This window comes from Miscanthus floridulus, chromosome 1 (assembly GCF_019320115.1).
Source record: "Miscanthus floridulus cultivar M001 chromosome 1, ASM1932011v1, whole genome shotgun sequence".
NCBI classification, from domain to species: Eukaryota; Viridiplantae; Streptophyta; class Magnoliopsida; order Poales; family Poaceae; genus Miscanthus; species Miscanthus floridulus.
The window spans coordinates 55,276,709-55,348,797 of NC_089580.1; the positions used below are offsets into that span (position 1 = coordinate 55,276,709).

A 72,089-nucleotide genomic window follows, 5' to 3' on the forward strand; every position below is an offset into this window, starting at 1 on the left:
GACCACAGCAGTAAAATTGGAGGTACTCCATGAGCTAGCTCACGGGGGTAATTAACTGGGAGCCTTTTGAGGCCCCAGGAACCATGAAGACCATGATCGCCCATGTTAGATTGCCGCTAGCAGGCCATGTAGCGCGCGCATCATTAGGAACTTGTATTTGTTAACTCGTGATGATTAATAAAATACATGTTCCTGTCTTTTTTATTGTGTACCTTAGTACATTGGCACACCCGCACTTTTCCCCACACGAGAAGCCGCTTGAGGCGGGTTTTTTGGTGTCCAAACACCTTCGAGGTGGTCGGGTTCCACGGGACCTACCACGCCATCCTAGGACATCCATGCTACGTGAAGTTCATGGCCGTTCCAACTACATCTATCTGAAGTTGAAGATGTCGGGTCCGCGCGGGGTCATCACCATCGGCACCTCGTTCTAGCACGCCTTCGAGTGCGAGGTTGAGTGTTGCGAACACGTCACGGCGATTGTCACCTCTAGAGAGCTCACGGCCATCCAGGAGGAGATCGTTGAAGAAGCTCCTGACCCCAAGCGGTCGGCCGGGTCTTTCGAGCCCGTGGAGGACGCCAAGGAGGTCCTCATAGATCCAACTGCCCCAAGGGCAAAGTGGTGTGCATCGGCACCACACTTTCCTCCAAATAGGAAAGCACGCTCATCGACTTCCTCCGCGCCAACAGAGACATCTTTACGTGGAGACCCTTAGACATGCTAGGCATTTCGAGGAAAGTCACTGAGCACGCCTTGAAGATCAGGCTAGGCTCCAAGCCAATGAAGCAGCGCCTACGTCGCTTCGACGAGGAGAAGTGTAGGGCCATCAATGAGGAGATTGTGAAGCTTTTGGTGGCTAGATTTATCAAGGAAGTGTACCACCCCGAGTGGTTAGCCAACCCTGTTCTTGTAAGAAAAAGAGTGAAAATAGAGAATGTGTGTTGATTACATGGGTCTCAACAATACATGTCCAAATGATCCATTTACTTTGACGCACATAGACCAAGTAGTCGACTCGACCTCAAGGTGTGAAACCCTTTGCTTCCTTGATGAGTACTCCGAGTACCATCAAATCATGATGAAAGAGTCCGACCAGCTTGCGATGTCTTTCATCACCATGTTCGGATCGTTCTGCTACGTCACAATGCCATTTGGTCTAAAAAATGCAGGGGCTACATATTAGTGTTCTATGCTCAAGTGTTTCGGAGACCTCATCGGACAAACCATTGAGTCCTACGTGGATGACATCATGGTCAAGTCTAAATAGGTTGACCAGCTCATAGCCGACCTAGAGCAGACCTTCGTGCAAACGGCATCAAACTCAACCCCGAGAAATGCGTTTTCGGGGTCTCGAGGGGCATGCTGCTGGGTTTTATCGTCTCCAAGTGCGGCAATGAAGCCAACCCGGAGAAGATCTTGGCCATCACAAGGATGGGCCTAGTCCAGAACATAAAGGGGGTAAGCGACTTACTGGGTGCCTCGCCGCGCTCAGTCGCTTTATCTCGCGCCTCGGCGAACAAGGTCTCCCCCTCTATCGGCTTCTAAAGAAAATTGACCATTTCGAGTGGACGCTCGAGGCCTAGGAGGCACTTGACAAGGTTAAGAAGCTCCTAACGAAGGCCCTGATCTTGGTCCCTCCGACCAACAGGGAACCACTTCTGCTCTACATCGCGGACACCATGCAAGTGGTTAACGCCGCCCTGGTGGTAGAACGGGAAGAAGAGGGACACGCCCTCAAGGTGCAGTGTCCCATATACTTCATTAGCGAAGTCTTGTCTGATTTCAAGACTCGCTACCCCAAATCCAAAAGCTTCTATACGCCATCCTAATCACCAAGAGGAAGTTGCGTCACTACTTCGAGTCACACCCAGTGATGGTCGTAACGTCCTTCCCTCTCGGTGAGGTCGTCCAAAACTAGGATGACATAGGAAGAATCGTGAAGTGGGCACTTGAGCTGATGGGTCAGGGCATTTCGTATGCCCCTCGAGCGACCATCAAGTCCCAAGTGCTAGCCAATTTCGTTGCAGAATTGATCGAGATCCAAATGCCACCAGCAACCGTTGATCAAGAGTACTAGACGATGTACTTCGATGGATCACTGATGAAGAAAGCCATTGGAGTGGAGCTAGTCTTTGTTTCACCCCTTGGGGTACACATGAGGTATATGGTTCGCATCCATTTTCCCTACCTCCAACAATGTGGACGAGTATGAGGCACTCATCAACGTCCAATGTATCGCCGACGAGTTGGGCATCCGATGGCTTAACGTCTGGGGTGACTCCCAGCTGGTCATCGACCAAGTCATGAAGAAGTCAAGCTACCGCTGCACCAAGATGGTTGCATATTGCCAAGAAGTCCACCAGCTAGAGGACAACTTCGATGGCCTTGAACTCAACCACATCCTAAGACATCTCAATGAGGCGACCAACATGCTAGCGAAAATTGCATCCGGTCGAGAGCCGGTGCCAACAGGCATCTTCGCCAGTGATCAGTACAAGCCCTTAGTCCACTATGAGGAGCTAGAATAGACCAGTGATGGGCCGCCTGCCCTGGGCTCAGGGGCTATCCAACCATCGGCTCCTTTCGACCCTGAAGTCATGGAGCTTGACGAAGATCCAGTGGCAGAGCCCGACCCTCTAGCTGACTAGAGGACGCCTTACCTCGACTACCTCCTCCGTGAGGTGCTACCGACGGACAAAACAGAGGCTCGGTGGCTTGCGCGTTGTGCCAAGTCCTTCGTCGTTATTGAGAGGGAGCACTACAAGCGAAGCCACACTAGGATCCTACAGCGCTGCATCCCCATCGAACAAGGGAAGCAGTTGCTAAAAGATATCCACAGTGGGTCCGTGGGCACCATGCCGCACCTAGGACCCTGGTCAGAAATGTGTTCCGACAGGGCTTCTACTAGCCGACCATAGTAGCCGACGCTAAACAGATTGTGCGCGCCTACAAAGGGTGTCAATACTACGCTCGGCAGACCCACCTGTCGGCCTAAGCACTCTAAACGATCCCCATCACATGGTCATTCGTGGTCTCGGGGCTCAATATGGCCGGATCTCTTAAGAGAGCGCTTGAGGGCTATACATACTTTCTTGTCGTCGTAGACAAGTTTACAAAGTGGATAGAGGCTTGGCCGATCTCTGTGATCAAGTTCGACCAAGCCGTGTTGTTCTTCCTTGACATCATCCACCGCTTTGGAGTCCTAAACTCCATCATCATGGACAACAGCACACAGTTCACTAGGAAAAAGTTTCTTCGATTTTGCGATGAATACCACGTCTACATTGATTGGGCTGCCATGGTGCACCCCTGCATGAACGGCATGGTCCAACAAGGCCTCAAGCCTAGGATCTTCAACCGGTTGAACAAGTTTGGGGGACGATGGGTTGCGGAGCTTCCCACGATGCTCTAGAGCCTAAGGACGACCCCTAGCCAGGCCACCAGCTACACACCATTCTTCATAGACTATGGTTCTGAGGTTGTCCTCCTGATCGACCTCGACAATGGAGTGCCAAGGGTCAGGGCATACAAAGAGAAGGGAGTCGAGGCATCCCTCAAGGATGCCATGGATCAGCTCGTTGAAGCGCGTGACATTGCCCTCCTCTGCTCGGCCAAGTACCAGCAACCATTGCATCGGCACCATAGCCGTTGGGTGTGGGGTCGGGCCTTCAACGTCGGGGACCTGGTGCTCTGCCTCGTCTAGAGCAACAAGAACCACCACAAGCTCTCTCTACCGTGGGAGGGACCGTACGTCGTCGCGGAGGTGCTTTGGCCCAACACCTACAAGCTCAAGACCATCGATGGCAAAGTCATCATCAATGCCTAGAACATCAAGCAGCTATGTCGCTTTTACCCCTAATCTATGCGTGTACTTATGAAAATTAAGAATGACATTTTTGAAATGAAAAACACTTTCTCTTATCGATTTTGCTATCGTCTCCTCGATCTTTAGTGACACCCGACCCCAGCGACGGCAAGGGGTCGAGCCTCACTTGGGGGCTAATAAGAGTATGTATACCTAAAAACATTCTCTGCACCCAACCCTCTCTTATGTTAAGATCTAGAAGCAAGGGTTGTGGAAACAAACGCCGAGTAAAACTGGTCGGACTGCAAGAAACCTACGCCCCAGCGGCTACGGCGTTTTTGCTCATCAGCGTGATCAGAGTTTTTCACCCACACCTCAAGCTTTACAGCCTTAACAACAGAAAGGATCTGAACGCATGAACCTTTTTTCCATAAAAAGGGAGAAGAACCAAAAGTCTATTCGACCATAATAAAAGTTAAGAACTTGTCCACTTATTACAAGTTCGCCACCTGGCCTATCTAACTAACTAATTCATGGGGATGATCTCATCCTCTATTTTGGTAGATAAGTCTTGTGCCAGAGGGGCCACCTCCTTCTCGATATCCTCTAGCTTGGCCTCGGAGTAACCGGGCACAAAGCCCTGGCTCATCATCACCAGATCGATGTTATCGTAATGAGAATGGGCGATCGCAAATGATCAGTGAACGCCGAAGTGAAGCACGTCCCATGCGATTTCACATGCTCAATTCATAATCCAGATGGCGTGAACCATGAACGAGCTCATCTCCTGCTCCAGGGCCAGTTCGAGGTTGTCAAAGATCAGCTGGACGGTGACACATAGGGTATCATGCTCGTCACTCTACTATAGGAGGGAGGCCTTCACCTCGTCAAGCTCCTTCTCTAGGCCGTGGCTCTTCATCACCTCCACCCTAAGCTTATCATCGAGACCTGTCCAAGTCACATACTGACCGTGTCAAAAGGCCTACCATGGATTCTAGGGAGAAAGACAACAAGAGAAACCAAAGGCTTATCATCCATGTCTGCCCAAAGCCTACGCACCTCATCGCGCTGTTGGGTCACCTCCGTGGCGCTGATCGGCCTCTGTGGCGAGCCTAGTGGACACACCCTCGGCCGCACCCCTCAGGTCCCTCTCCCCCTCAAGCTCACCCTCGAGGAGGTTGATCCACTGCTGGGCGTTGGCGCGCTCCTGGTGAAGGGTCGAGATGGCGGACTAGAGAGGGGTGAATAGTCTTTTCTAAAATTAATCGCGTCGGCTAACTGAAACAAGTGCGGAATTATAACTATCGGTCTAGCCAAGACTATACCCCTCTATCTATGTTCTCTAGCACCTTTCAAAGATACTAATCAAGCAATAAAGGTGCCGGGCTAGCTAGAGCTCTCCTAACCAATTCTAGAAGCAAGGTCACACAAACCTATGCCACTAGTACTTTAAGCAACAAGGGAGCTCCTACACATGCTAGTAAGCAAAAGCACAAAGCCAACTAAGCTCACTAGCAATGCTCAATAACAAGGCAACCAATGCCAAATTAGAGAGCGTAATTACTTAGCTACACAAACTAAGTAATGTGACTAACAAGGTTACACAAACCAAATTAGCCACGCAAGGGAGCTACTTCTATGCTACACAAGCATGAAGGTAACTAGCAAGCTACACAAGCTAACTAATTACAAAAGCAACAACACAAGCTTAATGTATATGAAAGTAAATGCAAGCTTGTGTAATGGGGATGCAAACCAACGAGAAGAACAAAGGTTGACACGATGATTTTTCTCCCGAGGTTCACGTGTTTGCCAACATGCTAGTCCCCATTGTGTCGACCGCTCACTTGGTGGTTCAGCGGCTAATTGGCATCACTCGCCAAGCCCGCACGTCGGGCGCCGCAAGAACCTACCCCGAAAGTGAGGGTAGCTCAACGACACGCTTTACTAAAGTTGCTCTTCGCGGCTCCCGCGGGGCGAGCACAAGTGCCCCTTAAGCACTTCTCTAGAGCGCCGCACAAGCTTCTTGCGGGCTTCGACGGAGACCACCACCAAGCCATCTAGGAGGTGGCAACCTCCAAGAGTAACAAGCACCACTGGCTTGCAACTCGATCACCTAGTGCCACTTGACGCAACCCCACGATGCAATCGCACTAGAAACGCTCACTCACACAATCAAATTATCACTATCAAGTATGTGTGAGATGGAGGGCTCCTAAGCACTCTCAAGCATGGACACAAAGTCCCTCAAGGTGCTCAGCACTAGCCATGGCCGAAGGCCACTTCTATTTATAGCCCCAAGGGCTAAACTAGCCGTTACCCCTTTTACTAGGCAACTGTCGGGTCAACCGGATGCTCCGGTCGAGTTGACCGGACGCTGGACCTCAGCGTCCGGTCGCCCGCAGACGTCCACATGTCCCGATTCCAACGGTCACTTGACCTGATCGGACGCAGCAGCTTCAACTGACCGGACGCTGGACCCTCAGCGTCCGGTCGTTTACAGTAAGGTACCGACCTTGATCGGACGCGTCTGGTTGCACGTGATCGGACATAGCCCAGTGTCCGGTCATACTCCAGCTCCTGCGTCACCATACGTCACCTTGACCGAACGCACACAGCCAGCGTCCGGTCACTTCCAGCGCCAGCATCCGGTCGATGATCGACGCCTGCACGCTGTCTGCCACCACTGACCGGATGCAGGACCCCAGCGTCCGGTCACCACGTGACCAGCATCCGATGCACTCTGTGAGACCCTGTCTTTTCTGTGTAGGGCGCCGGTGGCATCGTCGGACTGTCCACACTCTACGGGCAGACACTCCACCGGTGGAGTTTCTTCACCAAGTTGATCCACATCAACTCCAACTCCATCTCCTTTGTAAATGTGCCAACACCACCATGTGTATGTGTGTTAGCTTTTCACAGTCATTTCCCAAAGGATGTTAGTCAATCAACTTGCCACACCACCCTATCCTAGCAACGATGCAAAGTTAGATCACTCGAGTGGCACTAGATGACCGATATGCAAACAAGTTTGCTCCTCTTGATAGTACGGCCATCTATCCTAAACCCGGTCATATACTTCTCTACACACCTATGACTGGTGAAATGAAATGCCCTAGGTTATACCTTTGCCTTGCGCATTCCATTCCATCTCCTCCAATGTCGATGCAACACATGCACCAACATGATCAACAATGATATGATCCACTTCATATCATCATGTGATCATATTGGTTCATTGATCTTGACTTTACTTGCTCTTCACCGTTGCCATCGTCCATCGGCGTCAAGTCTTGCTCAAGCTTCACCGCCACGCGGTCCATCACTCCAAAGCCTTCGACTTGCCCTTCACGCTTGCAACCGGTCCATCAAGCCAAGTCTTGTCTTGATCTTCTCCACCTTGATCACATGACTCAATGTCATGTCTCATGTACAATAAGCTCCTTCATCATCACATGTCCGAGCTTTGCAACATCTTCAAGCCATCTTCACCTTCATGGCATATGTTGCTCACACACATGTACCTGTGGACTAATCACCTGTGTATCTCACATAAACACCATTAGTCCACCTAGGTTGTCACTCAATTACCAAAATCACACAAGGACCTTTCAATCTCCCCCTTTTTGGTAATTGATGACAACTCTACAAAGATATGGAAATTAAACTCTTTTGGATTCATGTTGCTTGCCCAAGCAATTTTACCATGTGAAAATGATTTTGGACAAGTACCACAAACCCAAAATGGTAGTATTAGCTCCCCCTACATATGTGCTAGAGTGTTTGACTTTAAGTTTGCACATATGCATAGATTTAGATTGTAGGAGAGTAATTACTACCGAATGATGCTAAGGTGTATAGAATAAACCTTTGAAGCGTGTATCAATCAGAGTTGCACCTTGAAGTTCATCCTTTGCACCATGGTTAGCTAGATATCACTTGGCAATAAAAACACTAGATACCTTGTGAGATCAACATTAAAAGCAAGGTACTAGCATTACTTGAAAAGCATACCAAGTGTCTAGCTATCATCCTATGCATGCTAGTTATCAAATCATCATTCAAGTTCTACAACTAGCATACACCACACAAGCATGCATATTGAATTTGAAAACTTATGCAACGCAAGCAAGCACATGAATATGCACATATCAAATGTAATCAATTAAAGTTCATGAGCTTGCTCCCCCTACTTGTGTGCTTCTCTTGTCCAAGAATTTTGATCCATCTCTTTTCTCCAATGTTGCTCCCTCTTTGTCCATGTTCATGTCCAACCTATATTTCTTATATCTCATCTCTCCCATTGTACAATCTCTCCCCCATTCAATCAAGCTTTCATATCTTTGTACAATCTCTCCCCCTTTGGCATCAATTTCCATAAAAGGTGTGCTTCTCATTGATGCAAAGGTATGCATTTTGGGGTAGATGGTTGAGGCATGAATCTTGCATTTTTATGGACATCTCTTGTTTGTTGGAATGACACCACTTGTATATACCACTTGTAACTTGTACCACTTGTATCTTGTGTAGGGCTTCTTGAGATACCACACATAAGATTTTTGATCTTATGATCAATTTGTGGGACACCTCCCCCTATGTGATAGCATGGGTCATCCATTTGATACACTTGAGCTCTTGTAGGTGAGGGATGCATTCTTCATTTGATGATCACTTAAAGTTGAGGATCACTTGTGGAACCATCGTCTTTCATGGTTGATACTATGTATAGATACCACTTGTAGGAAGTGAATACTATTTGAAAGAATCTTCTAGTATGGAACCACTTGTTTGATTTATCAATAAAGACCATTTCTTGAACATTTGCTATCTTCATGAGTACCACTTATAGGATATCACTTGTGAGTTGATCTAGACATCACTTATGAAGTCTTGATGAAATACTTGAGTATAGATACCATTTGAAACAAACAAACTAGATATCCATTTGCATTGTTGTCTTGTGCTTGTACTCTTATCACTATCATGAGCTTCTATGATTGACTTGAACTAACATGATTTGCCTAAGCTTCCAAGTTCGGTTTGAACCAATGACAAGCTTCTTCACACCTCTTGCAAGGGTTATCTTGCCAATGTTGTACTTGTCACTTGTTAGCAATCCAAATTAAGTCAAGTACTTGGGTTCACTAGCTCATGAACAAATTCATGTACTAACCACTAGATCAAGTAATCATTCAAACAATAGTGGTAGGCTATGAATTTAAACATTTCATTTGTTATGCATGATCCTATGAAGCATGTACTATATGCACTAACCGCATACTAGTAAGGGATGAAATGATCATGCACATTACAATGATACCTTTGCTATGTTGGAGTAGAGGATAGTCACATAGATTTCAAGTCATTACTCCAATTTGCAATGTGAAGTCCAATTATAAACTTGGTGAAGACCAATAGATACCAATTTGAATTCCCTTCTTCACCCATATGAAATGAATACCACTAATGATCAAATACACTTTCTTGTTGTGGTTGACTTGCTTTATCTTTTGATCTTTGCTTGCATGAGAGTATCGATTTTGAGAATACTACTTGAAATATCATGATTAGCTCTCTTTTGGGTGTTGCTTACTTTTCTTGATCAACCCTTTTGATTGCTTCAACTAAGCATCTCAAATGTTCCTCGGATCACCACTTTCATGTTAGCCTTCCAAGTACCACACTTGGTTTACCTATACATAGGTGGTAAGCCCCTACACTAGGGAGAAGTGACCTTTCTCCAAGAACCATTCTTGACACTCACTTGAGATAACTTGATTGATTAATCCAAGTGATGGACTTAACTTGATGAGTAACCTTGATTCCTTCTTTAAGTCCTTTTCTTTCTTCCAAATGATTTCCAATAGTCACTTGATCTTAAACTTAAACTTCATCATGAGTTTGATCTTGATCTTCCAATTTGAGTACCGAATGTGTGCCAAGTACACTCCTCAATCAAATGACCTTGTACTCTTTTCTTGTCATGCTTCTAGATCATCTCAAAACCAAACTTAGGTACCTCAACCACTTGTAAACAAGTTTCCAACTTGAGGACCTTTCAATCAAAGTGACTCTTGATTAATCCAACATTTGTCACTTTTCTATCAGATTTTGTACCCTTCAAAGAAATAAGCATATATCCCAAGGTACAAATCCAAATATCACCAAATTTGGTGGAGATGTTCTTTACTAAGTTATCTAGCAGCTGTAAAAATTTGAGCTTCATTTGACTTCTAGATTGCTGCTATATTTTAATTCTTCCACTACTGCTACATGCTGAAAACTGCTGCACTATAGATGACAAGATCCACTCCAAAACCGAAGCATTTCTTATCCAATTTCCATGAAATTTCTACAGTATCTCATACCATAAGTCTAGAGCATGTACACAAATTTTGATGCCAATCCAATGGGTTTTGATCACTCAAACATGTCTAAGATCATAGCTAGCTCAGATTTTGCAATATAGAACAGATTTCAACAATTGAGCTATACTTCATCAAATATGAATCAAACTTGAAACTAACTTGTTAGAATACTTCCATAAGACATATATCCATTCAAACATCTTACTAAATGTCATCTTATGAACTTATCCAACACAAATCAATCCAAACTTGACTACTAATCAACTTATCTATTCAAACATCTCATAGCAAGCAACATTGCATATTTATCCAATTCAATCAACTCATATGCACCCAAATGAAATAATCAACAAGAGATATACCTTGGTTAGCTCATGATCATCCAACTAGCAAGCTTCAACTCAATTATTTGCAAGTCATCAAATATTCCAATAAATCACCACAACTTGAATATGACACTTGTATGTTGTAGCACTTGGACTTCATTCAATTTTCATTTAGCATTGGGTTAGATATGCACTAAGCTTCAATGCTTGATTCAACATATGATGATTAATATGAATACAATTGAATCAAGTCTCCAATGCCGATGGTACCTACAATCAATCATCCACTTTTTTATGGTACCCAAACAAGTTTGGGTCCTCTCAAGTTAGGAGCAACGTACTTAGGCATAGCCTTAGTATGAATAGCGGTATGTTTTGCAATTATAACCAATGAGGTACCATTGTCATCCTTTCTAAGCATATTATTATCAACAATTGAAGTAGGCTTAGAAATATCACCTAGGGGACATGAATGTGCCATGTGTCCCCTTTCCCGGCATGAGTAGCACTTTCTCTTTGCTTGAGCCTTCTCTTCTTTGCTCATGTGGTGTTTCTCATTGCCTTGCCTCTCATGGATTTCTTGAGCCTTCTTCTCAAGCTTGGTAGGACACTTAGAGGCAAAGTGTCCCGTACTTCCACACTTAAAGCACTTAATGTGAGCATAATCTTTCTTCTCATCTTCATTCTTACTCATCATCTTGGCATCTTGAGTTTGCATTGGATGCCTTGCCTTTCCACCCCTTCTTGTTTTCTTCTTCTTTATCATCAAATCACCATCTTCATGATTGATCTTGATTTGCTCTTGGGGTGTCTTCTCTCGCTCAACTTGTGGCTTTGGTTGAGGCTTCACTTGTTGCTTCACCAATTGCTTGGTTGGGCACATTGAGGTAAGATGACCCCAAGTGCGGCACTTGAAGCACTTGACATGCTTTAGCCTCTCTTTTTCTTTTATATTCTTGAGCTTCTCAATGTTAGGGCAACCATTTGCAAGGTGTCCCACTTCATGACACCGGTAGCACATGATATGAGAGAGCTTTCTTTGTTGTAGCTTCTTCATCTTTCTCTCTCTCTTTCTTTCACCCTTTGTCATCTTCTTCTTGAAGCCAAGGCCACACTTGTCACCATAGTTTCTTTGAGTCTTCAACATATGCTCAAAGGTGACTTTTGAGTTGTAGCACCTCTCTAACTTGTTGCTCAATTTCTTCACTTCACTTTTGAGCTCAATGTTCTCCTTCAAAATGTTAGTCTCACAAGACATAGAAGTAGAACAAGCATCTATATGTGAAGAGCATGGCGTTTCTAATAACTCATCACAAGAGGTGGATACATGCTTCTTGCCTACATCACAAGGATTAGCAACAATTTGTGATTTATCATTTGATCCATGTGATGAGCTCTCATTATTTTTAAGTTTCTTTGTAAACACTTTAATGAGAGAAGCATGTTGTTCTAATAATTCATCATGAAATGCAAGTAGTGTCTCATGATTCAATTTAAGCTCATCAAGTGAAGATTTATAAGCATCAAGTAATTTCTTATGTTCTTCACAAGAGTTCTTTAGAAATGAGTTTTCATTTTCTAATTTCAATGTTTTAGCTTTCTCATTTTCTAAAGACATGGTCATGCTAGCAAGTCTACTAACAAGCTCATCATATGAATCAACATGATCAACCACATTATCATTTGATACCTTGGTGTCACCTTGTGACATGAGACAATGTGGTGTAGTGGATGGGCTTGTAGTAGCATCATCATGGCTTGAGCATGAACCATCATCACCATCAAGTGTGCATGGGATAGCATCATCACTTGCAACACTTGTGGCACCATCATCAACCTTGTCAAGTGAACTTGTAGTGGATCGATCATCATCATCATCACTTCACCATGAGGTGGAGCAATCTTCCACAATCACCAAATTGTGGTTATGCTCAACACACTCATGTGCCTCTATCTTGGACTCATCACCATCAATGGAGACCGTCCCATATTTCTCATTGAGATAACTCCAAATCTCATGGGCGGTCTTCATGTCAATGATCTCTCCAAATATACAATCATGCAAAGATCTATACATGATGTTAGTAGCTTGGATGTCGAGATCTAGGCATTTCTCTTATGCTTGAGTTAGATTATCTTCATCCAACACATGAGAAAAGCCTACATCCACCATCCACCACATTTGAGGGCAAATAAACTTAAAATTGCATATTATCCAATTTTTCCATCATGTAAAGTGTGTGCCATAAAAAATGTGTGGACAATCAATATCTAGCCCATAAGCCACCATCCTCTCGGGTCGGTGAAGACCACAAATGAGAGACCGGACTCTGATACCACTTGAAGGGTCGAGATGGCGGACTAGAGGGGGGGTGAATAGTCTTTTCTGAAATTAATCGTGTCGGCTAACCGAAACAAGTGCGGAATTATAACTATCGGTCTAGCCAAGACTATACCCCTCTATCTATGTTCTCTAGCACCTTTCAAAGATACTAATCAAGCAATAAAGGTGCCGGGCTAGCTAGAGCTCTCCTAACCAATTCTAGAAGCAAGGTCACACAAACCTATGCCACTAGTACTTTAAGCAACAAGGGAGCTCCTACACATGCTAGTAAGCAAAAGCACAAAGCCAACTTTCACTAGCAATGCTCAATAACAAGGCAACCAATGCCAAATTAGAGAGCGCAATTACTTAGCTACACAAACTAAGTAATGTGACTAACAAGGTTACACAAACCAAATTAGCCACGCAAGGGAGCTACTTCTATGCTACACAAGCATGAAGGTAACTAGCAAGCTACACAAGCTAACTAATTACAAAAGCAACAACACAAGCTTAATGTATATGAAAGTAAACACAAGCTTGTGTAACGGGGATGCAAACCAACGGGAAGAACAAAGGTTGACACGATGATTTTTCTCACGAGGTTCACGTGTTTGCCAACACGCTAGTCCCCGTTGTGTCGATCGCTCACTTGGTGGTTCGGCGGCTAATTGGCATCACCTGCCAAGCCCGCACGTCGGGCACCGCAAGAACCTACCCTAGAAGTGAGGGTAGCTCAATGACACGCTTTACTAAAGTTGCTCTTCGTGGCTCCCGCGGGGCGAGCACAAGTGCCCCTCACAAGCACTTCTCCGGAGCGCCGCACAAGCTTCTTGCGGGCTTTGACGAGACCACCACCAAGCCGTCTAGGAGGTGGCAACCTCCAAGAGTAACAAGCACCATCGGCTTGCAACTCGATCACCTAGTGCCACTTGATGCAACCTCACGATGCAATCGCACTAGAAACGCTCACTCACACAATCGAATGATCACTATCAAGTATGTGTGAGATGGAGGGCTCCTAAGCACTCTCAAGCATGGACACAAAGTCCCCCAAGGTGCTCAGCACCAGCCATGGCCGAAGGCCACTTCTATTTATAGCCCTAAGGGCTAAACTAGCCGTTACCCCTTTTACTGGGCAACTGTCGGGTCAACCGGATGCTCCGGTCGAGTTGACCGGACGCTGGACCTCAGCGTCTGGTCGCCCACAGATGTCCACGTGTCCCGATTCCAACGGTCACTTGACCTGACTAGACGCAGCAGCTTCAACTAATCGGACACTGGACCCTCAGCGTCCGGTCGTTTACAGTAAGGTACCGACCTTGACCGGACGTGTCCGGTTGCACGTGATCGGACGCAGCCCAGCGTCCGGTCATACTCCAGCTCCTGCGTCACCATACGTCACCTTGACCGGACATACACAGCGAGCGTCCGGTCACTTCCAGCGCTAGCGTCCGGTCGATGACCGACGCCTACACGCTGTCTGCCACCACTGACCGGACGCAGGCCCCCAGCGTCCGGTCACCACATGACCTACGTCCGATGCACTCTATGAGACCCTATCTTTTCTATGTAGGGCACCGATGGCACCGTTGGACTGTCCGCACTCTACGGGCGGACACTCCGCCGGTGGAGTTTCTTCACCAAGTTGATCCACATCAACTCCAACTCCATCTCCTTTGTAAATGTGCCAACACCACCATGTGTATGTGTGTTAGCTTTTCACAATCATTTCCCAAAGGATGTTAGTCACTCAACTTGCCATGCCACTCGATCCTAGCAATGATGCAAAGTTAGATCACTTGAGTGGCACTAGATGACCGATATGCAAACAAGTTTGCTCCTCTTGATAGTAGGCCATCTATCCTAAACCCGGTCATATACTTCTCTACACACCTATGACCGGTAAAATGAAATGCCCTAGGTTATACCTTTGCCTTGCGCATTCCATTCCATCTCCTCCAATGTCGATGCAACATATGCACCAACACGATCAACAATGATATGGTCCACTTCATATCATCACATGATCATATTGGTTCATCGATCTTGACTTTACTTGCTCTTCACCGTTGCCATCATCCATCGGCGCCAAGTCTTACTCAAGCCTCACCGCCACGCAGTCCATCACTCCAAAGCCTTCGACTTGCCCTTCACGCTTGCAACCAGTCCATCAAGCCAAGTCCTGTCTTGATCTTCACCTTGATCACATGACTCAATGTCATGTCTCATGTACAATAAGCTCCTTCATCATCACATGTGCGAGCTTTGCAACATCTTCAAGCCATCTTCACCTTCATGGCATATGTTGCTCACACACATGTACCTGTGGACTAATCACCTATGTATCTCACATAAACACCATTAGTCCACCTAGGCTGTCACTCAATTACCAAAATAACACAAGGACCTTTCACCTAGCGAGCCAAATCACACTCCGTGCGGATCCCCTCTATGGCCCAGAGCAAATCATCCCGCTCCTTCCATAGCCACTCGGCCTCCACGGCGTCCGTGCGTGCCCTCTCGATCAGGTCCATGAGCTTCTCCCTGGCCTCATGGCATCATCGTGAGCCTCCTTCTCCTAGACTCAGAGGTTGGCTAGCTCCTGGTAGTGGTGGCAAACTCAGCCACCTCCTAACGAGTGGTAGTGAGTTGTGTGGTTAGCCCCTAACTTCGCCACATCTCTTCGGCGAGGCGGTCCCAAACGTCCTTCTTGCGATGAAGGAATTGGGACTTCTCTCGGCTGTGGACCATAAGGGACTGCAGAGAGGATAGGACTTAGAGGCGCGGAATGGGAAAATGAGGGTCAAAAACACGGTCATATCATACCTGGCCAACCAGGGCGATGATGTTGCGCAACGAGCAAACCGTGGTCCCAACCTCTGTGTGGATGCTCCCTAATTCCCTCTCCTCCATGGCGCCATCGAGGGCAAAAAATGTTGCCCCTGGGTCCCATCATTCTACCCACCAGATTCGGGATCCTCCCCACGCGTGCGGGTCGCCGCCCACCCAGACCGAAGATAGGGATGGATCCGCGCCGATCCCAAGCGACGCTGACCCCTCTTGTGGCAGCAACTCCTCTGGAGCGGACCCTCCAGCGGTAGAGGGGGCAGGTGACATGGATGTGAAAGCCTTCCCCATTGCCACATCCGCTAAGGATGCCTCGAGTGCACCCTCTTCCGTCTGCCCCGCCGGGGAGGCGGCCACCCGCACGGATGATGACTCCGGCTATGTCGGTTCTACTTGCGACGTCGTGGCCACACTCGGCTACGCCACGCCTGCCACGAGTGCCCTGGATGCGCCCTCCTCCATCTGCTCTCCTGTGGATGCCCCAGCGCCACTCTCGCTCACCTCTGAAGAGGCGCTAGTCGGCTCCTAGCGTGTCTGCCAGAGGGCGAGGCTCTTCTTCGGTGTAAGCCTCAGGAGAGTCCCACATCCTCTGACGCTACAAAGGACATGATGGTTAGTTTACGACAAAAATTCATTAGAACAAAAGGACAAAAAAACTATTGACCCACCTTGACGCCATCGGATGATGATGCTTTGGGGCCAGCCTGCCCGACCCCGGCTGCTCCTCATTGGCACATTGCCGCTTTGAGCCCTCCCTCTGCTCGGAGGGTCCGGATGGAGCGGAGTGGTCGGTTCCCGCCGACTCTAGGGGCGCCGCGGGAGGCCTGAATGAAGCAGGGCGGCTTGATTCCGCCAGCTCTAGGGGTGCATCCTTCCCCTCCTGCCTCGGGGCATGCCACGAGAAAGGCCCCGCCTATGGCAGAGATGGATCCTCATCCCTGCCACCTAGCTCATTCCATTGGACGGACGACCCGAAACTGTCCCCGCTGCCTAGCTCATCCCATTGGATGGGCAACCCAAAATTGTTGCCTTCTTCTTCTTCTTCTTCTTCTTCTTCTTCTTCTTCTTCTTCATCTTCTTCTTCCCCTTCCTCCTCCGAACCCTACCGCCACTTTCCTCAGTTTAGCCTCGCCCGCTACTTCGCCCACCGTCTTGCCTTCTTGCTGTCCTTCTCCTTCTTCCTCTTTTCGTCTGCGGCGCGGTTCATCGCCCTCATAGTCGCATGCTCTGGCAACAGCGCGGTGGACCTGAAAGCCCAACCCCGCTGGTAGCTCGACAAAGCTTGTGCCCATTCATGTCGCGGGATGTCCTAGGGTCAGGAACACGGCATTGGACTCCTCCATCGCCTCCCTGATGCGCTGCGTGACCTCACTCTCATGGAGTGGCCCCTGGGCGAGTGCCGTCCCATCGAGCTACGCGTCGGGCATCATCCCATACAGCGGGAGGGCGCACGCCATCAGCGGCGCCACCCTCACGTGATATGCCCCGATGACACTGGCCCCACAGAGGCCATGGTTCTTCAGGAACACGATGGCATCAAGGATATCGCGCATCCTCTTCTTTTCCTTCTCAGGAGGTCCCCACAACCACACCAGCGGCACCTCTTTGATGAGGCATCTAGTGAAGTCCGGCAAGGGGGCGGCGATGGTATTCTGCATGTAGAACCACTATGTATGCCACACCTTGTTGGACCTTGATAGCTGATAGGGCATATACGCGGCGGACTGCTGCCCCTGGAGGTGGATGCCCACGCAACCCATCGGCACTGGCAGGTCCCTAGCTCTATCCCTCTTCTTAAGCAGGGAGACAGAGAAGAAGTACCTCCACAGTTTGAAGTGGGGTTTGATCCCTAGGTATCCCTCACATAGCGCGATGAAGGCCATGATGTGCTAGATCTCGTTGGGGTTCAAATGTTGCAGCTCAATCTAGTAGTGGTGCAGCAGTCCCTAGAAGAACGGATGGGGAGGAATCATGAGTCCATGCTCATGGAAGGGCGTGAAGGACACGACGTAACCATCAGGCGGTCCCAGTGCATCCTCATGACCGATCACGAGCTACTACGCCGCATCGGTCCTCCCATAGAGAAGATCATGCTTAACGAGGCCCTCCATGCACGCGTGGGTGACATCAGAGCGTTACCACATCTCCATGGCAGGCAAGGGCGGAAGAATGAGAGCTACACTGGTGGAGGAAGAGAGAAGGCAATAGATCCGAACGCCGGTGGTGGAGAAGCGGAGAAGGCGAGGCTGCGGTTAGGTGTGTCAAAAGGTGAAGGAAAAGGCTGCTATTTATAAGGGAAGGTGGAGTGAGAGGTGAACTGTCCGCCTAGATCTACGCGCTTAGTGCGTCGCGTCACATCGCCTCTCTGAGAAACATGTGCACGCCACCTCTGGCCGCTACCTCGAACGCGCCACCGCGCCTCGTCACATCGCCTCTCCAAGCAATGTGCACAAGCCACCTCTGGCCACTCCCTCGAAGGACACGCCGGATGATGGTTCGCGCCATTCGATGGGCCAAGAACCGCCACAGGTAAGGAGAGATATAGAGCTAAAAACGCTCATAGGGCCCATTCAGGCCTAGGAGTTCGAAGGTTGGCCCACCGATGGGTTCACAACCGCTCCGGGACACCTTTAGAGTGAGTGGTGGAAAGGGATGGGCCCGCTAGCGGCTAGTACCTAGGCGCATGAGGGTCGTAGGCATCCCGGCCCACCTTCGAGTCTTGGTCGATTCCTCGAAGAAAGGCAGCGAGCTCTTGGGACCGGTCGAACGGACCCAAGAACTATATGGATTGGCCGTTAAGAATCTGGAGTCGGTCACTAGCTGACACATGCTAGACCCCCGTGAATGGGAAGCCGGGGCCCCACTCGGACTAGCTCGTTAACATCTCACCGAGCATCATGATTCATCCATCGACGAAAACATCGTACGGCTCAGCCCCTCTGTTTTTATCAAAAAATGCTTGAGGGAGGACGATCAAAAAATGACCGGACCCCTGCTACACGCGGGGCCTCGAGGGAAGTTGGACTCGTAAGGAGACTGAATACGCGGTCACATGACGATGGCGGATCGATCGGATCCTAGGGAGGGATCGGAATCAAGAGAAATCTTTTTTGGCCCCTCGAATTCTGTAGCTACATGTTCCCAAGGAGTCCGATCGCGATAGAAGGAAATCGCAACCCACCATGGCGTCCCACGGGCAGCAGAAGATCGAAGCCCTCAAAGTCCCTCCATCTGAAAAAGCCTATGAAGGAGTTTCCTACTACTCCGTAGGCTCGGGGGTTACTGTCGGGTATCAGTATTAGGGAAACCCGACGAAGGGATCTGAGGATCACGAACGACAAACTCACCTAGATAATCGAGGACGTAGTTTAGTCTCAACTGACCCCGAAGGGATGGTTTCGGCCTCGCCAGAGCCCTCGAGCACGGGCCCCGTGTCGCTCGACCCCGAGGGTACTGGAGCCATCTCGCCCGACCCTGAAGGCACGGGCTCCGTCTCGCCCGACCCCTCGGGCACGGGCCCCTTGTCGCCCGACCCTGAGGGCACAGGCTCCGTCTCGCCCGACCCCTCAGGCACAGGCCCCGTGTCGCCCGACCCTAAGGGTACGGGAACCGTCTCGCTCGACCCTGAGGGCACGAGCGTCCCGCCCGACCCCAAGGGCGCGGGCTCTATCTCGCCCGACGGGGACCCATACCGCTTCCAACCACTACGGGTCTAAGGGTACGACCCCGGGGTCAAACTTCTGATACCGGGAGGGAAGCGGGCACGTCTCGAAGTGACTCGTGGCCACGTCAGTCCACCCTCGGGGGTTCGCATCGCCAATAGTGACGGGTGCATGGTCGCTGTGCTGCCTAATCCCCATACGGCCGCTGACATGTACGTCGGTTCACCACGCCGTCCGCTGGGACGGGATGGGACGCCATGACCGGCTGATGACGTCGGGGCATGGCATCAGTGGTGAACAGGAGCCCGACGTGGAGCCATCCCCATCACCATCTACAGCGTCGATAGGACCCGCATGAAGAAAAAGAAGGACGCGACGGCCCTAGAGGCCTTCTTCTCCTCGCTTTTCCCCTTTCCTCTCTTTCTCTTTCTCTTTCTCAGTAACATGCGTCTTCCCCTTCACCTATACAAGGGAAAGTAGGACGCCCCATGAGAGGAGGAGCACACGGCTGAACGAGCTCAACAAGACTCAACTCCGTTCGATCCTTTAACCAGAGACTTGAGACCTTCTTCCTCTCTCACTCGTTTGTAACCTCTACTACAAACTAGTGCCGGTAACACGAGCAGCAGCAGACTGGACGTAGAGTCATTCCGTCCGAACCAGTATAAATCCTTGTGTCCTCCGAGCACACCATCTAGGCTAGACGCGCAGATACAAATTTACTGGCCGGTGATCTGAAACACCGACGAGATGGCATCTGGTTTTCTGTTGTGACTTGTTCGAATTGAGGCTGGTTGAACGTATGCACCATTATCCTCATTTCATACCATGGTGAAATTAAAAAATTCCCAACCAAGCCTTCATAATTCATAGAAATTACAGATTGGAAATGTTTAAGTTCGCAATGAAGCGTTTATAGAAATTACAGATTGTAAAGGCAAAAAAAATTTCGCAACGACAGAGAAACTACAGATTGGGCAGTAGGACCAGCAATTTTTTATCGCAGCAAAGCCCTTCATAATAATTACAGATTGGGGGCCTAATGACAGCAGCTTCAAATATTTCTCTAAATGCAAAATACCGTTATCAACCGACACCTCCATTCCATTGTGAGGTGTACCGTTATCAACCGACACCTCCATTCCATTGTGAGGTGTCACTACATAATAGAAGCATAAAACAGCACAAGAGCACTAGAACAAAACCACAGAGGGAAGACGTTTAACTTCTAGATTGTTGATGAGATGATCAGTTAGAAAAGATTGAGATGATCCGTTAGACAACAGGAGTCAGTCGCCAATCAGTCTTTTTTTTCACTTTACTCAGCGTTTGCATCCAAAATGGACGATGCAGGCTTCCATATGATACTTCTGGCATTTGAATACAAATATCAATCCTATCAGAAAACACGAGAAGAAAAGATGGGGAAAACGTGGGGAGGCTATGCCGGGCTCTACTCTGCCCTGTGTGGCACAACAGTCAGGACTTGCTACATCATGTTCTCTATATCATGACAAAACTGGAAACTGCACTAGCACCAATCCTATGACACACTAAACTGCATTCAGTTGCAGCTGTTACAGCCTTTGGATATCGATATTATTCAGCAACCCCATGGGAATAAATCAAAGATTGGGGCCATTTTGACTTCCTATTGACTTCTATGGTCCAGGTGTTTTCTAAGGGTTCAGAGGCTCATCTTCTGCAGCCATCTCCACTGCTTCTGCAGGAAAATTGTCATAGTTAGAAACCAAGATCTAGATCTGATTCGAAGGTGGAAAATATGGGCTTTACGATATTAGCATAGAGCAATGTGAACATACTTGTCGATCTGTGAAGATCAGAGACAACCATTAAGCGCCTCTGCAAGATTGCTGCCATGAAAAGGAAAATGGAGCACATGCCAAACATGACAGTTATTGGGAATGCATTCACCTGCACGACAACATTTGTAAGAAAATAATAATAACAATTGAGACAAGACGTCCTAATATATAGACTAAATTTTAGAGGAACTTCTATTTATCCACATGTTTCAGCTGAACAGGTTTATGGATTCCTTGAGTTCCTTCATTGTTAGTAATTTTTTATTAAAAAAACATGAATCTGGAAATAGGAGTTTCTCTCAAGTTTTTTTTTTTTGTTGCTTACATTGTATAATACCACGCAAACAAACAGGTTGAGTGGTATACGGAAGAAATTCATGATTGTGCTTCTCGCTTCCTCGGGAATATATTGAGATCTCATCTTCATGATTGATGGCCAAAATATACCAACACATGACTCAAAGGTACAGAAACCAAGAAGCTGTAAGCAACCTCCTAATGAAATGCTACCGCCTTTCTCCCCAGAGGGAGGTACTAGGAACTGTAAAACATAAACAGGCAATGTTAGCGTCAGAGAGGGAGAGGGGGGGGGGGGGGGGGGAGAGAGAGACTGCAAGATGTGATCAACAGACTTACATTAGTGACAACGGGGAGGAAAAGAGTAAAGGCTGATACTGAAAACACGATTTGCATATAACCTTCAACCTTCAGCTTCCGAGCTAACAAACGAGAAGCAATTGAGCTACCCAGCATCGAGGAAAGCATGAAAGTAGCAAATATGAAGCCGTGAGGAATTTCCTCATCCTTTGGGCTCAGAGCAGGAGTCCACAGGAAAACGAAAGTATACATTGATCCCTCAAACAATGACTGTATGGCTCCAAGCAATGCAATCTTTTCGTCTGAAATTTCAAGAGAGTTCCTTTCCATATCAATTTTAAAACTCACTAAATTTATCAAGCCATTTCCTAAGCTAAGACAGGTAAAATCTACCTGAAGCAATGGCTTTAGCTGCACCCTTGAACTGGGTTATCAAGTCCTTGCTGTCAGATGAATCTCCGTAGTTCTCACCCCATGATGATAAGATAATTGCCATTCCTATTGCTAGGAAGCAAGCGGCGGCATCAAATGGAGCCACAGGACCAAAACCCATGTTATCAGCAAGAAAATTTGCAAATAGCCCAGCAACAATGGCCACTAGACCATTGCCAAGAAATATAGCCTTGGAGAATGTTATCGACAACCATTGTGGGTCAAATCCTTTCTGTACAATAACAGTGCAAATTTGCCCATTGTCAGCAAGAACAAAAGGGAATGCACTGTAAAAATTGAGAAAACAATGCCATCAATGACTTATCATTAGAAAAATAAAAAGAGCAACATTGATATAGACAAAAAGAACAGTGCATCGCATTGATATGCAGGCAATGGACTTCTCATGATACAGAAAGGTATTAATTATCAGCAGGGGCGTCTATCATCCTGAAAAATCTAATTGGACTGGGCCATAGTTTTAATTGCTGGCTTGTTCTGGTCAAGCATGGGAACACCAGATAGTCCAGATCTGCTGACAAGGGCTTCAAATCAAACAAAAGAGAAAATAAATGGACTGCTGGCAAGTGACAAGAAGACTGCAACTTAGTGATCCTGATGCACTGTGTTCTGCAATGCAACCATCCTCCAAAAAAATTATTACCATAATTGTACTTTAATTCAGGTAAGTTCAATTTTCTATACCTGAAAAGTCATTTTATACATAGCGTACTGACACTCAAGAAGTCAAACCTCCCAAGTATTTTATCTTTTGTTATCTTCAGTCAACCTATATACCGACTACTGGCAACAAATGTAGACAAAACAAAAAGCAAAACAAGTCCAAAATGTAATTAATAGTAGCTGTTTAGAAGAGCTGATTAGGATTAGAGTTAAAGCATGTCATCTCCGAGGTATCAGCATCACTGTGGAGAGAGGGATCTGGGCAGCTACCTTGTTGTGCTCTGCGACGAGCCACGACTCAAACGCTGAGAAGAGCAGCGAAGTGGCAATGCCTCCAAGGACGCGGCCAATCATAAGAATTTTGTACTGGGGGGAGTGCTTGGTGAAGCAGCTGAGGATGTAGGTGATGCAGTAGGTGACGCACGCCCTCTTCCGCCCCCTGACCACCCAAAATCCATCAGCCTCGTCGCCATACCCACCAAAACAGAACGAAATCGACTGGATTCAGCCAAGGCGGAGGGGGGCGCGCACGCACTGCTTATCCGCGAGGGATCCGACGATGGTGCCGAAGAGCATGGAGGAACCGAAGCCGGCGATGAAGAGGCGGCCGATGTCGCCCTTGTCGAAGCCGTACTGGCTGTAGAGGTAGTACACGTAGGGCCCCTGCAGCCAGTCCCCAGCTGCACCATCCATCCGCCGGAGCGCAAGAACGTCAGAGAGACCACCAAGCACCACCGGCATTGCGCCCCCCAGTCCAGATCTGGAGGACGCAGTGCCGCGACGCGACGGGGATTCGAGGGAGGAACAAGGAGTCAGGAGGGAGGCGTACACATCATGAGGGAGTAGACGAGGATGTAGTTGTTCTTGAAGGAGTTGAAGGCAGGGGAGGTGGCGACTCGGTCCTTGCCGGACTTGCCGAGCTCCAGCGCCGCCACGATGGCGGCGAGCGCGCCGAACACGAGGTAGTAGAACATCTCCATGGCGATGGCGGGCCGGAGAGATCGCGATGAGGGGTGGAAGGGGGAAAGGGTGGTGGGATTTGCGTTGGGGGTGGCGTTTGGTTAGGATTTTATACGGCGCACCGGCTTAAGGCGCGTTTGGTTTCACTTCGTGGGTAGCCTGGCTCGCATCTAGTATCCAGGCTGGGCTGGGACAGATCTAATACGTGCAGATGGTTATTCAGCGTGTCGTAAATTTCCAGTCGTGACAGTATTTTTCTCTCATACTCAACCAATCAGCAATAATAATCTACGATCGTATATGATCGTTTTAGCCCCAACCGAACAGGCTGATTGTTTGGTTAATCGGATAAATACAGACAGGACGAGCAGAGCACATGTTTAGTTATATGTACGAGCTAGGAACTGACAAGCAGAGATGAACGTGTAGTTGTTTGGTTGGCTGTATCTACTAGAATTTGAATACCTCAAGATTGAATTCGATGAGGTTACCACAGCCACAGTCCAACCCAGCCATTCATACCATATCTCCTCATACAACAGCTTTACGGGCTCAATATTACAACTAATAATTAGATTAACTTGTACAATAAAACTAAGATAATAATAAACTGAACCATGATAATGATATCCTTGGCCGAGAAGATTGTTTTGTCCAATTTTTTGATGTCCTTGCAGTTAACAGGGACTTGATCAATAGGGCCTTGAGCACCCTTTTGATTGTGATAGGCAGCCAAAGCTTCTTCTTCAGTCTTGTATCCTTTGTAACAGGCTCTCTTGAAGCCATTGACACTTGCATGGCAATCTCTCTAGGAGGAGAACACTCTAGTTTGGTGTCCACGGTACACAACATACCAAGTCATAATGTCAATCCTAGGTGATGTAAAATTCAGCAATACAGTGTGAGTATATTGAAATAGAAACAATTAGCAAGGAAAGAAGAAATAAATGGAGTTGTGCTCAAATCATGCAAGAATCAAAGAGGACCTCATAATAGACAATGAAGTAGTGCTCGGATCATGCACAAATGAATCATGTCATCATAAAGGCAATAGAGTTGTGCTCAGATCATGTATGAATGCAAAAGAATTTCATAATAGGCAAAAGAGTTGTGCTCAGATATAGCAAGTATGAATAACAGGATATCACAGCAAAGTGAAGATAGAAATCAACAGAAAGCAATGGATGAATTCTCATGAAATAAATCCATGGCCATAACTGCAACCATGATCAAGTGTCCATGACATCATAGGCAATGTAACTGACTGATCAAATACATCATCACAGAGCTAATGCATGTGCTACTAACACCTAACCCACAACCACGGTACTTGTCACTCTCAGACCTATAACCTAAACATACCACCCAACCATGAGGTAACTAGCTAAAGAGACCAGCATGCTGTCTCAAACCAAAAGAAATGGAGCATAGTGTTGCAAGCTCCAGTCAGCTCTGTCCTGCACAAAAGAGATCACTGCACAAAAGGAGGAGGAAGCAGCAGGTTGGTAGCTTCACTCCACAAAAGACAGATCAGCCAGCAAGCATGTAGATACATCTACATGTAGTAATGCTTGGCAAGCCATGTCCTGAGCCAAAGGACACGGTAAGAGTCAGTCATGTTGACAAAAGCATCACCCTTAGCCTTGTTGTCAACTAGATGGGAGAAAGCACATATCAGAGCCTCCTCAGTGAACCCCGGCATGTACATCAGTGCACCATACAGATCAGGGTTCAGCACCTCAACATTAGTCTCACGGATAGCAGAAGCAACATCCCTCACTGCCTCAGTCATGCCGGCCATAACCATATAGTCCTCCTCAGTGAGGACAGGCCTTTTCCTCTTGTTGGAAGGACCAAAACCACTACTGACATCCTTTGCATCCTTGCATGCTTCACCAAAGACCTTGGCAGCAGCATCCATGGACTTGGTTGCCTTCTCATCATCATGTGGTTAAGTCTTCACTGAGCTATCTGCAAAGTCTGATGGGCTACCTAGAGCCTCATTGGAACCCATAGCATACTTGCCGGTGGCCAAACCATTTCCAAAAATGGTCATCATTTCCTTGTAGTTCTCTATGTGCTTGTTAAAAAACTCAGCATCCTTAGGGTGTGCCTATTTTTAATGTGTATGATCAGGTAGCAATATAACTAAAGGATAAGAAGAAAGAAAGAGCTATTTAACATAATAAGAAGGTAAGAAAGATCGAGGCATCCCGCACACCTTGATGTGTCCCTTATAATGCTCCGCATCAAGGCTGATCATGCACATCTCCTCAACCCAAAGGGCACCACTGAGTTCCCTCAACTTAGACACCCTCTTCTATCTCTGCCTTTACTTTCTCAGGTGGTTATACACTTGAGTATCAGTCACCTCATTGCCAGTAAACTCCTGCAAATACTTGGCAACTTGGTTCAGGTGCACCTCCTTTAAGCCCTTATCTGTTCTAACACCACTTTCAATCAGCTGGCACATATGACGCAAGACAAAGAAAGACATTGCACTAGTCCAGCGCATAGCACCCCTAGGGCGCTGCTCAGCACCAGCCTGCACCTGCTGACCATCTCCACCGACCTGAACAACCTGATCACCCTCCAGATCAATCCTAGCAACCTTCTCAGCTATCCCCTAATTACGTCAGTCATACATTGCCTCAGTGTATGATCAAGTTAGGTTACAGAATGCAATGCATGCATGGTTATCACAGCACATACCCAATGCCATATGATCAGAAAAATAGAATTTAATTCATGCATGTTTGTCATCATTGCACTAACAAAAAACCTGAACCAAAATCAACAACAAGAACATAGAGGAATAAAGGATTGAATCATCATTGCACATGCCATAGCCTTAGTTAGGTTAAACATATTAGAGTATTAAATTATCATTGCAAATGTACTTAGCCTCAGTGAAGTTATAACGAATACAAACAAAAATCATCATTGCACATGTCCATAGCCTCAGTCAAGTTGTTCATACAACAAATTATTACATCATCATTGCACAAGTGCATAGGCTCAGCTAACAAAACAATAATCCATCATTGCACACAAAAAATAGCAAGCTCTAAACATGAGAGGTGCCCCTATTGTTCCACATTTGATTTGCAATTTCATCCCTCCTATTAACCCAAGCTACATTATTAGTCCCATTACCATGACCAGGTCCAGTACTACTAGAATTAGGTTCCCATATTGCTTCATCAGAAAAAAAAACCTCATCTTGACCATGGCCAATTATCCAATTATGAAGAATGCAACATGCAAGAACTAATTGGACTTGTGTCTTGAATGGGTGGTAGGGCTTGTTGTCTAGAATACGAAATCGATTCTTCAAAGCCCCAAATGCCATCTCAACTATGACCCTTAGGCTTGAATGCCTCAAGTTGAACAACTCTTTCTTATTGGTAGGATAATTTTGTCCACCATATTCTTTCAAGTGGTATCTAGTGGCTCGGTAAGGGGGCAGAAATCCAGGGTGACATGCATAGCCAGCGTCCAATAGGTAGAATTTACCTAAACAATTAATTAGATAGCCAAGAATCAGTTATAGTGTTTATTTGAAATCCCATTTGTTGTTTGCCTAAAAATTTGTGTTACAAGTACCTGGTGGAACCCTTAACCCATCATCCCTCTCTAGAGCATCGGCTAAAATGAGGGCATCATATGCAGATCCCTCCCATCCAGCTAGCACATAGGTGAACCTCAGATCAAAGTCCACTGCAGCAAGCACATTTTGAGTAGGATAGTGCTTTCTACCCCTGAATGCTGCAGATATCTTTGCTAGTACTCTAGCATGAACATGAGTACCATCTATTGCACCAATACAGTCCTACATTATAGCAAGACTGGTGATTAAAGTTTGGTCAGGACTGCGGTTAGGTAGAGTTAAACCTTAGATTCATTTAATTACCTTAAAATAAGGATACCACCTTGGACTTGTTCTGATTTTAAGTGTTGTCTTAGTTGATGGTGGCCTTATCATCTCTCCCCTAAGCTCACCAATAGCATTCAAGACCTCCCTAAAATACCTACTAATTGTTTCCACGGACCTCCTAAATGTTTGGTGAATAACTCTAAATCTCTAGTTGTGTCCCACAACATGGAGAAACATTGCTACTTGTTCCTCCATAGTACTATTTATGGTGTCTCTTAGCAAGTTTTTGTCCCTAAGTAGGTTACATAGGTTAAAAAATGGATTTCTATGCATACGCAGCATGTTAACACATTCTATGTCATTACAATTAAATTTTTTTGTTCAGATTGGCTTGGCGTTCGTCATCCATGGCACTCATTGGGGCATATGTGATCCGAGGCTGTGAATTACGTGCCACTCGCAGCCTACTCATGAAGTAGGCATAAATGATAGACACAAAAGCAGCAACTTTTATCACAAGCATGCGTCTCTGCTCGGTAGGGTATATCTATTGTAGTTAAAAAAATGCAAAGCATGTCTCAGTAAAAGAAAAGATCATTTTCAGCATTCAACAAGTCAGTCAGCAAAAAATAATATCATCATCGCCTAATGCACAAGTGCTCACATATTGCTAGTTCAACGTTACAAGCATGCATCATTGGCTAAGGACATGTGCTCAGTTTTCGTATTTATAAAGTAATATCATCGGCCAAGAACATGTGCTCACTTTTCAAAATAAATAAGCATTCATCATCGGCTAAGAACATGTGCTTAGTTTTCATAGTAAGTAAGCAATCATCATCGGCTAGTGACATGGGCTCAATGGAAAAATCGTTACCGCTGGCTCCTTGCAAAAAAGTCGCAAGGCTTTCAGAAGTTCAACGGGCAAGGAAAGGTAAAGGTAGATCTGCACATGAGGAAAAGAAATTAGTATGACAAGTAGGCAGATCTAATCTAGGAAAACAAGAATAGATCGAAACCTTAGGGGCGAAACTTGCCTTTTTACCTCCAACGAAGTCACCAGCACAAATCAAACCCTACAAATGCTCAAATACATTAGGAACCCAACAAAACCGATGGGGAAAGGGAGCAACACCAGATCTGCGAGGGATTACAGGTTGAAAGGATCAAGATGCCCAAGAGGGGGGGTGAATTGGGCTAATTCTAAATTTTCTTGCAATAATCAAATCCTACGGATAGCCCAATTAACCCCTTGTGCCTAGAAAAGTGTTTCTATTAAACTAACGCACAACGGACTTGCAACCTATGTTCCAAACTTACTCTAGCATGGCAATTCTATGAATGTAAAGACAAGTATTGAATTGCTCAAAGTAAATACTTAAAGTAAATGCTCAAAGTAAATGGAGAGAGAGGAATGCGGTGATGTTTTGCCGAGGTATCGGAGAGTCACCACTCCCCACTAGTCCTCGTTGGAGCACCCGCGCAAGGGTGTAGCTCCCCCTTGATCCGCGCAAGGATCAAGTGCTCTCTACGGGTTGATTCTTCGACACTCCGTCGCGGCGAATCACCCAAAGCCGCTCACAACTTGAGTTGGATCACCCACAAGCTCCGCTAGGTGATCACCAAGCTCCCAATCACCACCAAGCCGTCTAGGTGATGGCGATCACCAAGAGTAACAAGCACAAAATCTCACTTGACCACGCGAAGCCTAATGAGAAGATGGATGCACACTTGGCTACTCTTGATTCACTAATGAGGCTACTCTCTTGGATTCTCAAATCTCAATCACCTCACTAGGACCTTGCTCTTCTTGGCACTCACAAACGTGTTTCTTAGCTGTTGGAATGAGCAAAAGTGACTCCACACACGAGTGGAGCTTCTATTTATAAGGTAGCCTGAAAAACGAACCGTTATGAGCTTCTGCGGGGTGACCGGACGCTCCGGTCAGGTTGACTAGACGCTCCGGTCAGTTCAACCCGCGAACCAATGAAAATGTGTTGACCGGACGCTGGCAGGGTCTGGTCACCACTGACCGGACGCGTCCGGTCGCATTAAACCCTTACTGGAACCTTACTGTACTCGACCAGACGCTGAACCCCCAGGGTCCGGTCAGTACTAACCGGACGTGTCCGGTCACAGATTCCCTTCTCTGGAACCTTACTAAAGTCGACCGGACGCTGGACTTCAGCGTCCGGTCGCACTGAACACAGTCCCTTGATCAAATGAACTGATCGGACCCTGCGGCCAGCGTTCGATCACACCGGAGCCAGCGTCCGGTCAGCATTTGACCCTCCATTCACTTCCAACTCTCGAACATATGTGAATGAAGTTTGCTCCAATGGATCTTAGACATTCGTAGGAGCTACCTAGAGCTAGTTTAGACAAGTGTGCACCACACCTAACTCACTAGACTCAACTAGGTCAAGCTCCCCGTCTATACCCCCCTTAATAGTATGACCAAAGGAAAAACAAAGTCCTAAACTACTCTAAGTGTCACTCCAACTCCAATCGACACTTAGAACTAGTCATCCTTAACCTTGTTGTCCATCCTTTGAAAACCGAAACGATTTCCATCGTAGGGGCATGACAACCTTGATTGCCCAATTGATCTCCATTACCATGACCTAACTTAATTGCCTCTACAAAACACACGTTAGTCATAGTAATCTTGTATTGTCATTAATCACCGAAACCCAACTAGGGGCCTAGATGCTTTCAATCTCCCCCTTTTTGGTGATTGATGACAATACCACCTCGAGTATGTATAGGAGTGAGGTTTTTGACGGGCTTGGTTCACATAAGCTTTTGTCGATAAGAACAAAAAAAATTAGTCAAGCTTATATGACCCAAGCCAACACAATATACTCAAAGGATATGAATTAAGCATGAGTACAAGTAACAAAGCTCATTTGCTTCGAAGTATAAACGCGGAAGCAAGGGCAAATGAGCATAAACCAAGTGATATGACATAAATAATGCAAAGTAGAGAGCACACATGTCATATATCACAATCACATAGATAGCACTATCACATAGATATAATCGTATATATGAAAGTAACACACGAATGCATAATAGTAATAGTGTATCACACAATAGAACTCCAAATGTATATAATAAGCTACTACTAGATAACTAGCTCCCCCTAAATTTCGCTCCCCCTGAGTCTACATACTCGAACCCTCTCCCCCTTTGGCGTCAAACACCAAAACCTAAGGGTCGGTCGGCGGGGCTGCAGCGGATGAGCCGGGCGCTGAAGTACATGGAGCAAGATGAAACTGAGTGCCATCATCATCTAACCCTGAGCTCTGTACTGACTGACCCTCTGTAGCAGGAAGTGTCGCTGAAGCGGTCTAGGTCTGAGCTAGGGCAGGTGCTGCCTGTGAAGCTGCTAGAACGTCTATCGTAGGATCTGACGAGGCGACATACGAGGGGAGCCCCTGAGTAGTCATGACAGCTAGAGCTGCTGTAGAAGGACCGGCAGCATGCATATGTGGAGGTGTAGGCATGCCGGTCAACTCGCTGAAGGATGCTCCAAGACTCCTGGAGACTGACGTGTCAGGCACAAAAAGCGAGGGTGACTGCTCCGGTGAGAAGCCCATGTGATATGGAGTGAACTACGGGGCAACCACTAGTGAGGACAACCACTAGGACACCTGAACTGTGGGTGAAGCAAATGGAGCTAGAGGTTGTCCCTAACTCTGAAGTCCACTGGGTTGTACTGCTGGAGTCGTCAAAGTGGTGGTAGGCTAAGCAAGCTGGGGCGAAAGCTGTGGCTATGGGGCCCCAAGTGCTGTAACTACATGCTGCATAAATCCTATGAGCTGCTGCTACATAAGTAACTGCTGGTGCTGAAGGAGCTACTGCTGCCTCTGGAACTTGTCCTGACGAGCCTAAAACTGTGCAAAGTTGGCAGCTATCTCCTGAGCCTGTCGTGCCTGCTCCTACTGCATCCGCTCAAGAATGACAATCAATGCGGGGTCCATCTGTGGTGTAGGTGGAGCTGAGCTAGAGCTGCCAGCCTCTGCATCATGTCTGCGTGGAGGCATCTAAGGAATCGGCTGATAGTCATCATCTAAACTATCACTAGACTCGGTCATCCCCTGCTATGCCTCAAGCTCCTCCTCCTCTGTAGCGGCTATGCCTCTAATGATCTCGTCCTGCTGAGCTACTGACTCTGAAATATCTAGATGATGACTAGGCTGAGCGGGTGCCTGTGGAGTGCTGTGCCTGATCCTCTGTGCCATGTTATATGCTGGAAACTCTATGGTGGCACCCTTGTACTCTGCAACCATCTCAGGGGTCCGAACCTGCACAGACTAGAGCATCAGGAATGTAATCCAATGTGCATATGGAAGCTATCTGCAACCCTTGAAGCCCTTAGCTATAGTATCCTCCATCTCTGATAGAAGGAGGTCCCAAATATCGAACACAGTCTGCTGCATCAGGGCATTAAGGAGCCAGAGCTGTAAACAAGTCAGACCCTCCCTGTATCCCAACCTGGGAAGTAGTGTCCTCCTGATAATGGCCTCTAGCACTCGCGCTGTAGGAGTCAGGTCATTGGGGTTCCTCCTTGATCCCTCACCAAAGGGCTCCTTGAAGCAATGGCGCACAAGATCAGTAGGGGGCATCAACCCTCCATGAGGACGCCTAGGAGGCTCCTACTGTCCATAACATACCTCATGCAATCTGACAGGCTGATCCTATAGCCTCAGTATCTCCCGGGCCCTAAAACTCATCACCCTGTAATCTCTGCCGTTGAATGCAAAGTGTATGAAGTTGTGATGCGGATCAACGTAGAGCGAAGCATAAAACTGTCGGACCCAAGATGGTACATATACTCCTATCCAGCCAATCAGGTCTATGAGCCCCGGCAAATATGACAAGTAGGGGTGGATGTGCTCTCCGGTTGCTGCCACAATAGACTCTATACTGCAGACTCTCTGAGATCTAAACACTGCCTCACTGTTGAGATAAGCATTATAGAAATCCTCCTGGAGCGGCGTGTAGAACCCCTCTACTGCTCTCTCATCCCTCCTCGGAGGGAACCACACATCGAACTCAACAAACCTTAGCTGCCAAACTTGTCTGGCTGTGGCGGCCCTCAAGTCAAGATGTACTACTGGAGGCGGACCCTATGGTCTGGGCGGTGGGCGTGAACCCCTACGTTGTGTAGCTGGCCTCGCTGGAATTGTAGCACTAGTACGACCAGAGTGGCGTAGCTGGGGTGCCTGCTCGGTCTCCTCGGCCTACTGGCCCTCCTAAGTCTCCTAAGCTGGCTGAGGCTCTGCTGGTGGGGGCTGCTACTGTGGCTCCTGCTGAGACTCCCCCTAACGCTAAGGCTCCTCAATAGCCAGACGACATCCTACCATCATGACAGTCCCAGGTGGACTACCATGAAGTCGCTCAATCTCCCTCAGTCTGCCCTGCGCATCTGGTGCCAGATGATCTGCTATGACAACTCCACTGCGGGCACCGCCTCTCTTGGCACGCTCTACGGCCTCAGTGACTGCTGCTGCTCTCGCTGTCTCTACGTCGAGGTACTTGCGCTTCTTGGATGTTACTTGCTTCGTTGCCTTGCCTTTTGGTCTTGCAGGCTGGCAAGGCGGGGGCCTCCGATCGTCATCACCCGGACCACCACCAACGTTCTTCGTGCGAGCCATCTGATCTGACAAGAGGATGAACTGCCGCTGATGAAGATCAACTATCAAACTGACACTCCCGAGGCTTGGCCTCGATCCTTACTCGCGAGCTTGGCTCCGAGTTGACTGCCAACTGCCACAAGAACCTCAACGGCACTGACTCGCTGCACGATAGAATAGATGGATATATGAATAAATACAATATATCTAATAGATGCGAAAGACCTAGGAAGCAAGCAATGTAGGTGCGAAATTGAGACGACAGGCATGCTACCTGACGATCAGCGATCCGGGAAAAGAAAAGACATTGCGCGGGGAACCTCGGAACCGACTAGGGTTAGGGTAGATCGAAAGCCCTGAATGTGATTTGAAATCAGTGCATTGCAATGGATCTAGGTCACAAGCAAGGAAAATTGAAAATAGGAATTGGCCTTACCAACGAGGAGGCAAGGGCTAGGGCACAGGAACAATGGGCTTGAATGGCGCTCGGTGCCTATGAAGCCGACGGAGGAGCGCACGGCGTGGCAAGGTGCTTGGAGCGGGCTCGCTGGCTGACGGAGCCGGGCGCACGGTCGCGGGAGGCGGGAGGAGCGCGGCTGTGGTTGACTAGCGGCGCATGGAGCAGGACGGCGGTGTTGGCACGGGAGAGCTGCGGCGGCGACGATGGCTCGAGCAGAGGCTAGGTCACGGTGGAATAGGTTAGCAGGTACGGCCGATTGGATTAAATAGGTCCCCCAACGCGACAAGAAAGGAAACGGAAAAGAGTCCTGAAGCTGCGTGAGATCCACTGACCGGATGCTCTGGTGGTAGCGACCGAACGCTACCACCCAGCATTCGGTCGATTCTAGAGAGGTCCAATTCCTATGGAATCGTGATCGGACGCGTCCGGTGGTCCATGACCGGACACAGGCAGGGTCCGGTCAGTACAGCCTATTTTTCCTTCAAACGACCGGACGCTGGATCCCTTCCTGACCGGATGCACAAACGCAGCGTCTGGTCACTCCTTCAGCAACAGTTCACCTCCTGTGAACTGACCGAACGCTGGACAGCAGCGTCCGGTGCAGCGTCCGGTGGTCCTTTTCCAGCAAATCTTCAACGTTCCTTCGCGCTACCTGTTCCTAATCAAGTCCCAACTTGAATAAGATCCAAATAAACACCAATTAGGACTGATGTGAGTGACCTCTCTCAAACCCTCATATTTTTCAAAATATTTTGCCTTAGGCTATAATTCTTTTTAAGAAAATAGGCAATAAGAGGGCAAATGGAACAAAAACGACAAAACAACATCCATGCATATGCAATACTTTGTAAGTAAATCTAGTTGCTTGTCAAGTTTGATCCAAGGTTAAGCTTCTTCACATGGTTTTCGGCGGTTATCTTAACCATGTTAGACAAGCCCTATATGCATTGCCAAAAATTAAACATGTTGTATATTACAATGAATGCAAGGGACAACACAAGCTCAATTTTTAGTGAAGTTGCTAAAGTCAAGTACATTGAGCTCATTCCGCAATCTACAAAATGTAGCCTCATCTAGTGGTTTAGTGAAGATATCCGCTAATTGATCTTCGGTTCTTACACCTTCTAGTGATATATCATTTTTAGCAACATGATCTCTTAGAAAGTGATGGCGGATATCTATGTGCTTGGTGCGAGAGTGTTGAACCGGATTATTTGCAAGTTTTACCGCACTTTCATTGTCGCACAAAAGAGGTACCTTTTCTAGAACTACACCATAGTCTAGCAAAGTTTGTTTCATGTATAAAATTTGTGCACAACAAGCACCCGCGGCAATGTATTCCGCTTCGGCGGTGGACAAAGCCATACTATTTTGTTTTTTGGAGGACCAAGACACAAGTGATCTACCAAGCAAATGGCACCCTCCGAATGTGCTCTTTCTATCAACTTTGCATCCGGCGTAATCCGAATCAGAATAGCCAATTAATTCAAATATAGCTCCTTTGGGATACCAAATGCCAATGCTTGGTGTGTGCTTAAGATACCTAAGGATTCTTTTTACGGCAATTAAATGTGTTTCCTTAGGGTTAGCTTGAAATCTTGCACACATATACACACTAAACATGATGTCGGGCCTAGATGCGGTTAAATATAACAAGCTACCAATCATAGAACGGTAGAGAGTTTGATCAACCGGGTTACCTCCCTCATCTAGGTCGAGATGTCCATTGGTAGGCATTGGTGTCTTGATTGGCTTACATTCATCCATCTTGAATCTCTTGAGAAGATCTTTTGTGTATTTCTCTTGAGAGATGAAGATGCCTTCTTTCATTTGCTTGACTTGAAAACCAAGAAAGAATGTAAGCTCACCAATCATTGACATCTCGAACTCCTTCAACATCAATTCACCAAATTCTTTGCATGAGTCTTCATTTGATGATCCAAAGATGATATCATCAACATATACTTGACAAATGAAGATATGCCCATCAAGCTTCTTGGTGAATAGTATGGTGTCGACCTTCCCAATGGTGAAGCCCTTCTCAATGAGGAAGTCCCGAAGGCGCTCATACCAAGCTCTTGGGGCTTGCTTAAGCCCATATAGTGCCTTGGACAACCTATAAACATGATTAGGATATCTAGGGTCTTCAAACCCGGGAGGTTGATCAACATAGACTAGTTCATTAATAAAGCCATTTAAAAATGCACTTTTCACATCCATTTGATATAGTTTCATTTCATGATGTGATGCATATGCAAGAAGGATACGGATGGCTTCTAATCTTGCAACCGGTGCAAAGGTCTCTCCAAAATCCAAGCCTTCAACTTGAGAGAACCCCTTTGCAACTAGTCTTGCCTTGTTCCTCACAACAACACTTTGATCATCTTGCTTGTTGTGGAACACCCACTTTGTTCCAATGACTCTTGCACCTTTTGGTCGCTCTTCAAGAGTCCAAACTTCATTGCGAGTGAAGTTATTCAACTCTTCATGCATGGCATTGATCCAATCCGGATCTTTAAGAGCTTCTTCTACCTTGGTAGGCTCATAGCAAGAGACAAAAGAGTGATGAGCAATAAATGAAGTAAGTTTTTGAGATCGAGTCATTACACCCTTTGATGGACTCCCTATGATAAGATCTTGTGGATGATCTTATAGGAGAGGTGTATTTCTTCTATTGACCACTTGGGGAGGAGGTTGTGGAGCATCAACATCTTGTGCTTGAACCACCATTTGCTCATGGGAGATATGAGTATCTTCATTTTCTACTCTCCCATCTTTTTCACCATCTTGTGGTACACTTGATGAAGAAGGTTGATCAATGATTTGTACATCATCTTCATCATCTTTTTGCTTGATGTCTCCCACCGGAATATTCTTCATAACCTCCCTCAATGGTTCATCACCTACATCATCAAGATTCTCATGTGCTCCTTGGGAGCCGTTAGATTCATCAAATTCCACATCATATGTTTCTTCAACCAAGCTGGTGGCATGATTAAATACTCTATATGCTTTGGACTTCGATGAGTAACCAATAAGAAAACCAATATCACAACGTCTTTGGAACTTCCCTAGGTGTTGCCGCTTCTTGTAGATGTAGCATTTGCAACCAAACACCCTAAAGAAGGAGACGTCTAGCTTCTTCCCATTGAGCAACTCATAAGGTGTCTTGCCAAGGAACTTTTGAAGGAATAGGCGGTTTGATGCATAGCATGCGGTGTTGATTGCTTTCACCCATAGAGCTTCGGGGGTGTTGTACTCACCTAGCATTGTCCTTGCAAGAGTGATCAAAGTCCGGTTCTTCCTCTCAACTACACCATTTTGTTGAGGAGTATAAGTTGCGGAGACTTCATGCTTGATCCCAACTTCATCACAATAGGCTTCAATGTTTGTGTTGTCAAATTCTTTCCCATTGTCACTTCTAATCTTTTTGAGCTTCACTTCAAATTCATTTTGAGCTGTCTTGGTAAACTTCTTGAAGCAAGATGCAACTTCAGATTTGTCATGAAGGAAGAATACCCATGTATACCTTGAATAGTCATCCACAATCATAAGACAATAGAGATTCCCTCCCAAACTCTTGTATGTTGTTGGTCCAAATAAATCCATGTGTAGGAGTTCTAGCACTCTTATGGTTGACATGAAAGCTTTGGTTGGATGAGTATTTGCAACTTGCTTGCTGGCTTGACATGCACTACAAAGCTTGTCCTTCTCAAACTTCACATCCTTTAACCCTCTCACCAAATCATTCTTCATAAGCTTCTTGAGTGAGCTCATCCCAACATGAGCAAGTCTTCTATGCCATAGCCACCCAAGGTTGTTTTGGTGAATAGGCAAGTCTTCAAATTTGCATCTTTGGAGGTGAAGTCCACTAGATATAAGTTGTTGTATCTAAATCCATTGAATATCACTTGATTGTCATCTACCTTGGATACAACAACCTCCTTCTCAGTGAACAAGCATTGGAAGCCAAGATCATACAATTGCCCAACGGATAGCAAGTTGAAGCTCAATGAAGCAACATAGAGCACATTGGAGATGGAATGATCATTTGATATTGCCACTTTGCCCAATCATTTAACCTTACCCTTTGAATTATCTCCAAATGTTATTTTCTCTTGTCCATCTACCTCTTCATCTAGTGAGGTGAACATATGAGGATCACCGGTCATATGTTGAGTGCAACCACTATCAATAACCTAATGACTTCCACCGGTCTTGTAGTTCACCTACACACAAGAGATTCAAGCTTTAGGAATCCAAACTTGTTGAGGGCCCTTCACCTTCTCAACAAGTGACTTAGCCACCCAAATCTTCTTAGGCCTACTCTTGTTAGGGGGTCCTAAGAACATGACTTTCATCTTTCCACTAGAATCTTTTCTAACCATGTAGTGAGCATTGAAAGCAAAGGGTCTAGCATGCTTGGGCAAGGGTTGTGGCGGTGGAGTTTGACACTCATGAGCAAAGTGGCCTTCTTGTCCACACTCAAAACATCTCTTTGGCTTTGGCTTTGGCTTTGATTGTTGTTGTTGAGCTTGAGCCTTCTTCTTCTCTACACTTGCCACATATCCAATGCCACTTCTATCCATCTTCATGACGGTGTTCATAAGTAGCTCACTTTGGAGGTGCTTGCCTCTAGCAAACTTGCTCAACCCAATCTTGAGATGCTCTTTCTCCAACTTAAGCTTCTTATTTTCTTCCTTTAGAGCATCATCTTTCTTCTCTTCCTTGAGCTTCTTGTTTTCTTCTTTGAGCTTCTCATTCTCAAGAACCAACTCTTTGTCATGATCAAGAGTTTCTAGCACAATGGTGTTGTGGCTCTTCATTTCTTCAAGATCTTTCATAAGCTTTTCATTTGTGTTCTTGAGCTTGACATATTCATCATAGTCATTGCACTCAACCACTTGCTTGCCTTTACCACTAGATCCTTGCTCAATGCTCTCATCAATCAAAACATCACATGATGTAGCTATATCAATCTTAACAATAGGTTAGTAGCATCATGTGGCTCATTTGGTAAGAATTCTTGAGCAATAACAAGAGTATCATGATTGATCTTAAGAGTTGTATACTCATCTTTTAGCTTGTTGTGACTAGTGATGAGCTCATTGTGCACCCACTCAAGTTTATCATGTTTATCCTTAAGCTCTTTCTTAGAAGATTTGAGCTCCTTGAGTTTGGATGATATAGCATCATTAGTTTCTCTAAGCTCATCATTAGCCTTTTCCAAAGTATCACACTTAGCTAAGAGTGAATCATTTTTAGCATCAAGCTTTTCATTTGTAGCTCTACTCTTTCTAATGATCTTAGTGTATTTTCTTAGTATTTTGACAAGATCATCATATGTAGGTGAATCATCATCATCGCTATCGCTATCATCATCACTAGCTTGCTCATCATCACTACTATCATCACTCTTAGTTACCTTGCGTTCACCCTTGGCCATAAGGCATAGGTGTGTAGAGGATGATGGCGATGGTGGCGGTGAAGATGCAAGATCAATAGCAATGGCGGCCACCTTCTCATTGTCACTATCATCATCGGATGATCCACTTGATGAATCAATGTCCATGAGCCAATCACCGACGATGTAGGCCTTTCCACTCTTCTTCTTCTTGTAGAAGTCCCTCTTTTTGCCATCTCTCTTCTTGTATGGCTTGTTCTTTTTCTTCTCATCTTCATCTTCATTGCTTGAGTCATCTTTCTTGCCCTTATTCTTGTTCTTGAACTTGTCTTTCTTGGGCTTTGTGCATTGATGAGCTAGATGGCCAAGTTTGCCACAATTGTAGCAATCCATCTCGGAGATTGGCTTTCTTCTTGAGCTAGTGAAGAACTTCTTCTTCTTGCCGTCAAACTTGATGCCACTCTTGTTTAGCTTCTTTAGCATCTTGGCGTTCTTCTTCACCATGAGAGCAAGACTTTCTTCATCATCTTCTTCATCACTTGAGCTCTCATACTCAAGTCTTGCTTTGCCCTTATCTTGGCTAGCTTTGAATGCTAAGTCCTTCTCTTTCTTCTTTGTAGAGGATGAGCCATCTTGTGGCGTGATGTGCATGTACATCTCATGAGTATTGATCTTTCCCAAGATTTGTGTTGGTGTAGCGGTGGAAAGATCACCTTGATGTAGCATGGTCACAATGTGCCCATATTTGTCAATGGGGAGGACACTCAAGATCTTTCTCACAACGTCGGATGGTGACATTTGAGTAAGTCCAAGCCCATTGACTTCCTCTACAAGAACATTTAAACGAGAATACATCTCATTAGCACTTTCTTTGGAAAGCATCTCAAAAGAATTTAGCTTTTTAATCACAAGATGATAGCGTTCCTCATGCTCACTCTTGGTTCCCTCATGGAGCACACAAACGTCCGACCATAGTGCATGGGCGTCTTTGTGGTTCCTTACACGGTTAAACACATCTTTGCAAAGGCCTCTAAAGATGGTGTTTCGAGCATTTGCATTCCATTTTTCATAGTTAACCTCATCGCCTTGTAGGTTAGTAGCATCCCGAGGTTTTGGGAAGCCTTGAGAGGTGGCTCTAAGAATACCAACGTCTAGAGCTTCTAAGTACGCCTCCATGCAGATTTTCCAATATGGAAAGTCATCTCCCTCAAAGATAGGAGGAGGTCCATCCCCGTGAGACATCTTGCTCAAAGCGATTAAGCTTAAAACGTGAGCACGAGGCTTTGATACCAATTGAAAGAATCAAGATGCCCAAGAGGGGGGGTGAATTGGGCTAATTCTAAATTTTCTTGCAATAATCAAATCCTACGGATAGCCCAATTAACCCCTTGTGCCTAGAAAAGTGTTTCTATCAAACTAACGCACAACGGACTTGCAACCTATGTTCCAAACTTACTCTAGCATGGCAATTCTATGAATATAAAGACAAGTATTGAATTGCTCAAAGTAAATACTTAAAGTAAATGCTCAAAGTAAATGGAGAGAGGAACGCGGCGATGTTTTGCCGAGGTATCGGAGAGTCGCCACTCCCCACTAGTCTGTGCAAGGGTGTAGCTCCCCCTTGATTCGTGCAAGGATCAAGTGCTCTCTACGGGTTGATTCTTCGACACTCCATCACGGCGAATCACCCAAAGCCGCTCACAACTTGAGTTGGGTCACCCACAAGCTCTGCCAGGTGATCACCAAGCTCCCAATCACCACCAAGCCATCTAGGTGATGGCGATCACCAAGAGTAACAAGCATGAACTCTCACTTGACCACGCGAAGCCTAATGAGAAGATGGATGCACACTTGGCTACTCTTGATTCACTAATGAGGCTACTCTCTTGGATTCTCAAATCTCAATCACCTCACTAGGACCTTGCTCTTCTTGGCACTCACAAATGTGTTTCTCAGCTGTTGGAATGAGCAAAAGTGACTCCACACACGAGTGGAGCTTCTATTTATAAGGCAGCCTAAAAAATGAACTGTTATGAGCTTCTGCGGGGTGATCGGACGCTCCGGTCAGGTTGACCGGATGCTCCAGTCAGTTCAACCCGTGAACCAGTGAAAATGTGTTGACCGGACGCTGGCAGGGTCCGGTCACCACTGACCGGATGTGTCCGGTCGCATTAAACCCTTACTGTAACCTTACTGTACTCGACCGGACGCTGAACCCACAGGGTCCGGTCAGTACTGACCGAACACGTCTGGTCATAGATTCCCTTCTCTGGAACCTTACTGGAGTCGACCGGACGCTAGACTTCAGCGTCCGGTTAGTTGACCTCTCCAGTGTCCGGTCGCACCGAACACAGTCCCTTGATCAAATGAACTGACCGGACCCTATGGCCAGCGTCCGGTTAGCATTTGACCCTCTATTCACTTTCAACTCTCGAACATATGTGAATGAAGTTTGCTCCAATGGATCTTAGGCATTCGTAGGAGCTACCTAGAGCTAGTTTAGACAAGTGTGCACCACACCTAACTCACTAGACTCAACTAGGTCAAGCTACCCGTCCATACCCCCCTTAATAGTACGGCCAAAGGAAAAACAAAGTCCTAAACTACTCTAAGTGTCACTCCAACTCCAATCGACACTTAGAACTAGTCATCCTTAACCTTGTCGTCCATCCTTTGAAAACCGAAATGATTTCCATCGTAGGGGCATGACAACCTTGATTGCCCAATTGATCTCCATTACCATGACCTAACTTAATTGCCTCTGCAAAACACACGTTGGTCATAGTAATCTTGTATTGTCATTAATCACCGAAACCCAACTAGGGGCCTAGATGCTTTCACAGGTTACCTGCTCTCTTTGCCACGAAACCCCGACGAATCGAACCTCAAACCTACGAAAATGAAGAGAGGGAGAAGAGAAAGGCCAGCATAGATTGAATTGAGCCTCAAACACCATGGATCTAGAGCAAGAGGAAGTGAGGATGCATCACCTGCTAGCACCAGTAGGATCTAGACAAGCAGGAAGAGGAAGACGAGGAAGCGAGAGAGCTTAGAGCGGAGAGGCAGAGGGCGAGTGCGAGGGAGAGAATGGGGAGAGGGGAGGCGGCGGTAAGGATTATAACATGGAAGGATGGCGCGAAAGGGGCGGCGGTAACCCTAGCTTCCCCACGCGCGCCCCCCATCTTCCGCCTACATCCGGAGAGCCAACTCTCGTCCCGTGAGAGCCAGGCCACCAACCATTTCCCGGCATCCAGGCTCAGGGGAGCGTGTTGCACGCCCAGGGCTAGGCCCAGAACCCCATACAGACATCCAAATGATGAAAAACTACATCTCGGATGCCGGACCGGGATAGATACAAGGAACCAAACGCACCCCAGGCTTCTTCGTCGTCCCGACTCAAGATGGGATTTTGGTGGCGAGGCAGCAGTGGGCACTGGAGGCACTTTGGTGGTCTGGCCGTGGTGTGCCCGTGTGCGCGTGTGGTGTGTCGAACGGTTGGCTGGGCCACACTAGACCAGGTGGCTCGTGCCTGCGTGTCGGTGCTGGCTAAATTTCAAAATGTTCAATTGGTGTTTGCCTCTTCCAGTTCCACTTGTATTTTTATTCTGTCTACCGGTGCGGTGTAGCGTGACTGAGATGAATTAAAAGAACAGTTCGATTACCAAAAGAAAATGTTAACCTTATCTATTTTTATTTACTGTTTCTTGCTCTCTCTCTCTCTCTCATATCTCAACCCCACCCTTTTAACTAAAACTAGGTAGCGTGCCCGTGCGTTGCTACGGGATAACTAACAATTTATACTAAAAACACACGGATCGCACGATAAGATAACAATACTGTAAAAATTAAATACCAACATTAAAGTGACATTTAATCCAAAAGGCAAAGTTTATGAATTTAACACAGTCACGGAGTGCGCGGCGTTGCAGGCTCACAAACTCTACTTTATGGACCTTTTCGTGATGCGGCTAAGATAATGTTTTATATTGGCAGGAAGAAATCTCCAATATCTATTTCTTTCATTGTAATCCATTTATCTGGACAATGTTTGAGGTGAGGGCACGGTTACAGTTTTTAGTAGCTTTGCGATATTGTCCAAATGTATGAGATGATTGATGTCTTGCAATGATCCTTTCATTAATTTAGTTTTCTATCTATGTTTAATTGTTTATTCAGTCTATTTTATAGGCACGCCGGTAGATAATGGATGACAAAATTCAAGAATCCATAATTTATCTCTTTGACTTTGAGCATGAGTTTTGTTTTTATTTTTTAATTGATATATTGTCATTTTGTTTTTACCGTAGAGTTAGCACGGGCATGCATGAAAAACGAAGATGTCTTTACACTACAGAAATCTTTCAAGAAGATCATGCATAGATTATTTTGTATTGAATATTATATATATACAATGATAGAAATAGATATCGGAGATTTCTTCCTGCCAATATAAAACATTATCTTAGCCGCATCACGGAAAGGTCTATAAAGTAAAGTTTGTGAGCCTGCGACGCCGCGCACTCCGTGACTGTGTTAAATTCATAAATTTTGCTTTTTGGATTAAATGATACTTTAACGTTGGTATTTAGTTTTTACAGTATTATTATCTTATCATGCGATCCGTGTGTTTTTAGTATAAATTGTTAGTTATCTCGTAGCAACGCACGGGCATGCTACCTAGTATAAATATAAAGAATGAAAAAGATGATAAGAAAGATTGGCATTAGGCCAACTCCTTTTAATTGTTTACAAACACATCTGAAAGTTAACATGTGGGCTGTGGGCTGTGGGCATCGAATCAAAAGAACAAAAAGAACATGGATTCGACCATAAGTAGCATTTGCCCTCCTTTTTTGAAAAAAAAAGAAATGTATTGCAGAGTTACAGGATTGTCAATCTTATCAACACCATCAATTTTTTGCAATTGTAGAACTCAACCAAGACACCCATTGAAGTGCTACATCCCTAGCTCGCAACCCAATTAAGAGTAAGTTCTCGCAAGCCTAACTCCTCAGCCATTATTAAACTGCATGAAGGGCTCCGAAATGAAGACCACTATTTGAAAAAAGAGTAAATGATTATTGTTTCCTTCCATGCATGATTATTTCCTTCCATGCATGATTATTGTTTTCTTCCATGCATAATTATTGTTTCCTTCCATGCATGATTGTTTCCTTCCATGCATGATTATTATTTCCTTCCATGCATGTGGCATCAGGTGATCGATTTATTTCCTTCAAAGCAGGCGGGGATCGCGAGGATGGCAGTTTCTTTTTCTATCGCGCGGGGTATCGCACGGCCAGAAGGGAGGAGCGACCCCAAAAAAAATCGCACCAAAAATTTGTCTTACTTTTGTTCTTTTTAGTTGTAGGAGATATGTATTGGCGTCGCACCATGCAGCTCTTGGCTTGAGTAATTCGCCTGAACCTGATCGCGTCACGATTGTGCCATATTTTATCTTTCGTGATTTCACAATATGGGCACATAATGTTCATCTATTTAAATTTGAGTTAATCTCGTATTAACTTCTCATAACTAAATTAATCTTTTATTGCACTAACATTTATTATAGACCTTGAAATTTATTGATTTCATAAGATTGGGCTAAGCCCAATTAAATTAAAGTTAACAAAAATAGTGGCGTAGCTCATTAGGCCACTCCCAACGCAGAAACCATCATAGTTTCTATGGACATTAATTGTACTGTCAGCTAAGCATTTTGCTGATGTGGCAAGGTAGTTATTGAAGAGAGAGAGCAAAAAACATAGAAATCGGGTCTAAGTTAGAAACTATGTCTACACGAGAATTAAGACATGAAAGGATGTGATTGGTAGAGAATAGAGAGAAAATGTATGTGATTGGATAAAAAATTGTTATGTAGAAACTATCTATCGGAACCATAGTTTCTATATGTAGTGTCTATAGAAATTAATATGTAGCATTGGGACTGCCCTTAGTATTGGCACAAGTACCATAAATCAGATTATACATCCTGTTACAAACACACATGTTTGCTAGTCCTATAAAAACATGATTGCTCAAAGCCATTCCCCTTTTTTAGGTTGGTGCATGAAGATTTGGATCTTTCTTCTATTTTCTTATTAGTATCGGAAGAGAAGAACAAAGATGAGAGAAGTCCGGGGAGAGAGAAAAGGGAGGACGAGACAGCAAGGTCTACAAAGATGACATTTCAAACCTCTATTAGCTACTGACGAGAGTCGCGTAGAGGGAGAAAAAATTGAAACGGTGGCATAAAGGTCACAATAACTTTTTTGATCATCCATATGGATTTTGGATCTTTTATAGTGGCTTGTAAGTAATTGACTCTAGTAAGTCTAACTGCTTCAATTACTAGATCCGCGAACCATCTTTGATTTCATCTAGTGTGGAGCAGAGGCAATAGGCCAAAGTTAGGGAGACAATTAGACAATGCCTTTGAGCCAGCCATAAGAGCATCTCCAAGAGGCTTTGTAAAACAAAACTCCAAAATAAATGGTTTTGAAGGTCTCCAAAATAGAAAACACATATATGTTCAACTGGATTGTAGCGGAGCTTAACTATCCACTCAAATCCATTTCAACACATGTGGATTGATGTGAATACATGTACATTAAACAAGGACTAATTTCGATAGCAAGCGTTGCCCGAGTAGAAAACATGGAATGGCGGACTTCAAATAAAAAATTCTAGAACACGACTTCACGTGTATTTCATTAAGAAGAAGGTAGCACAAAACAAACAACAACCATCAGTGGTGAGATGCCAGTATGAAAAGGTCAGAGACACCAGCGAACTTAACGTAAAACGCTACATTTTGAACAAATGCACGGCTAGCAGCAGACGCTCCGTGCTAAGGCCCCATGGCCACCACTAGGAACTGAGAAATCATCGTGAACCCCACGACAACCCACTCATCCCCTTCTTCCAGCACCACCCGTGCCGCCTGGCTTGCCGTGGTCACAACGTTGTCGAAGACGCGGGAGTTGCGCTCCTTCCACAAACGCCAAGACACAAGCAGTACCACGGAGTCGAACCCCCTCCGCAATTGAGTAGGTACTAGCCGGTAGGCATCCATCCACCACGACGAAAGCACAGACCCTGGCTGAGGCATGAGCTGATCCCAGCCGCTGGGACACAGCAGGCGGAACCACAGTTCCCATGCGTAGACACAAGAGTGATAGGATCTTAGGAACAACGGGGAGTAGATCTTGTGGGTTGATTCATTTATATTTAGCTTAGAACTACCAACAACATGAACTGGAGAGAGAGGGAGAGAGAGAGTAGAGTGCCATACCTTCAGGCTTGGCAAAGGAGGAAGAAATTGCCATGGCAGTGGCAATGCAGTTAGGGGCGACGGTGGCGCGGCGTCGTAGTCGAACGCCATGTAGAGGAGGCATGGTCTAGTGGCGTTACAGAGGCGATGGTGAAGTCGGTGGTGGCTTCCCGTCGCTGACAGCACTATCTCTTGATCGGTTAGCGTTAGGGTTTCTTATCAGAGGGTTGCGGCGGCTCAGGTCAACCTCATGGTTAGAGCCATTGCCCCCACCTCCCTTTTATGGTGCTGTGCGACGGGAGCCCACCAACCATGGAGCGGTTGGGCGCCCCCAATCAGGGCGCTGATCCAAGGGCCCAATTGGTCGTTGGGCCAATTGGTGGAGATTAAACTAATATTCTCTCCCTTGATCTCACCTTATTCCTTAAACTTAACTTACTTTATCTTGTTCCCATTCTATCATAGATTAGTGCATAGAGCGTGCCTCATTGTCACGGTCTGTTGCCATTAGATTAAACAGGTACAACGCACCTCTCTGTTTTGAAACAGATACTCAACTAGGCCCTTAGTATCTAGAAATCATAGGCTTTCCCATAAACCCACGTCGACTGTGTATTTTCCGAATGCACTGGGTGGTTAGCTTTTGGTAAGCGGATCTGTAAGTACTTACTCGATACTTATGTGCTCAATGCTTTCAAAATGATTCTGGATTTTCTCCTTTACAACATATAACTTAGTGTCAATGTGTTTGGCAGCACACTTGACCTATTGTCTTAGGAGTTAACTTACTTTAAACGGTTATTGTTATTGTCCACCATTGTTAAATCTAGATACTAATTCCCTTAACCTCTTTTGCCTGTTCCTTAAGCCTCATGTCAAGCTATACTATGGTATGCATCACTGATGACACCATAACTGTTTCTTTGGAGCTTTTCCACAATAATATCCAACTGCGAGTGTTAGCAACTGCTATGGATTTCACTATATATCTCGCCAAGACTTAACTTTTGTACCCTCAACTATTTGAGAGTTCTTATTCTTTCTTACTCAACATGAAGCCTATAATACTTTGCAAAATTGCAAGACATTCTTAACTCAATTCCAATGATCTATATCTAAACTGGACTTCTGCCAAAATATCCTGGATACATAAACTACGTCAGGGTAAGTTCTTACTTATACTTGTACACACATCAAGCTTCCAACAGTTGAAGCATATGGAACCATATTCTTTTGATCGATCTCATATCGGTTCCTAGAACACTTAAAGTTCCCAAAACTATTACCCTTGACTATAGGAGCAGGCGTAGGTTTACTCGCATGCATACTTTACTTCTTTAGAATCTTTTCTAAGTATACATTTGCGATAGTCCTAATACCCCTATTTTCTTCTATCTCGGTGAAATTTTGATTCCTAGAACCAATGACACTTCATCAAGATCATTCACATTGAAACTTGAGGACAAAACTTCTTCTTCTCCAATGATAGATTAACATCACTACTAAGGAGTAGAATGTCATCTATTCACAGGATGTGGAAAATGAATTTTCCATTCTTGATCCTCGCATAAACGCTATCGTCCTTCTCATTTTCTTTAAAACACAAACTTTCTTATTGTTTTCATCAACTTCAATACTAATGTCTAGAGACATACATTTAACCCATCAATGGATTTCTACAGGTGGCATCCCTTATATTCTTTTCTTCCATGATTAAAACCTTTTGGGTTATGCCATGTAAACGTTTTCATATAAATCCCCGTTGAGGAAAGCCATCTTTACACCCATCTGATGTATTTCTAAATCATAATGTGCCATGAACCCCATTATGATTCTAAAGGAATACTTACATAAGACTGGAGAGAAAACTCTCATTATAATATATTCATTCTCTTTGCATAAAGCATATTGCCACAAGTTAGGGCTTTATATCTTTCTACATTCCCTTTAGAGTCATATTTTGTCTTGTAGACCCATTAACAGCCTATTGTTTTGGTTCTATTAGGAATTACTTCTAAGTCCCAAACATCGTTGGTATTCATCGAATTCATTTCAACTTCATATCTTCTTGCCATTTAAACGAGTAAACGCTTCTCATGGCTTCTTCAAATGAGGTGGGATCACCCTTCATTTGAATTTCTTTACTAACATAGACTTCATAGTCATTAGAAAATTAATTTACTAATTCTTTGAAACCTTCTGTGGCCTCAGCTACTGGCACTTTCATATGGGATGTTGTTGCCCTTCATTGCCAAGAGGCAATTGGTTCTACAGACTCCTGTATCACAAGATCCTTGTCTACATTATTCATTTTCTTCGAAGAGCCAACAACATGTGTTGTATAAGTCATACAACAGCAACAAGTATTAAGAAATTCGTTGTTTTGAATCACTAAAGTTGGCACGTAGTCCCGCTTCTCTTCAAGTTTTAGGTCTCTATATACCTCTACATACCATGCTCCCCCAGATCTTCCCATCTTTTCTAAAGATAGTATATCTTCAAATTTCTTATTTTGGATTTAATCTGTTAAAACCTCATATGGCGCTTTAAGCACCACCTTAACATGTTGGAGGCTGACTACGCTATCTTCCTGTCAGAACTTTTGCTTAGGGGTATCAACGTGGTGACAGTTGTACTCCTCCAACGGTCGTATTCATCTTAATTAATCTTTATCTCACTCTTAATGAAGAGTATTTTTCTTAATTGATCTTTATATTCTCCCCCTCGAAATATGGCATGAACTTCACTGCCATAATTTCGATAACTATTCAGAAAGTCTGTAAACTAGGAGACACTTTTAACTTACTTCATTCACATGATTATGTCATGTAAACAAAGTTATTTCTTTATCCATTTAGGAGTACACTTTCCTTAATTCACTTTAAGAACTCAACAAGGTCTTTCATTAGCAGTGCTTTTGCAAGTCACACTTGCATCTTTTCTTATCATTTGGTTAGTATTGACCATGACGATGCATTTCTATTGTGCCAAGGTCAATACTAGGACAACATAAAAGCTACATAAACTTCCCTCGCTATGCGGGATACAAAAACATGTGAATCATCAGAAAACTTCTCCTGCCATGCAGGATTGACTAGTATAAGTACTATGCCAAAACTTCTCCTCATGCGGGATACTTCAATACAAAAACTTAGTCATGACGACTAAAACTTCACTTATACTTCATTTTCCAATTAAATCTTCTCATTGGTTCCAATTTAATCAAAAAATTAGTAAACTAACAAAAAAATTGTTCTGAACTGGCTTGACTCAAGCGTTTCCATTCACATACCCCAACATTGTAGCCCGTTGGCATACAGCCGAGTGATCTCGTCGATTAATATAAAATATACAATATGCTTCTGCATCAATTCTACATCACCGTTGGGCAGAAAATAGAATTAATGCATGAAACTCAGAAATTAACTTAAAATCCATATATCTACTATTCAAAATTAAATTCTCCCATTGGTTCGAATTTAATTAGAAGATAATCAACTTCATTGCAGTGGAAACATGTTAATAAAATACATTCTATTAGTTCAAGAGCGTTTTTTAGTCTTTATCTACTCTCTGAAAAATTGACCACGTTGGTGTGAAATTTATCAGAGATTTAAACCTCAAACTTAAACTCATTATAATATTGTTATCATCAATGTTGGTCAGAAAATAACAATACCATAATTTAACATAAACAAAATCAGACTACTTCTCTAATTAAATTTTCCCATTAGTTCCAATTTAATTAGAGGATTAACATGATCATAATTTACTAAATATAACTACTCTTCAAATTAAATTCTCCTTGGTTCGAATTTAATTAGAAGATAATAGACTTTAAACTTTGCAGCAGAAATTTGAAAAAATTCTTTATCTACTTTTCAGAACCATTTCACTTTACTCATCTACTCTCTGAAAAATTATCCCGTTGGTTCAAATTTTGATAGAGATTTAACATCAAAACTTGATTAAAATTCTTCAAAAATTTGCTTCTAAAAATAATAAAACAAAATGAAGAAACGTCACTGTGCCTTTTGGGCCAAAAAAGCATTCGTGCTCTGCTTGCCGTCACGGCCCAACGCGAAACCTCGGCCCAGCAGGCACGCGCGCCGCGTGGTCCCCGCGCCCAGTCCGCAACCTGGGCCTAGGCCAGGAATTCGGCCCACACGTGGGCGCCCCGCACCGCTCCGCCTAGGCCGTAAGCCGGCCCTGTCATCATCGCCTGTCCGTTCCGATCGGACGGTTGAGCGCGTCGATAGGGAGAACAAAAACTCCACACCCGCCCCGCCTGCCTCCCTAAACCCTAGAACCTCATTTCCTCCCCTCCTTTCTCTCTCGCGCGCCGCATCTACGTCAGCGGCGGCGGCCATGGTGGCCGCTGTCGTCGGTGAAGAAAGCAGACACCGGAGCAAGTCCGGCTCCCCTTCCTCCTCTTCCTTTCTCTTCCCTTTCCCCTTCTCTCACTTCAGCGCGCAGCGACCGAGAGCGAGAGCGCAGTGGAGCATGGCATCGGCGCCGGCGCCCTTGGCTAGAGCCAGCGCAAGACCGACGAGTAGCTGCCCCGCTCGGCCTTCTTCTCGCGCACCGGCGAGGCGGCAGTGCGGTGCACGGCGAGGTAGGCCTTTTTCCCCTTTCCCCTTCTTCTTCTCAGCCTGGATCTTGCTATGTTCTTCTCGGTTCTTTGCCAATTGGGGATTAGGGTTAGGGTTAGGGTATTTGCTCGGGATTTTTGGGTCTAGGGTTTGAATGCCACTCGACGGTGGGGCCCTAATTTGCGCGCCCGACGATGGCGACTCAGCGTCTCCTTCCCGTGCGACAGCGGGTCTTTTCCCGCGCGACGGCGGTGTGACGGCGGCGGAGGAGCTCAGTCAGTCCCTCTCGCTCTCCGTCCATGTCATTAGGGTTAGGGATTCTACCCCTAATTTAGATCTACACTAGAACCTGACTCCGGTACCATTGATAGGATCTTAGGAACAACTGGGAGTAGATCTTGTGGGTTGATTCATTTCTATTTGGCTTAGAACAATCAACAACATGTACTGGAGATAGAGGGAAAGAGAGAGTAGAGTGACATACCTTCGGGCTTGGCAAAGGAGGAAGAAATCGCCATGGCAGTGGCGATGCAGTGAGGGGCGATGGTGGCACGGTGTCGTAGTCGAACGTCGTGCAGAGGAGGCGCGGTCCAGTGGCGATGCAGAGGCGACGGTGAAGTTGGTGGCGGCTTCCCGTCGCTGGCAGCACCGTCCGATCGGTTAGCGTTAGGGTTTCTTGTCGGAGGGTTGCGGCGGCTCAGGTCAACCTCGTGGTTAGAGCCCCTGCCCTCACCTCCCTTTTATGATACTATGCGATGGGAGGCCACCAACCATGGAACGGTCGGGCGCCCCTAATGGAGATCAAACTAACAAGGAGGTTAGGAGATGATCCACCGTCTCGTCCTCCTGACCACAGAGCGCGCACTCGGCCGAGTCCTGGAGGCCATGCCTCCGTCTGCGATCCGCCGTCCAAATGCGGCCATGGATGGCGAGCCAGAAGAAGAACTTGGCCTTCGGCGGCGCAGAGGCCTTCCAAAGCTCCTTGGCGCCCAACAAGGAAGACATCCCAAGAAGAACGACCGGTATGCTGACGATGCAGGGTATGCACCATCCGGCGTCCACCGCCGGACGAAGCGGTCACCGGCCGACGGCCTCAGCTGAACGGACTCCAGCTTCTCCCAAAGATCAACATATTCATACAACACCGGCGCGGTGTGAGCCCCTGTGATGTGGCGCACCCATCTGCGCTGGTATAGAGTGCCTCCTTGACAGAAACCTTCAGAAAGCGGCGACCAATGGCCCTGAACAGGTGCGGCGCAAAAGATTTGATGGGCCCAGCAGGCAACCAGGTGTCGGTCCAGAAACGGGCCGAGACCCCGTCCCCCACCTCGACGAGCACAGAGCAGCTGAACATGGCGTCAACCATCTTCTCCGCCTTGGAAGGGAGTCTCGTCCAGGGAGGCGCATCGGGACTCCGCTTCTGCCATTCCCACCTCAGCGAACCCAGGGTACAGTGTCTGTTGGACGCGAATTGGGCCTTCTGGTCGTAACAACCAAACATTTTTGGCCATTCGAGGACCTGTTGGACCAAAATGAACTAAAAGAAATTCGGTCATCTATCAGTAGAAGCCAAGATCGAGACCAGAATTTCAGTTGTCACTGAGTTTGGTCTCGGATGATTATATCCACCGCTAGTGTGGCCAGAAGCCCAGAACTACAACGGCCAAAAGTATGCAAGGGGAGAGGATGGATGATGTTTTAGATTAGGATGATATATATAGGAATGAATATTGGATCAACTTGAAACCTATTGGTGTTTCTAAAGTGCAGCTTACACTAGATTATTTCTTGGACCATTTGTTACATCGCTTTTTCATGGAGGTCAGTGCTCACTGCTTTGCAGAAGAAACATTTATCCTCTGCAATGGGCCTTGTCAAGAGTAGAGACATCCAACACGCATCAAAAAAAGGAATGTCAGCCCATGAGGTTGGGCCTCCGTTTTCGGCTTTCCTATGCAACTGTCTGGGCTTGGCTCGTCGATTTGGGCTACAGATATCTGGACTGGATCTCCAGAAATCAGAAAAGAATATGTTGGGCAGGCAAACAACTAAAAGATTTCCTAAAAAAAAAGGCAAACAACTAAGAGAAGCCGAAAAGTCTGCATCAGCAATGGACCAATAACAACAGAGTTCCATTCAGGAGACCAAAAGAAGAGAGCAATGACAGCAGAGTGAGAACACAGGAACTCTGCTTTTGGACTAACCAAACAATAGAAAAGCAGCACAACACGAATCTCATTTGGATTTTTGCTCCTGGTCCTGGAGACTTCACTGTCAGTGGATCTCCACCAACGGTTTATTGGGCCCTTGAATCTGCGTCCTGATCGAGGACACCAACCCTAATATGGTTGGTGGGCCTCTGTCGCACAGCACTATAAAAAGAAGTGTGGGGACCAGGGCTCGGATGATGAGGTTGACTGGAGCCGTTGTAACAACCCACAGAGAAACCTAATCCGATTTAAAGTGAATGCTGCCAGCGATGGGAACCTCCACCAACTTCGTCATCACCTCTGCATCGCCCCCTTGCAGTGTCACCACCGGGCCACTAAACCTCGCCTCCTATCCACCGCGTCGAGCTCCCTCGACACCAGCGTCCACACCGACATCCACGAGGCTGCGGCACAACTGCGCCAGGGCGAACTAGAGGAACCCTAAAGTAAGATGCTTACCCCAATCTATGGTTTAGAGGCACCGCTGTGATCTAACAATGGTATCAGAGCCAAGGTTGCCTAGTATGGGGTAAAGCATTGAAAAAATCATAGAAATCACAAGGGGTTCGATCCGTTTCGGATTGAAACCCTAACCCCAACCGGGTAAAAGAAAATTGAAAAGAGACCGGGGGTGGCAGACGTCACTGAACTCCTGGTCACCATAGCCACCGCGCAGGGAAAGGTGCCGCACAGCCGTCCTCGCCGGCGCACGGCAAGAAAAGAACTAACCCAGTTCAGATCTGAGGAAAGGAGTAAGAAGAAGAACTCGGCTTCAAGAAGAACCCGAATCCGAGCTCAAACCCACGAAGAACTCGCTGGGAAAGAAGTATAGTGACTCCAGTGAGTCGAACCCTGACCCGCACAAACAACTCGGGGAAGAAGAACAGTACGCAATCCTAATCCCTAATCGGCAAAGAACCAAGAAGAAACAGTCTAGAGAAGAAAAGAATAGAATTAGATCCCTTCGGATCTAAGAAGAACAGAGGGTTCGGTGTAACCCTAACCCTAATTGGGTGAAAGAAAGAAGACGAGGAGGGCTCGGCACGCGATGCTGAACCCTAAAATCCATAGAGTCCCTCTAGGGAAGAAGAACAGTGCCCATCCCGAAACCCTAACCCTAATTTTGACCCCATCCCCAAATCGGGTTAATCCCAGAAGAAAGAAGGGGAAAGGGAGAAGAGGAAGAGCCGTTTTGGCTTACCTCGCCGCTAAGCAGTGCTGCTGCCTCGTCGACATGTGAGGAGAAGAAAGGGCCAAGCCGGGGAGCTGCTCGCCGGGCTCGGCCAAGGGGGTGTCGCGGCCAAGCCACTCGACGGCGGCGCGCTCACCCGCTGGGGAGCGTGCACGCCGGCGAGGGGGACGGCGACGGCGCCATGGCTCTGCCATCCTCGCTCGCTCTCGCTCGGTGTCATGGCTAAACTGAGAGAGGAGAGGAGAGCGGCGAAGAGAGAGCGAAGAGAGAGAAAGGGCAGGAAGCAAATGAAATAGGGTTTTGGGGATGAGCCGAGGCACGGGTTTTTGTTCGGGCGAGACGCGCGGACGTCCGTCGGATCGGATCCAACGGCGTAGATCAACCGGGCCGCTCTCGGCCCAGGTGGGTGAGCGCGCCAGGCTGCTTTGCCAGCCCAGGCCCAGGTTACGGCCTGGGTCAACGCAGTGCACGTGCGCGCGAGTGAAAGGCTAGAGCTGGGCCGGGCCACTGTGCCGGTTCCGGCCCAAGATCAGTTTTTCTTTTTTTATATTTTCCAGTAATTGCTTATTTCTGGATAATGAAAAATCGCTCAAAGAAAATAGAAAAGTAATTTTACCCTGTGGGTAAAATTCAATAAATTGAGTATATGTATTACGCTGCTAAAGAAATTATTTATTCTCCAGTTATTTTGAACCAACGTGATATTTAATTGGAGAAAAAGAGAGTTTTTCCGCTGCTAAAGAAATTGTTTATTCTCTAGTTATTTTGAACCAACGTGATATTTAATTGGAGAAAAAGAGAGTTTTTCCGCTGCTAAAGAAATTGTTTATTCTCCAGTTATTTTGAACCAACATGATATTTAATTGGAGAAAAAGAGAGTTTTTCCGCTGCTAAAGAAATTGTTTATTCTTCAGTTATTTTGAACCAACGTGATATTTAATTGGAGAAAAAGAGACTTTGACATGATTATGATGTTGTTATTTTCTGACCAACGTTGTTAATAACAATATCGTAATTTTAATGATTTTATGCATTAATTCTATTTCTATCCAATGGTGATGTAGAGTTAGTGTATAAAAACAGTTGTATAATTAGAGAAAAAGAGATTTTGACATATTTATGATGTTGTTATTTTCTGACCAACGTTGTTAATAACAATATCATAAAAGTTAATGATTTATGCATTATTTCTATTTCTACCCACGATGATGTAGATTTAATGTATAAGAACGGTTATATGTTTTGATTTTGACCAACGTTGGAGTCAAGACATGCAATTGTTGTTATTTTTTATGTTAAGAAAAAGATTGACCTGGCCTTCATCTTGGCTGAGGAGGACTGGGTAGTCACCTCACCGTGTCCCACTAATCCTGTGGCACCGGTGAGGGAGACAAACGAGACTGATACCGCTTGGGCAACTAAAGAGAGGGATTTTGAATCCCAAAAGATGTCATATGACCTTGAGCATAGGAAGTGGATCACTGCCAACAAGAAATATTTGGCTGTGATAAAGAACACGATTGAGTCTGTAATTCTGGGCTCAATCCCAGAGTGTGACACGGTCACCGAGTACCTCGATAGAATAAAGAGTCAGTTCACTGACTCTTCAAAGACATATGCTACCCAGCTGATAAAGCAGCTGACGACAGAGAGTTACTCTAAAAATGGTGACATAAGAGAGTTCACGATGCGTCGTCGAAATTATGGCACTGTCGTTTAGGTTATATTTCGAGGGAAAAAATAGAAAGACTAGTTAAGAATAATATTCTTCCTCCATTAGAGCTCTCATATTTAGAACAATGCAGAGAATGCATAAAAGAAAAGTATATAAAGAAAATTAAGAAAGATGTCAAACGAAGCGCGGGAATTTTACAGATTATTCACACAGACATCTGTGGTCAGTTTCCTGTAAAGAGTGTGGATGGTAATGATTCGTTCATAACATTCACAGATGATTACTTCTGTTATGTCTATATTTATCCAATCAAAGAAAGAACAGAAGCATTGGATAAGTGTAGATATTTAAGGCAAAAGTTGAAAACCAACGCAATTTAAAAATTAAGATAGTCAGGTCCGACCGTGGGGTGGAGTACTACGGTCGGCATACCCCATATGGCCAAGTTCCTAGACCTTTTGCAAGGTTCTTACAAGAGAATGAAATAGTAGTCTAGTATTCTACACCGGGCGAATCTCAGTAGAATGGAGTAGCTGAAAGATGTAATCGTATCCTGATGGATATGGTGCATAGTATGATAAATTACTCTACCTTACAGTTGAGCCTATGGATGGAGGCGTTAAAAACCGTCATTCATATTCTCAATAGAGTACCAAGTAAGTCGGTGCCCAAAACACCGTATGAGTTATGGACAGGAAGAGTACCCTCACTAAACCACTTACGTGTGGGGGGGAGTCCTACTGAGGCTAAAGTATTTAACCCAAACATTGGGAAGCTAGATCCTAAAATAGTAAGTTGCCATTTCATTGGCTACCCAGAAAAGTCAAAAGATTTTTGTCTCTACTGTCCAGATAGACATACAAAGTTTGTGGAAACGAGACACGCTGTCTTCCTAGAGGATGAAATGATGAAGGGGAGCATGGTAGCTCGAGAAATTGATCTTAAAGAGAAGCAGGTGTATGTGCCCACTCCGATGATTCATGAGCTATTTTCTCACTACCTGCTGTCGCTGCACCAACAGAACAAGATACTGTAGTGCCAGCCCCTGTTGTTATTCCGCCTGTGGCAACAATGAATGACGATGAGGAACCTGTTCTTCAGGATTCTATAGAACCTATTGTCACACATGAGGGGGAGCAACAACAGCCGCAAAACATAAGATGTGCCAAATATGGAGGCCCCTAGAAGGTCTTAAAGAGTTAGAAAATCAACTATTCCTGCTGACTATGAAGTATATAACACTGAGGAATTTCAAATGGAGGATGATCTCACCTCGTTTGAAGAAGCCATGAGAAGTGATCATTTATCAAAGTGGCTTGAGGCCATGGAAGATGAAATAAAATCTATAAATGCCATTAAAGTTTGAGACTTGAAAATAATTCCTAAAAGAGCCAAAACAGTAGGCTCAAAATGGGTCTACAAAACAAAACTTGACTCTCAAGGGAATATAGAGAGATGACTTGTGGCAAAAGGCTTTACGTAAAGAGAAGGGATTAATTACAATGATACATTTTTTCTAGTCTCATTTAAGGATTCCTTCAGTATCATAATGGCATTAGTGGCATATTACGATTTAGAATTACATCAGATGGATCTAAAGACGGCATTTCTCAACGGGGACTTGGAGAAAAATATTTACATGGCACAATCGAAATGTTTTGTCATGGAAGGAAAAGAACGAATGTGATATTGCCTAAAGAAATCCATTTATGGATTAAAACAAGCTTCAAGACAGTGATACTTGAAGTTTGATCAGACAATAATGAATTTTTAGGTTTTAAAGAGAATGTAGAGGACAATTGTGTCTATGTAAAGTTTAAGAATGAGAAGTTTATCTTCCCTGTCCTGTATGTGGATGATATCTTACTTGCTAGTAGTGATGTCAGTCTACTACTGGAGACAAAGAAGTTTTTATCCTCAAAATTTGATATGAAAGATCTTGGTGAAGCTTCGTTCGTTCGTTCTAGGGATCGAGATTCACCGAGATAGAAGTGAAGGGGTATTAGGAGTATCACAAAAGGCATACATAGAAAATATCTTAAAGAAATTCTGTATGCACAAATGTAGTCTCTCACCTGCTCCTATAGTCAAGGGCGACAGATATGAGGATTTTCAATACCCCAGGAACCAATATGAGATCGATCAAATAAAAGTGGTTCCATATGCTTCAGCTGTCGGAAGCTTGCAATATGCTCAAGTATGTACGCGCACTGACTTGACATTTGTTACCGGGTTACTTGGCAGATTCTAGAGCAATCCTGGAATAGAACACTGAAAAGTGGTAAAGAAAGTCTTGTGTTATTTGCAAGGAATGAAAGGCCTCATAATGACGTATAGAAGATCTGATTCACTCCATATAGTGGGATATTCAGATTCTGATTATGCGGGAGATGATAGAAAATCCACGTCTGTATATGTATTCACTCTCGCAGGGGGAGCTATTTCATGGAAAAACTCAAAGCAAACCGTCACTACATCATCCACAATGTATGACGGTTTGTAGCGTGTTATGAGGCAACGGGGCAGGTGAACTAGCTAAAGAAGTTCATATCCGGTTTGAAGGTGGTTGACGACATCTATAGACCACTTAAGTTATACTGCGATAATAATCCGACAGTACAGTATGCTCACAACAATAAGTCAAGTGGTGCTGCCAAACATATTGACATAAAGTATTATGTTGTGAAAGATAAAGTCCAGGATCAAGTCATAAGTCTTGAGCATATAGTACCGAAAAGATGCTCGCGGATCCGCTTACAAAAGGCTTACCACCCAACGTGTTCAGAGAACATGTAGCAGGCATGGGTTTAAGGGAAAGCCTATAATTCCTGGGCAAAAAAGGCACAAAGTTAAGTATCCATTTCAGAACAGAGTGGTGTGTTGTAGCTGTTAAATCTATCGACAATTGACCGTGACGATAAAACATGCTCTATGCGCCAATCTGTAATGGAATGAACAAAAGTAAATATTGAAATTAAAAGATGGTATTGAGATCAAGGGGGAGAATGTTAGTTGATCTCAACCAATAGACCAAACGGCCTATTAGGCTCTTGGATCTGCGCCCTGATCGGGGGCGCCCAACATTAATATGGTTGGTGGACCCCTGTCGCACAGCACTATAAAGAGGGGTGTGGGGACCAGGGCTCGGATGACGAGGTTGACTGGAGCCGCTGTAACCACCCACAGAGAAACCTAATCCGATCTAAAGTGAATGCTGCCAGCGACGGGAACATCCACCAACTCTGTCGTCACCTCTACATCGCCCCCTTGCAGTGTCACCACCGGGCCACTGGACCTTGCCTCCTCTCCACCGCGCCGAGCTCCCTCGACAACGGCGTCCACACTGGCGTCCTCGAGACTGCGGCGCAACTGCGTCAGGACAAACTAGAGAAACCCTAAAGTAAGATGCTTACCCCGATCTATGATTTAGAGGCACCGCTGTGATCTAACGTTCACGAGTTCACGTTAGGTGTAATAAGCCGGAATCAAAGATTTTGAGCACCGAGAGGGCTCCAATTCCCTCTCGGCTCTCGCACTGACCGGCCGGCCGTCCAGTGTTGGAATTCCCCGATGTCCCATTCAGGTGAGCACGTCCGGATAAAGACTAGGAGGCAGCGACGTGAGATTGGCCAACGCCAACACAGAGAGCTGCCTTTACAAGCCAGTAACGACGCCCCATGGGCCATGGTTGCAATTGCATCAGCGTCACCTCACTGACCAATATTGTTGAGCGGCGGCCGGCGAGGCGGGCGTTTGTGCAGTTAGGTCTGATGCACGAGCATGACGCAGCTCCTCCTCCTCGATCTCAGCTGATCCCAATTATCACATGCGATTACGCGATGCCAACGCATGATGAGCAATTCTACGGGGTCTTTATGCAGAATAGCTTATGACAATTAGCACGCTTGGCTCTGATGGATTGGAGGGAGCGCTTTTTACCTGCAGTTGCTATCTGCCCATGTGTCATCACCATCACCGTTCTGTTCCTAGCGGTGAAGCCATTCTTTAGATGGCTGAGGCTGAAGCTTTTGCAGTTTTGCCTCTAATTAATATCCTTTGCTTTTGCCTGAGGCTGAAGCCATTCATTTATATGGCTTCTTCAGAATATACTAGTACTACATTTGCAGCTAATCAGCGGCCTTGTTTTTATAGTCTGTGGCATGGCATCTACTATCAGCGGGCCACACCTACACCGTCCCAATTTAAATACACGTCTAGAATTCAAATGGGCAAAAAACTGTAGCTGGTAAATTACAATTCTACCCCTGAAAAGTGCAGCTGTTGTCACTGAAACAATGTTGATTGACGCAAGAGAATAAAGCCAACAACAGTATACAGTAGAAATGTGTGGCCACAATTTCACCGGCACATCAACAGACAAAAAAGCAACAGTGGATGGACTGAATGTGTGGAGGAGACTATGCTACACTTCCTGCATTTTCTTTTTTTTAATCGAACTTTTATTCCCTCGGACGAAGTGCAGACTACCGATACCAGTACACTGCTGCGCTTCAGATGCATTGTGTCTACTCCCTCAATCCCTCTTTCATTGTCGTTGTGGTAGTGAATTTTAATGTCCACATTCACAGCCCCTGCCATGCATTTGGACAGACAAAGTGTCCATGTTCACAGAGATTCAGCCGTACCTCCTAAGACGCCAAAACGATGGTCAAATGGGAACGGAGGGAGTATTTATTTTGGGAAATTTTTTGAATTGTAAACGTGCAGTTATTACGGGACAGAGGGAGCACGTGACCCAATATTCTGCCTATTCTGTATGCCTGGTCACATTTCCTTCAGTGGCTTATCACTCGTTTTGATTCTTCAATAGCTTTGCAGTTGAGGACTTCTACCAATTGTATTAGGCCTGGTTTAGTTTTCAAAAATTTTCATCCCAAACTATCACATCGAATTTTGCGGCACATATATGGAGTATTAAATATAGACGAAAAAAACTAATTGCACAGTTTAGTTGGAAATCATGAGACGAATGTTTTAAGACTAATTAGTCCATGATTAGCCATAAGCAGGGGCGGATCCAACAATGGGGCGGGGGGCTCGAGCCCCCCTACCCATACCGGAGCAGTGGAACCCCTGTGGAGCCCCCATAAATTTTTAGGCAAAGTTCTATAGTGTAGGAGGGCTGAGACTTAAGATCGAGCAGCAGTGTTGTTCAGCCCCCCCTGAAATATTTCCTGGATCCGCAGCTGGCCATAAGTGCTACAGTGCTAACATACGCTAATAATGGATTAATTATGCTTAATAAATTCGTCTCGCAGTTTCTAGGCGAGCTATGTAATTAGTTTTTTTATTAGTATCCGAAAAACCCTTCCGACATCCTCGAAACATCCGATGTGACATTCAAAAAAATTTATTTCGCAAACTAAACACAGCCTTAGTCATCGTGGCCAATATTTTATTCAATTTGGTCTGCTCTTCCATTCTCCTGATGACAAATTTGTCGATTTCTTAACCTCTAAGGTTCAAAGGTTCGCTTCTTCTGAAGAAAAATAACTGCAGAGACAGTTACCTACCACGGTGTCATCACTGAACATTTACTGTGCAAGAATTGACGGTTCTTCACACAGGTCATGCTAATCCACTCGTCAGGGCGGGTTTGTAGGTCGTGTTGAGCAAATCTCAGGTGACAAAAAAGCATGGGTTCAGCTGAGAGCTGACACTTTCCTGTGTTGTCCAAATTCAATTCCAGCTGCAAAGCTTGCTCTGTTTTGCTGGAGAAACCTGTCGAAAGCAACACGACCTGTGGTCCTGCACATTAGTGCTAATGGAATCGATGCTATAGTAGGAGTATTGTCTTTTCCAAAAAAAAAATCCAGTGCAAGATTCACATGAACAGAAAGACACGGAATTGCTTGCAGATCAAAATCCGCGTGCTACTATAATGGCAAAGTTTCTTCTTCATTAAGTTAAACATTTATTTTCTTTTCTTCCCGTCCCTAGTTACGAAGTCTAGCCAATATGAACAGAAACGGCATAATGTTTTGGTGGGTTGCAAAAGAAATGCAATTTTTTCATGGCACAAAACATACGGAACATATTCGGCAACAACTTCACCTTTCGGTGTGTAATAAGCATATATTATTTCGTTCGTGCACACACATTTTTTTTTCTGTCGATTTTTATCAGCATCTAGCCTTTTCTTGTGTGGCCCTAGCCCAGCCCAGGAACAGGGGATCGATTAAACGCAGCACACGTACCGCCGACCAAAAAAATTATATTCTCGAGGGAAAATGTATGTGCTGGTACTGGTAAACGATCGGCGCCGCATCGCTAGCTAATGCATCTCACTGTCTCAGAATCAAGGGCATGAGAATATCCTTGTCCTCCACGGCTCGATAAGAACTTGTGTGCCACCCTGCCTAAATTCTGAAACCGATGGAGAACTGTTCATCGTTTTCGTACTAAAACCTGCGACGTCGACGCCGCGGCCGGATCTTTGGACAAAGCAGATTATTCCACAAGTCTCGCTGCTGCAGGTCTCTTCCACACCTTCGCTACGGATGGCGACCGGAGCTTATATAACAATAGCCATATGGAGAGTTTGCTCAAGGATGCAAACCACTAGAAGTCTCCCTAACGCCTTTCCTTCTGTTCCGTTGTTGTTTGGGTTTCTATCCACTTCCTCTGTGGTTCTATACCTGCACTATGGGATCTCCTAAGATCATATAGTTGCATTGTGTAAGCCGTTCTTTCGGCCTCTTTCTTCTTAATGAAAAACACGTGAAGTCACGGTCGTAAAAAAAACCACTAGAAGTCTTGCTAGTTTTGCGTATTCTTCTCCATAATGAAACCTCGCACATGGGCCATATGGCCTAAGAAACGGGAAAACTTAGGTTAGCAGCTCCTGATTCTTGTGGGCATAACTTACTAGGGTAAGCAAAACAAGGCCAAATTTGCAGGCACGCGTGTAGCGCAGTGGCTTGGCTCTGGTGGTGGGAGCTGGCCGGCCGGGGTTCGAACCTCGGTTCTGCACCGCTTGCACGAAGCAAGCAAAATTATTTCCTGTGCAGGTCCTGGACACTTGCGTGGCACTACAATGGGACTACGACGTGCCTGTCGTCTACGAGGCTCGTGTGGCTTCGGTGATCTTCAGAAGGACATTTGAGGTGTATATGTTGTAGCTTCTAGGGGTGTGTGTGGTGGTGTGAGTGTGTGGTGTTGAGTATAAATACTATAACTTGTACACTAGAAGTCCAAGTTAAAAAAAAAAAAACAAGGCCAAATTTTCTTTCAAACGAAGCCATTAAAAAAAGGTTGGATGATTTGTTTCGCTCCCACAAGTCAAGTATGTGTGCGAATCGTTTGAGTTGGTGGGTGCGTTTCATTCGCCGCGGCATCTTGGAGAAATTTGGCATGTTGACTGGCAAACACGCGGCACGCGTATGTAGGTTTGTATTGACCGCATAGAACTATCTAATTCTAATCTACTGGTACAATGCTCAGCTCAGCACTGCCACTGGACGCCGGCCAGTCCCCACAAGCAGCGTTTGGACTTTGGAGTGGCAGAAAGAGGTAGCACTAGCAGGAGTGCTACGAAGGAACGAACAGTGGAAACGACCGAACCGCTCCGCCGGTCGAGCAGGACGGGACGGCCTTCGAGAATCAGAGACCATACCGCTGGCCGAACATGTCCCGCCTCGATTCGGCCGTCCAGCGCCGGTCCCTCTCGCCCGTCATGGGCTTGCGCTCTGGCGGCGAAAATTCTCCCGGAAGCGAGGTCGAAAGCGACCGGGGATCCCCCAGACGTGGCAGGCCGCCGTGGTTCCGCAGCAGCGCGCAGCCAACGACAGCGAGCCTGGGCGCGGACACGACGCGGGGTCCCATCCGCCGGCTCCGACCACACGTTTCGGGCCTTCGCTTCGCCCGCGCCGCGCCGTCCGTATCCCGAGCCCCCCGGTGCCCGCGCCAACCAAGCGAAGATGCGCGCGCGCTTCCCCCACTTCTCCGGACCAGCACGCACCAGGCACTCAGGCAGAGGCCACCACGCCGGCCGCGCCAGGGCTCGTGCGCACCTCGCGTTTACGCAGCTGCTTCCTCCTGTCCTGTCCTGGCCTGGCCCGCGCACGCTTGGCCAAGACTGTGCGAGATCGATGCAGGTGGTCAATGGGTACAAGGGGAAAGAGGGTGTTGGGTGACAGCGATCGGATGTGCAACGGCAACCGGCCGGATAACGCTGTTCCATGTCATGGCTCGGGTTTATCGAAGCCACGGAGACCAGGTGTTAACACGCCTGCTTAGATACACCTAACACCAGTTAGGCGTGACCGCTTTCATAGCGTAGCGTGCCACGCCTCCTCCGAAACAAAGCTTACCAGGCCGGTTTGTCGCTGGGGAAGAAACACGTCGGCGACTTTTTCAGTTGAGGTGGCACGTGCTGTGACCATTGCCACGGTCTAATCAAGTCAGCGATAGGGTTCAGGTGGCGCGCAATGGAAGAATACCCGGACCTGATGGCTGGGCGAGGAAATTAGTTCAAAGAACGCTTCCTTTTTCTTAATTCCATGGCTGTTTTTACTAGTTGCGATGCACTTCTTAAGTGTGTGTTCTCGAACAAAAAAGTTCCTAAAATAACTGGTTTGCAGTTTGACGCCGAGATTTAAGTGCATTATCAAACTTTTTTCCTCCTTTTGCCGAGACTTGTTTTTGCAAATATAATACCCACTATAGTACGTGAGCCCAGTGGAGAGAACGACGTGATCATCACAAAGAAAACCAGGCGGGGGAATCAGAAAACTGCCAGTTGAGGAAGCAAACTTGGTCGAAGATTGTTTTTTGAAGGGAGGTTGACGTCTGTTGTAATGTCCATTGTATTATTTGCAGTCTCCAGCCTTGTGCCATTAACGTGAATTATATAGCTTGTTTTTACGCATAGCATATTGCTGAAGAATGATCCATGCATCTCTACGATGATTGACGGAGACTTTTGGAAATCAAAGTACTTGACTGTTTCTTTCACCGTTTATTTATGTCAAAAAAAATTGGGCGGATCAAAGTCAGAGATGATATAGCTCTTCAGGGCTGCAAGAGATGAAGAAGAGGGACGTGGATAACACTAGCTAATCATTGGATATTACAATCTATCTACAACGGGTGCGGTGCTGTTCTGAGCCCGCGTAGCACAATATGCTGAGGAAATTGGCCTTAGCCAGAAGGCAGAAGCATCTTATGTTTCGATGGTAAAAGCGAACGGAACGACATGAAACAAGCTGACATGACAGGTCACGGCATACGATGCGGTGGTACGCCGTACGCGTCCTAATCAGTATATCCAGTAGGAGTAAGTACGTACGTATCTTGTTTAAACGCCCTTCCAAAAGGACTGTTAGGGCAAGTGTGGAGCCTTTCCATTCGGTTGCTGATAGACTTAGAATCGTATCGCATCAAATCAGACCGAAGCAACAACGATGATTTGGTATCCCAGCTCTTAATCTGGCAAATCTCCGGTAACAGCTAGCTCTGCCGTATGTGGCTGTATGTATGGATGTATGCCAGGCGACACGTTTCACTGGCAAGTTGTTAACCACACGGCACGTCCAATCCACACGAGTCCGGAGTTCGTACCAAGGTTCCAAATCAGAATATACCGCCGATCCGATGAGCCGATAAACTCGAAGAATCCATCTCTTCTTATCTTAAGTACTAACACGCAAACGCTGTCCTAAAAACTGACGGGAAGGCCCTCGAGATTTTTGTGGCATTGGCACGTAGCAAGTTGAGGAACTCGTCAGCCACCACCAGTGAGGTGTGTGACCTGTTCGGCTGGTCCAACCACCGAACGCCTCCGCCACTCCTGCACCGGTGCACCCGGACACGAACCACATCGACGAGTCCAAACGATTCCAAACCACTGGAAAGCCATGGCGATGCCGATGCCGACCGAGGAAACCACACGAATCCACCTCGGCCTTCTTTGACCCCGCGCACGCCACGCCACGCCGCACGACGAGTTCCCCTTTCCCCGTCTCGAGAGACGCCGTCTCGGGAGGACCTGGGCGCCCTTAAAAGTTAAAACCCAACCCCCTCCAACATTCCGATCTCCTCTCCCCTCTACTCTTGCCCGCCGAAACAGACGAACCGACGTGACCGGATCAAAAGCAGGAGGCAGCAACTGCCAACGGCGGGTTCCGTTCGCTACGGAGTAGGGAAGGGAAGGCCGGTGGCGCGCGCCGCGATGGGGCCGGACGGCGGCGTCGTCGGCGGAGGGGTGATCGGGGCCCTGGTCTACGGGGCGCTGGCGGTGGTGGCGCTGCGGCTGGTGCTGTCGTACAAGTCGGCGGCGCACGCGCTGCGGCGGGCGTGGCGGTGGGCGGACGAGTGGGCGCAGGCGTACCAGTACTACGAGGTGCCGCGCCTCGCCGGGGACGGCGGCGGCGCGGAGAATCCGCTGTTCCGGAAGGCGGCTGCGTATGTGGCGTCGCTGCCGTCGCTCGAGGACGCGGACGCCGCCTGCGTGCTGTCGTCGGCGGCCAAGAGCAACGACTTCGCGCTGCAGCTGGGGCCCGGCCACACCGCGCGGGACGCGTTCCTGGGCGCGCGCCTCGCGTGGACCAACGCCGGGGACGGCCGCGGCCTCGTGCTGCGCGTGCGCCGCCACGACCGGACACGCGTGCTGCGGCCCTACCTGCAGCACATCGAGTCCGTCGCCGACGAGATGGAGGCGCGACGCCGCGAGCTGCGGCTCTACGCCAACGCCACCGGCGATTGCGCGCCGCGGTGGACGTCCGCGCCCTTCACCCACCCGGCCACGCTCGACACGGTGGCCATGGACCCGGACCTCAAGGCCCGCGTCCGCGCCGACCTGGAGAGCTTCCTCAAGGGCCGCGCGTACTACCACCGCCTCGGCCGCGTCTGGCGCAGGAGCTACCTGCTCTACGGCGCTCCCGGCACGGGCAAGTCCACGTTCGCCGCTGCGATGGCGAGGTTCCTGGGATACGACGTCTACGACATCGACCTGTCCCGCGGCGGCTGCGACGACCTCCGCGCCCTGCTTCTGGACACCACCCCGCGGTCGCTCATCCTCGTGGAGGACCTCGACCGCTACCTGCGCGGCGGCAACGGCGACGGCGAGACGGCGGCGGCGAGGACTGCGCGTGTGCTCAGCTTCATGGACGGGCTCTCCTCCTGCTGCGGCGAGGAGCGCGTGATGGTGTTCACCATGAGCAGAGGCAAGGACGGCGTGGACCCGGCCGTGCTGCGGCCGGGCCGGCTTGACGTGCACATCCACTTCACCATGTGCGACTTCGAGGGATTCAAGGCGCTGGCAAGCAACTACCTGGGGCTCAAGGACCACAAGCTGTACCCGCAGGTGGAGGAGGGGTTCCACGCCGGCGCCCGCCTCAGCCCCGCCGAGCTCGGCGAGATCATGCTCGCCAACCGCGGGTCCACGAGCCGCGCGCTCCGCACCGTCATCAGCGCGCTGCAGCACGTGGCGCCGTCACCGTCGTCAGCGCAGCCGCAGCGGACCAGCACCGCGGCGCGGCCGCCGAGGCTGACCTCGAGATGGTCCGGGCACCTCGACGGGGCGAGCGCTGCGGCGTCGGAGGAGGCCAACGCGGCGGAACAGTCGCCGCGGGGCGGGGGAGGTTTCGCCAAGGACGCGCCGATCAGGGAGATCAAGAAGCTGTACGGTCTGATCAAGTACAGGAGCCGCAAGGACGCCGGCGTCGTGCCGGTGGACGACAGCGCGGCGTCGCCGAACGGGCGGGGCAGCGACGTTAGCTCCGAGAAGGACCGGTGATTAGTTATTTGGGCTTTGTTCTTTTCTTTTTCCGTTTTCACTTTTGATAATGATTTCTAAGTACAAATTTCATGTTTATTCGAAATGTGGGGGGTGTACATTGTAAGTAATCTTGTAGCAGTAGTAGGGGCTTTCTTTGTTACTCCAGAAACCGTGTTCATCTGAAACGCATCCAATTGTGCGGCAGTAAACAAGGTCACGCAATGTTCATAGGTAACGGCATACTCGCAATTTCGCAGACGTGACATCTGAATTGCGGGCATGAGCCCAAATGACATTTTGGTGACATCTTACGAAATACTCAGGTGCAATAGAACAGCAAATTCTCAACAACGATTAACAACCAGGACAGTATTAGATTGATTGAAGTTAAAAGTGTATCGTTACAAAGTCAAAGATCTTTGTAACAAAGACATAGCGATTCTGGTTCGCGCTTAAAATATGGCGGGACACGCGCGATTACGAGGTGCTAAACAATGCGATGAAGCAAAGACATCCATCCATTATTTAAAAAGTGTTTGCGCTTAGCCATTATTTAAAAAGTGTTTTCTTCGAGCTAACGATGTGCCTGCCAGGCACTTGTTTGCTGCATGTTGTTATTGTTGTTGCACGTACTCCTCCAGCTTATTATCTGTGCCGTTTGGAGGAATGCTCACTTATTATTTGGTTCACAAGAGCGTGCAGTTGGCACTTAGCACAGCACAGCTAGTTCCAAAGGTGTGGGAGCAAGGATCATCCGCCGCCGCGCAGGCACAGCCGCACAGCACAGATGTCCTATCGCTGTTCCAGCTTTGCAAGATGAACTGGACGGGGGTTGGAAGAGAGGAGGACAGTGGGCGTGGCCTCTGCTTCACCGGATGGGTGCCTGTCTGCCTGCTCATCGACTTCATCGTCCTTCAATCGGTGCGGTCGCATGACTCCTACCATCCCAATTCTTATCAGATTTCTGAGTCCCTGTGTTGAATGATTGATTTTTTTTACCATTTTCCTACGATCCGGTGTTGACAAACTGCTACTCCTGCTGACATATGAATTGTCGTATACTCCTACTGCTAGTATTCTAACGCAAGATTTCAACGTCTACGGCCTTATCCGAGGACTTGAATTAACATAAGAAACACCATAATTTCCGTCACCACACCTCACACCTGAACTCAGCACAGCAAAGCCAAAGGTCACAGTCACGGTCGTGTGTGTCAAGGACGGACACGGGCCCGGCAAGTCTGTGCCGTGAAACGGAAGCAATTCTAGGCCACGGCGGCGTTCTCCTGTCCGAAAGTTTTTGCGAGCACGGAAGGGAAGGGGGGCTCCGGTGCTAGACTTTTGGGGAACCCGTTGCCATGATGTGCAGACAAGACAAAAGGCCGCCTTCCGTGTGAAGCTGAAGCTATGATCGTCCCCAGCACAGAATGGTCCAGCCTGCGCCTGCGGCCCGATTAGCAGCCCGACAGCGTGATTGGTTTTCTTGCCCCCTGACCCTGAGTCTTAGCTCGCCAAATCGTCATCATCGTGTTCCCCGGCCGAAAACACAAGGGCAGCCCGACGGCGAATTAGCTAGGGCGGGGCATCGAGGACAGGCCATCTCAAAGCCACCGAGACCGCTTGCCATGGTCACGCAGAGCTCTCCCCGAAACAAGCCAATACGTGAGGTAAGAACAATTAAGCTTGAGTCTTTTTTGTTTTTGTTTTTGTTTTGTTTACAAAGCGGTTGGCCATTCACGAAGACAATTAAGCTTCGGCAATCGGCATGGACTGTACCGGTGCATATCCATCCACGAGACGAGAAGAAGAATGCAGGTGCGGAGCCACACAGCAATCGACTTGGAGTACTGACAAGCGCTGTACACTTCCGAGGCTTTTCCTCCACCTCCCGTCGTCGGTCAGCTTTCAGGGTCAGGGCCCGCCTGGCTGCCTTTGCCATCCATGCCACGCCATTGCCATGCAGGAGACGATGCATGCAGCAGTCAGCAGGGCAGAGCGGCAGAGCCTGACAGCCTGTGATGGACGATGATGCCAAGTTTAATGATTGCGCTGCAGAGATGTGCGTACAGTACCCTGGGCCTGGCCTGGCGTGATGCGACAGATGTGTCACGGATATCGACGATTTCCCTGGCGCAGAGCTCAGCTCAGCTGCCGCTGCCGGACCGGAACGGCCGAACGGGAATGGTATCGGCTCGGCTGGGCCAGGTGGATGATCCCTTCGAGAATCACGCTTCGGTGCACTTGAGAGTTCTGAGACTAAACCCGAAACAGGTGGAACTTGCAGCGGGGCTAAATTGTTCAGGAAAACCAATGCACATGTACATTTTTTTTTGCAAGTTGCTGGTGCAAATGCTTTGTATTTGTGCAATATATATCTACAAAACAATATACTTTTGAGCTTTGTATAAAGAATACTAGTAGTTTCTCCATATAATATAACCTAGTTAGTGAACAAATCAAGGACTTGAGAGTAGACAAGGTGGGTGGGGGGCGGCCAGCACCCAGTTTGGCCTCTGAGAGGCTCCGCCAGTGGGCGTGGAAGCTCCTTCGGCCTTCGGCATGGGTCTCGTCGAAACGGCTGATACGGACGGCGTCACGATTCAATCCAGTTTCTATTGTACGTATTGTTACTAGTGCATCACGTGTGCCCTCGCGCGGCGTCGGACACTTAGTTGGAAATGCAATCATAGATCTAAACAGTGGTGCCTGAACATGATATGAGATGCTATATCTGATAGCAGACCTCTCAAAGGAAAGCAATACACAAAGCAACCAAAATGAAGTAGGATCCTTTATTTGTCTTGCACTCTAGCACAAGGATAATTCTTTTTTAGACATATGACAAAAACCGCCTAATACAACAGGCATGGTAAAGGGCTTTCCTGACAGATACTAACTGATCGGCCTACTGATCCCTCCACCCAATGGATTTACCCCCAAATCAAGTGCCTTGCTGCACCTCGCAAAAATAAATAAAATAAAATACGTATGATGAAATCGGTACACTAGGTGATCCAAATCGACCAAGCAAGTATCAGACCTTACCAATAATAGGAACTGCAGAGTGTAAGTTCTTTGTTAAATTCAGGAATTGGTACTCGTCTTTAGCATTGTTTTGAAGTCCTGTGAAATACTGAAAAATAACTAGGCAGGCAATAAGATCATAAAAAGTAGCTCATGTACTCGTAATAGTTTCTACAATTTGTAGCGACCGATATAGATAGTAATTTTCAGATAATAGTTTTCAGTGTATATTATGCTCCACAGTCTAGCCAGTGAAAAGTATGGAGAGGAGATACGATAAAAACGCTTTACCTTCTTGAAATGAAGATGTGATAACCAACCTTTGTACAACCAGAAGAGCATGACATCCACTTTAATGCTAGCTCGGAGGCAATTATGTCCTTGCATTCCAGTAAAATCAGAATCTATGTGCACACAAACCAAGGCAAGAAAGGAAGCTAGAATCCATGTGGACCCAAACGAAGTCAAGAAAGGAAGCAAATTAAATTCATGTAAAATCAGAATCCATGTGCACCCAAATGAAGGTAAGAAAGCAAGCAAATTAAACACTTGGCTCAAATCCCTCATCCACCTCTGGTTTAGTACCTCAGAACAAACTCACACATGATTTGAGGGTCATCATTCTATAAACAAGGGAGAATATAACTATCCTCACACCTTGAAAGTAAAGAAAAATGGGCAGGTTGTTGTAAGGGCACGACAATTAAAAATTAGAAAGAATCTAGGGAACAAGAGTAGCCTCAGAAATGAACAAAATGACATCATCTGATCTCTCAGTAGGTAGGCACAACAGCATGCACAGAGAAATAGCATCATTTGTAGCAATCTATGTTGCAGGCATATACAGTGGATGTAGAGAGGAGTGGGGTATAGTGCCAGCACATGAAAATTCTTCTTATTAAGGCAGCATTGCAATAAACCTAGCCTAGGGAAGTGGCATGGTAGGATAAATAAACATATAGCAATACATATATTCATGAACATGACGTGGGCCTTTGAAGGTCATCAGTCTATATTTGCAAGTTAAATGGGAGTTCATTTTCATCACAAGCTATACAGCAAAAACACATATCCATCACTTGCACCAAGCATTAGAGGGAAAACAGTATTTGATCATGGACGGAGCACCCATATCAGTAAAAATATTGTGCAGGAATGAAATTCGT

General features: G+C 46.5%; 2 protein-coding genes and 1 pseudogene across 3 annotated transcripts; 1 reads left to right on the top strand and 2 right to left on the bottom strand.

Moving 5' to 3' along the window:
* Positions 1-20,608: 20,608 nt before the first annotated feature.
* On the bottom strand, positions 20,609-23,898 carry LOC136484307 (uncharacterized). Of its 2 annotated transcripts, none has more exons than XM_066481564.1 (8): positions 23,704-23,898; positions 23,410-23,554; positions 23,145-23,313; positions 22,152-22,422; positions 21,798-22,060; positions 21,487-21,702; positions 21,159-21,270; positions 20,609-21,052 (listed from the first exon to the last, which is right to left on the bottom strand). In XM_066481564.1, exons 1-8 carry the CDS (start codon positions 23,852-23,854, stop codon positions 21,015-21,017), a joined length of 1,365 nt encoding a protein of 454 aa, XP_066337661.1. In that variant the 5' UTR covers positions 23,855-23,898; the 3' UTR covers positions 20,609-21,014. The 2 variants fall into 2 exon arrangements, with proteins under 2 accessions (XP_066337661.1, XP_066337652.1); XM_066481555.1 differs by having other exon boundaries at positions 20,610-21,058.
* Positions 23,899-25,389: 1,491 nt separating this feature from the next.
* LOC136457093 (uncharacterized) lies at positions 25,390-46,601 on the bottom strand (annotated as a pseudogene).
* Positions 46,602-66,089: 19,488 nt separating this feature from the next.
* Positions 66,090-68,454, top strand: LOC136484321 (AAA-ATPase At2g46620-like). Its single transcript, XM_066481573.1, has one exon. It carries the CDS (start codon positions 66,352-66,354, stop codon positions 67,915-67,917), a length of 1,566 nt encoding a protein of 521 aa, XP_066337670.1. The 5' UTR covers positions 66,090-66,351; the 3' UTR covers positions 67,918-68,454.
* The last annotated feature ends 3,635 nt before the right edge of the window (positions 68,455-72,089 follow it).

Excerpts from the sequence above, each read along its gene's own strand:
- LOC136484307 (XM_066481555.1), bottom strand. The coding sequence starts at position 23,854 with ATGGAGATGTTCTACTACCTCGTGTTCGGCGCGCTCGCCGCCATCGTG. Across the intron at positions 23,314-23,409 it reads GGATCCCTCGCGGATAAGCA|GGGGCGGAAGAGGGCGTGCG; the intron begins GTGCGTGCGCGC and ends TTGGGTGGTCAG. Across the intron at positions 21,271-21,486 it reads TTTGCGTGGTATTATACAAT|GTGAATGCATTCCCAATAAC; the intron begins GTAAGCAACAAA and ends GTTGTCGTGCAG.
- LOC136484321 (XM_066481573.1), top strand. The coding sequence starts at position 66,352 with ATGGGGCCGGACGGCGGCGTCGTCGGCGGAGGGGTGATCGGGGCCCTG.